The sequence below is a fragment of the Prorops nasuta genome, unplaced genomic scaffold (assembly GCF_024137725.1).
Source record: "Prorops nasuta isolate Cenicafe-Biocafe unplaced genomic scaffold, Cenicafe_Pnas_1.2 PNAS00007, whole genome shotgun sequence".
NCBI classification, from domain to species: Eukaryota; Metazoa; Arthropoda; class Insecta; order Hymenoptera; family Bethylidae; genus Prorops; species Prorops nasuta.
This window is the reverse complement of record NW_027116804.1, coordinates 7,188,486-7,260,574: the sequence shown is the minus strand read 5'-3', so window position 1 is coordinate 7,260,574 and position 72,089 is coordinate 7,188,486. Positions and strand designations below refer to the sequence as shown.

General features: G+C 39.7%; 2 protein-coding genes across 2 annotated transcripts; both read left to right on the top strand.

The window, feature by feature from the left end:
* The first annotated feature begins 38,337 nt into the window (after positions 1–38,337).
* Positions 38,338–41,767, top strand: LOC136775034 (uncharacterized). The gene is made up of 3 exons (XM_066729510.1): positions 38,338–39,146; positions 39,242–41,628; positions 41,727–41,767. The coding sequence occupies exons 1-3, from the start codon at positions 38,338–38,340 to the stop codon at positions 41,765–41,767; spliced, it is 3,237 nt and encodes a 1,078-aa protein (XP_066585607.1).
* Positions 41,768–47,808: 6,041 nt separating this feature from the next.
* LOC136775033 (uncharacterized) lies at positions 47,809–49,035 on the top strand. The gene has a single exon (XM_066729509.1). The coding sequence runs from the start codon at positions 47,809–47,811 to the stop codon at positions 49,033–49,035; it is 1,227 nt and encodes a 408-aa protein (XP_066585606.1).
* Positions 49,036–72,089: the final 23,054 nt, after the last annotated feature.

Here is a 72,089-nt window from a genome sequence, read left to right as displayed (position 1 = left end):
CGATTGAACGGTTATAGAAGACTCGTCGTCGGTCATGAAATCCAAAGGATTCGTAATAGTTTCATCACTACTACTACTAAGATTCTTCGCTCTTTTAGCAACTCGATGCGGTGTCGATGTGAAGTAGGCTCCCCTCCTCAATTTATCGTTGTATTTGAAAAAAGAATTATTATTATTTATGTTATCACTATCCTCCGTTTGCGAAACGAGTTTCTTCAATGAATCGACTATCGGCTTGAATGTCTCGTTCAAACTGCTCTCCATTATCGCCTTCTCCTATTTCAAGGCACGATGCTTGTCGCGAATGACCTCGCTCGTCTTGGCGATCCTCTTCAGAAGCGGTTTTTCATCCATCGCGATGCTGTTTTGCAGGGGGGGTTTTGTTCAAAACAGTTATAAACCGATGTAACTGACACGGTTTTTAACAGATCCAACCGACCTGTTCAAACTGGCACTCGATAATAAACTAACGCGGTTTCTTAACAGATCCGACCAACCTGTTCGTCGATCAAAACTGACCCTCAAGGCCGTTCACTCGATCGTGGCGTACTCGTTGAAACCTTTGTGATATCGACAGTTCTTCAGAGAGCTATCGTTGTCTACTACTAAGATACCGTATTCGCGACTCCAACAGTTCGAACACAATGTGAGAAATTTCTCATTAGACATATCACTGTTGACGTGTTCGTTGAAAATATACTTCAGATTAGTTCCATCTTGCTAAAATATTATTAGCAAGTTTGCGTTATCTCGTATCAGATGCTTTGGTATTTTCGCATAAGTCTGACAAAGGTAGAAGCAATCGATGTTGGAATGTCTACCCATGCAAAAGTAGTCCCTTATATTGTCCTGCTTGTCGTTGGCCACATCGTCGAATATGAAAATGGAATTCGGCTTTGCATCCGCGACGTTCACAATCTCGCAATTGTTTCAAAATTGAAAGTAACCAATTTCCTCCGTGTCCTGCAGAAGCTGCTCCAGATATCGATACTTCGGTTGCTGCAGCGATTTCGAGTAGACGTACAGGTTCTCGAATCTCACACCGTGCGGACTCTCTATGAGGCTCAGCAGCACGTTTGTCTTACCGCAATTCGACGGACCGCAAACTATGCAGCGTATCGTAGATGGTAATAGCGATCCGTGACGTTTTTTTATTAGCGTGGTAGCATCGTGAGCATCCAAATTTGTCGCGCGAATAGTTGGCACGTGCTTCACGAAATGCATCCTCGCTATTAACTTTCTGATATAGCTGTATCGTTCATTTATATTTCGAGAATTACGGAGCTATTCGGTCAGTTGCCATTACGATGGCGTTCATGCTAGTCGTCGTCGATTCTCTGCAGAACTTGACGAATCATCAGCTCGAACACATACCGAAGATCGTATTGCTCGAGTACTTTCCAGATAGTATCGCGAGTGTGTGGGAAAGATTACCTCGGCACATTCGCGCGGACTCGGATGTGCAGCAATATCAATATTGCTTGCAACACTACAATCTACCTAATACTACTCACCACGACGGACCACCGAGACTGATCAAAGACTGTTACGTTTGTCAGCAAGAGGAGAGAGAGAAGCAGTTGCTCTAAATGTCTGGATCGTTCTTCAATAAAGTCTTAAAAAAATTGCCATTTGAGCTGCACGTGCCCGATTACAATTATTGCGGGCCAGCACTCGACTTCGCGAAAGATTGGAGCGCGGCGATCGTGGTATAAATCCGCTGGACGAGGCCTGCCTCGATCACGACTTAGCATATTTGCATAACGAGGATCTACCGGAGCGTCATCCGGCCAATAAAGTGCTAGCGAGGAGGGCGCGTGAACGTATTACCGCAAGAGATGCGACCTTGGATGAACGCGCGGTCGCCACAGCCGTATGGGCATCGATGAATGCTAAGCGTAAACTTGGCTTGGGATTACATAATAATAATATTGTCGGGATGAAGAAAGCAGTAGCGGCTAAAAAAAAGAACAACAAGAAAAAAATTGGTACTACTACGAGGAAGAGAAAAATTCGAGTGCGTAGGAAACAGGGCGGTATAATACCTATACTCCCACTGCTAGGTGCAGTCAGAGCACTGACAGGTGGAGCATCGGGTATAGCGACGGCTGGAAACCGTGCAAAAGCTGAGAGAGAACGATTGCAGGAAATGCAACGTCAAAATCGAGCGATGGAAGCGTCGGCGAATCGCGAGAGAGGCCGAGGTCTTTATCTGAAACCGTACAAGTGAGTCGTCGGAGAGGGGAACCGTGGAGGTATAAAAAAAACGACAAAAAAAACGGTCGGAGAAGAGGAGCGGGAAGAAAATGAATGAGGGGAAATTTCGTCGCAATGTAGAAGCTCTCCTTCCGGATTCTGGTGCTACTAGCAACATACAATTGGCACGCATCTGCCGACGCATACCACATTTCCGTGGAGTCTTTATGCGCACATCTCTGCCGCTCGACGGGCCGCGGTGCAACGAGTGCGCGATCGTGAATCTCGACGATCAATGCGGCCCTGGTACCCACTGGGTAGCCTACATCAAGCGTAACGACATCGTCGTATATTTCGATTCATTTGGAAATTTGAAACCGCCGAAAGAATGTGTGCGTTACTTTGGTCCTAACGTTACAATCTACTACAATCATGATCGATATCAATCGTACGATAAAAGTAATTGCGGTCAGTTGTGCGTGAAATTCCTGCGAGAACAGATACTTTGAAAACAAAATGTCTTTCACCGTGACATTATCGGATCGTAAATCAGAATTAAATTCAGATTTCTTTCCCCCGATCAATCTGCAAGACGATCGCTACGAGAACGGTCTCGTGGACTTGCAAACGTACAACTCAATAGCCAATGTGGACGAGACGAATAATAAGTTTTACTACGATAACGATAAGGTACTCACAATACCCAGAGGCTGTTACGAATTGAGTGCAATAAATGAGTATTTGCAGTCTCAAATTTCTGCGAGACACGAAATTAAAGACGACATTAACAGCGTTATTCTTCTACGAGCGAACAATAATACACGGAAGAGTGAAATATTGTGTAAATATTCGATTGACTTTGGAAAACCGAATAACATTGACTCACCACTGGGCTTCTCGTTGAATCGCGTGATCGAACCGAACACCCAGGCAGAATCCGACGAAACCGTGAACATTGTGAAAACAAATATTCTACGCATCGAGTGCAACATTGCGGGTGGTGCGTACACCAACGGTAGACCCCGACACATTATTCACGAGTTCTTTCCCAGCGTACCACCAGGCTATACAATCTCGGAGGTACCGAAAACCGTCATTTACCTACCGGTCATCGTCAGAGTAATCGACCGTTTCACGTTACGTATCCTCGATCAGGACGATCGTCTCGTAGATTTTGGACGTGAAGAAATTACCATAAGATTACACATTAAGAAAAATGTTAATTTACAAAAGTAACGAGGATTATAAAGCGGTGAAACTGGATGAAACGTTCGCTAGTCATTCGTCCTGCGTGGAGTAGAATACACCGGTTCATCAGAGTGAAAGCAGGAATCGCGATAAGAGGAGCTTCTTGCTAACGAGAAGAAATATAGAATTTTGACAATCATTGGGATTTTCCGTGAAGAGATTGGGCGAAAGTACATAGTGGAACAATGGCAGATCCCTTGAACGTCACCACGCCGCTGACCTACGACAATCGCTTCACCAAAATGGAGATGCATGCCTACAATCCGTATGCGAACGCCTCGTTGTCGAACAGCGACGAAATTCGCATTCCCATACAGAAGCAAGATTTGATACTCCTGCCGTGCGAGAGTTATCTCTACGTCGAGGGTCAGCTGGTGGAGGGCACGCGTGACGCGAGCGCCAGCAACGAGGATATAGTTACGCTCGACTGCAATTCTGCGGCCTTTCTCTTCTACGAGATTCGTTACGAATTGAACGTTATCGAGATCGACCGATGCAGAAACGTCGGTATTACCAGCACTCTGAAGAATCTCGTTTCTCTGAGCACCGAGGAGAGCGCCAGTCTACGTCATTCCGGATGGTTCGTCGCAACGGCCAAAGACTGGCTCAAGGAGGCTGTTAAGAATTTCAGCTTTTGCGTGCCCCTGAAAATGCTGCTGGGATTCTGCGAGGATTATCGGCGAGTTGTCGTTAACGCGCGTCATGAACTCGTTCTCATTCGCGCGCGCGACGATACAAATGCCATTTACTCATCGGTCAAAATCACCAATTCGTCGATCAAGCTGCTACGAGTGCAATGAAGAATACCCCATGTGACCCTGAACGAAATTACGAAACTCCAATTTCTGAGTATCGTCGAGCAGGACAAGAGTCTGTCACTCGCTTTTCGTGCCTGGGAACTTTACGAGTATCCGCTACTGCCCAAGTCGCAGCGACACACGTGGTCCGTGAAAGCGTCCACGCAATTGGAGAAGCCGCGATACGTCATTCTGGCGTTCAGAACGAACAAAAAGAGTAATCAGCACGAGGATGTGCTCAAATTTAATCATTGCAAAGTACTCGATGTCAAACTCTATCTGAATTTCGAATCTTATCCGTACGATCGTCTCGACACTGATTTCACGAAATCCCGCTATTCCGTCCTCTACGACATATATGTAAAGTTTTTCACCTCCTATTACGCTGGTGAGAAACTCGCGAGACCCATGCTCGACTATACGGACTTTTTGACGTACGGGCCGCTCTTCGTCATCGACTGCTCGCATCAGAACGAGTCCATAAAAACCTGCACGGTCGACGTCAAACTCGAGATCGAGTGTATGGAAATCATTCCGGATAATACTACAGCCTATTATTTAATCATACACGATAAAATTGTACAATATAATCCTCTTACGAATATTGTTAGAAATGTATGTTAAAAAAATAAGAAAAACAATTTGTATTAAATAAATATATAATAAACAACAAATTTATTCATTATTTTTTTTGGATACAAAATACCTATCAAACTTTAGACTTAAATTCCACGTTGTGATATTTTCCTCCTTTGTACAGCATTATAAAATTATTGGCTGTTACTGCCTTTTGTAGCTGCTGCAGCTGCTTCGTATCTTCCGCCAATTTAGCCATTCTCCCAGGCAAGAATATCCAATCGGCAGTTGACAGCTTTACAATGATTTTAATTCCATATTTTGTCATAATTTTGTCCACTTCGGAAATATCGTACTCTTGATTTTCCGTCAAGCTATTTAATTTCACAAAATTTTTTGGAATGACGCTTCCCAATGCATTGATTTTATTGAAATTCATTTTTATCTTTATGAAAAAAAAAATGATTAGTCTCATTAAAGTTAAAAACTCAATTAAATAATGCATGTACTAATCGAATGAAAAAGAAAATATCCTTACCTTTTTTTTATGTAACAAACTAGTTCCTTTTAATGCGTTTAAACACACACTTATTATTTTTAAATACGTCAAGCACCCGTGGTACTGCTATGCAGCTCTCGTTTAACAGGCTGACTTTTTATATGAACGATATTATCGCATATTAAGCGTATTTAATTTCAATGTTTGGAAGGGGTAATTTTTTTTTTTTTACTTGCAATGAATTTCCATTGTGATTGACCTATAGGTTTATCACAATATAACTCAATAGAAAAAAAAACGATGTTATCGTATTTCTTGGAAAGAGTAATATTCTAAGATTTTCTTACTTACGATGAATTTCCATTGTGATTGTAACCTATAGGTAAAAGACAATATGAAAAAAAAATATCTCTATACGGAGATTATTCGGAGGGTATGGTTCTTCTTATTTTGATTAAGAAAGAATTAAATCCTTATCACATGTAACTTTATATTTTAAAAATCGATAAAGACTTTCTCTCGACGGGATATCCTCTGTGGAGCATCATTCAGTTTTCAAAACTTCAACAGTGCAGTACACATTAAAATGCCATAGAATGTAAGAAAAACTTCTAGAAAACAAGCATTGTATTTCAATTAATCGCAGATGCTGCTGCAGTTTAGGAGCATTATTATTATTATTGTTATTATGTGTATATTATTAAAAATATATATATTTTAATTAAAAACTCCAACGATCGTTCATTTCGCAACCCCCCATTCTCTTTCTCTTTCTCTCTTTCTCTCTCTAAGGCGTACACTGCTTAACGTAAGAGGGGGAAGGTCACATGTATACCCCACACCAAAGTAGTTTAACGTGGGTGTTTTCTCTCTTTCTCTCTCTAAGGTGTCCACTGCTTAACGTAAGAGGGGGGAAGGTCACATGTGTACCCCACACCAAAGGAGTGTAACGTGGGTGACACACAATGCGCACAACCGCACGAGGAGAGGGGGCAATTTCCCTACTTCCCTTTCACCCGCTGGACCCCGACCTCCTCGCCACGCGGTCCCAGAATCCCCATAGCCACACTACTGTAAAATATACAGAAATTATGAAACCATTGCTATTGGGAAAACCAATGTTACCGCCTAATCAGTTACCATCAACATCAGGCGCAAGAATATCGTCAACATCTGACGCAAGTAAAGCGTCAACATCATCATCAAAAAAAAAAAAAAGGGGGTAAAGTTCTTATGCATGTCACCGAGGGACCAATCAACTACGTACATTGGAACGATCCAAATTAATTGATCGATCGTTTGAGACTTTTGAATGCATCGGTGGCTGCCGGTAATCCGAGTCATCACAACGAGATACAGTCGATAATCGAAGAGTTACGCGAGGTAGTAGAGAATATGACCTAATAATAATATGACCTAATAAGATTATCGCCTAAAAACGCTAACTTCACATTGGTGAGAAGGCGGTATTACAAATTATTGATTAAATCGTCTGAATGTCTAAAATCGAGAAGCTGGCAACGTTGGACTGGATGGTTGTCATTTGGTTATGTGTGCGTGAATATCCATGAGTTCTCTTACTCCGAATTTTGAATTTTTGGCGGCGACCGTAATCTTTGACGACGTCGTTTTTAATAGAATTAAATTTTTGTAAAATAAATGTAGACAAAAACGTGTCAACGTATTTCACGATAATTATCGAATATATTATTATTTAATTTAGGAAGATAGAGTTGTCATTTAAATTGAATAGACTAAAATGTTACACATCTTTAAAATACAAGTATCTACAGAGATTCCATGATCATATTTATTCAGGTTTGAGTGTTTTATAACATTCAAACCTGAATAAATATGATCATGGAATCTCTGTAGATACTTGTATTTTAAAGATGTGTAACATTTTAGTCTATTCAATTTAAATGACAACTCTATCTTCCTAAATTAAATAATAATATATTCGATAATTATCGTGAAATACGTTGACACGTTTTTGTCTACATTTATTTTACAAAAATTTAATTCTATTAAAAACGACGTCTTCAAAGATTACGGTCGCCGCCAAAAATTCAAAATTCGGAGTAAGAGAACTCATGGATATTCACGCACACATAACCAAATGACAACCATCCAGTCCAACGTTGCCAGGGTGGGTAGGAGAATAACCTAAAGATAAAATGTCCTAACGATAAAATTACCTAAAAACGCTAACTTCACGTTGGTTAAAAGCCGGTATTGCAGATTACCGACCGGATCGTCCGAATTTCCTAAATTTGAGTAGCTGGCAACGCTGGACTGTCAAACGTCAGTAAATAGAGACAGAGGTTATGCACAGTAGGGAAAAATTCTGGATCTGTCAGATAAGTATTTTAAATGAATAAATGAAAATGAATGAATTACTTTGTGGGTATTTCTTACATTTTACAGAAGAGCTACGAGAGGAAACATTTAAAATATTATGATGTCATGGAAGATGAGGAGGTATTCATAGAATTTGCTAAGCAACATATTTTGAAATATTTAAGAGCCGAACCACAATAGGATTATTTGTTATCCACACTGACAGTCTTTGGAAAAACGAGAGAGAGAAGGTTATGCTACTCGAATAATGTTAGGATATTAATACTGTGCCTGGATTGCATATTGCTGCCAAAAAGTTTTTGGTTTAGCAGCCTTCGTGTTGAATAATGCCTATAAAGAAGGCATGTTTTCAAGAGGTCTATTATATAGGAGAGATCGTTTTTCTCGTGTAATTTTGGTAGTGAGTATAAACTTAAAACTTTTCAATCTGGAACAAGCTTATGCAGGATTAACGCAAATTACTTGTATAGTTATTTGAGCAAATAAATTCTTTTTAGAAGCTCTATCAAACATATACCTTTTGCTTGGATATAATGTTATATGTTTTTTGTAGATTTGTTGAGAAGAAAAGATGTGAGATTACCTTTCGAACAGTCTTTGGAAACTGCAGAAGCTACCTGACAAATGTGGTTGCAATCTCACTGAGGTAAAAGAATGAGATATCTTGGTGAATTTTGTAAAATACAATTCTATAGAAATCTCCCAGTTACTTTTGATAAGAAGAAAGACCAATTAATTTTATTGAAACAATCTGTGTGTGTGTGCTATAATATTTATTACTTTTCTTAGATACAATGATGAAATAAATTTCTGATTGCCTGGCCTCTATTGTGGAGAACCTAATTCAGAAATAACTACTACTAGACTCGAGGAATCGAATATAAACCTTACTAGAAGAAATTGGAATATTAATGTAAAGCATTGCACGCTGTGCATTTCTCTCAAATAGAAATTATTCATTCTATCATGATAAATACTTCATAATTTTAACTGAACTTTGTTAAATGACTGTTTCAATTTTTCATATTATTCTGTAGATTTCACAATTTACCTGATGGAAGAAAAATATGATTAGAGGAATTCTAAACTACTAATAGAAGCATTATAAATTTCCAGTGCTATTATTACACGAATTTCCTGAAATAGCTGCCTATAATTGGGGATATACAGAGTGTCCACATTTTAAATGTTGAAAAATCAGGAATTTTTGGTTCGAAAGTAATGACTTAAAAAGACCCTCGATTAAAAAATACATTTTGTGCATTAAGTGGAACTTAGAAGAGTGTTTGCAGATTAAATTTAAAAAACGCATGTTCCAATATTTATAATTGCGGTGTGGCAATTTTATGGTCAGATATATAAGAAACTTTGTGTCTTTTACCTTCATATATATCTGACCATAAATTTGCCACACCGCAATTATATATATTGGAACATGCGTTTTTTAAATTTAATCTGCAAACACTCTTCTAAGTTCCACTTAATGCACAAAATGTATTTTTTAATCGAGGGTCTTTTTAAGTCATTACTTTCGAACCAAAAATTCCTGATTTTTCAACATTTAAAATGTGGACACTCTGTATATCCCCAATTATAGGCAGCTATTTCAGGAAATTCGTGTAATAATAGCACTGGAAATTTATAATGCTTCTATTAGTAGTTTAGAATTCCTCTAATCATATTTTTCTTCCATCAGGTAAATTGTGAAATCTACAGAATAATATGAAAAATTGAAACAGTCATTTAACAAAGTTCAGTTAAAATTATGAAGTATTTATCATGATAGAATGAATAATTTCTATTTGAGAGAAATGCACAGCGTGCAATGCTTTACATTAATATTCCAATTTCTTCTAGTAAGGTTTATATTCGATTCCTCGAGTCTAGTAGTAGTTATTTCTGAATTAGGTTCTCCACAATAGAGGCCAGGCAATCAGAAATTTATTTCATCATTGTATCTAAGAAAAGTAATAAATATTATAGCACACACACACAGATTGTTTCAATAAAATTAATTGGTCTTTCTTCTTATCAAAAGTAACTGGGAGATTTCTATAGAATTGTATTTTACAAAATTCACCAAGATATCTCATTCTTTTACCTCAGTGAGATTGCAACCACATTTGTCAGGTAGCTTCTGCAGTTTCCAAAGACTGTTCGAAAGGTAATCTCACATCTTTTCTTCTCAACAAATCTACAAAAAACATATAACATTATATCCAAGCAAAAGGTATATGTTTGATAGAGCTTCTAAAAAGAATTTATTTGCTCAAATAACTATACAAGTAATTTGCGTTAATCCTGCATAAGCTTGTTCCAGATTGAAAAGTTTTAAGTTTATACTCACTACCAAAATTACACGAGAAAAACGATCTCTCCTATATAATAGACCTCTTGAAAACATGCCTTCTTTATAGGCATTATTCAACACGAAGGCTGCTAAACCAAAAACTTTTTGGCAGCAATATGCAATCCAGGCACAGTATTAATATCCTAACATTATTCGAGTAGCATAACCTTCTCTCTCTCGTTTTTCCAAAGACTGTCAGTGTGGATAACAAATAATCCTATTGTGGTTCGGCTCTTAAATATTTCAAAATATGTTGCTTAGCAAATTCTATGAATACCTCCTCATCTTCCATGACATCATAATATTTTAAATGTTTCCTCTCGTAGCTCTTCTGTAAAATGTAAGAAATACCCACAAAGTAATTCATTCATTTTCATTTATTCATTTAAAATACTTATCTGACAGATCCAGAATTTTTCCCTACTGTGCATAACCTCTGTCTCTATTTACTGACGTTTGACAGTCCAGCGTTGCCAGCTACTCAAATTTAGGAAATTCGGACGATTCGGTCGGTAATCTGCAATACCGGCTTTTAACCAATGTGAAACTGGCGTTTTTAGGTCATTTTATCGTTAGGACATTTTATCTTTAGGTCATTCTCCTACCCACCGTTGCCAGCTTCTCGATTTTAGACATTCAGACGATTTAATCAATAATTTGTAATACCGCCTTCTCACCAATGTGAAGTTAGCGTTTTTAGGCGATAATCTTATTAGGTCATATTATTATTAGGTCATATTCTCTACTACCTTACGCGAGGAGGATCTTATCGTATAAAGAAAGTTGCACGTTATATTCTTACCTCAGTGTAATATCAACGTCTTTCGGTAGCACGAGGTAAAACAAATTAAATGTCCGATTCCTGCTGTTCTGAAATTTGCAATTGTTTAATATACATCGCAGACTGTATACTCTCGACATTAGGAGCCATCAGAAAGAGGAATAATAATAAGGAGGAATAAGAGACTGATTTTTGAAAAAAAAAGTGATAGTAGTGCATTTAATTTAAAATGTCGATAAATAAATTTGGAATTGGACTGGATGGTGAGAGTAGGAAACACTTTCACGAACCAAATTTTGAATATTTACTGCTTGAATTTAAACAATATTTGACAATGACATTGAATAAACATAATGAACAATTTGAGAAAAATATGAATCAAACTATGCAACCAATGTGTGAAATATTTGGTGAGAAAGTGAGTGGGAAAGATCTGATACTTGAAACACTTATCAATAGTAAATGCTAAGAATCTGTCAATTTTTTTTTTTTTTTCGAAAAAATGAGCAAAGAACAGATACAGTTGGTGGTGGAGTTCCATGCACCGGCGAGGATAAATTTTCCACGCAGAAGAGTCATCGTGCACGGCTTCGACGATCTCTGGCAGGCCGATCTTGTTGATATGCGCAATTACGTCGATGCGGGTGTACCAGTACATTCTCACTGTAATCGATACCCTCTCGAAATACGCTTGGTCGGTGGCATTAAAGACCAAGAGTGGCAGAGAAGTGACAACTGCAATGACGAGAATCCTAAAGACCGGCAGATGTCCGACAAATTTACAGACCGACAACGGCAAGCAGTTTTACAACAGTGACTTTCATGCGTTGATGAAGAAACGCGGAATAAATCACTACTCGACTTACAGCGTGATGAAAGCGTCAATAGTCGAGCGCTGGAATCGTACGTTGAAGACGGAAATGTGGAAACGATTTACGCTGAACGATAATTACAAGTGGCACGCTATGCTGCAAGAGTTGGTGGATGCGTACAATGCGCGAAAGCATCGTACCACGGGAATGCGTCCCGTGGATGTGAAACCCTAGCATGCAGATAAGCTACTCAAGACAGTATACAGTCGCATCAAGGTCGCAGGTCGTGCCAAGTTCAAAGTCGGCGATTTCGTACGAATTAGTAAATACAAGCAGATGTTCGCCAAAGGCTACACGCCAAATTGGACTATCGAAATATTCGAGGTGGCGAAAGTGCAGAGGACCAATCCCGTTACGTATCTCCTCAAGGATTCCAGGGGTACGGAACTGTTGGGTGGATTTTACGAATACGAGCTTTCGAAAACTATCAATCCCGATGTGTATCTGGTGCAGACAGTATTGCGTAGAAAGGGCGATAAAGTGTTTGTTAAGTGGCTGGGATTCGACAGGACGCACAATTCCTGGATAAATAAGAACAATGTTTTATAAGAACTTTTATTAAGATGTATCATTAAAAAAAATATATATTCTTAAAATAAAAGTAATAAAGCGATTAATAAAAAAAAATTATTCTTTTGACTATAATGTCCCCAGGGTAGAATCGCTATGTTGCCGGGTGTAACGAAACGCTTGTCGTCGTACGGACTGAGGGCGATCCTTCTCTGACTGAACGTGAAAACTTGGTGCAGCTTCGATCGGATTAGATTTTGATTGCGAGACTGTACGGTGAAATTATCCAAACAATCCTTGCAGTCGTCAAATGTTATATTTCTAGCGATAACGTAACCTTTGACACCTTTGGCTATTTTGGTAATTTTCATGCAGTCTTGCACATTGAAAGTATACATTTTTGCCCTCAGTCATACAAACTCGGTCATGATACGACCATTCTTCTCATCTTTCATCAGACCAGGTATCTTTTTGTTGACGCGTGGCAAGTCATACTGATTATCGTCAGGATAATCGCTGATGTCGAATCAGGCGAGATTGCGTTTCATGTACGAGTAAACGTCGTCGCACTCGACACTTTATATCAGACTGTCCGTGTTGGTATACATCGCTCTACATTTACTGCCGAATGTGGGAAGCATATAGTCATAGTGAAATTCATATAAGCAAATTGTTGAAATATCTAAAATACTCATTCCCACGTAAATGGGTTTATCAAATTTGGCGGACAATTTCGATAATTGATTCGCGACCAAATTCTCATTGAAAATCGCGAGACTATGAAAATTCGATTTGGAAATCAGTGTTTCCGCCCCGTATCTTCCCTCCCACTTGGTTGCAATCCTCACGTCAACTCTATTCCTCACGTTCTCCATTGTTTTACCGAAAACCGCGTTGTTCATCAACTTGAAGAGATTCTTCTCAAATTCGTTATTGGACGCGGTTCGCAAACACGTGTTCAGCTCGATGTAATCGCGTAGCCAGGTGGACTGCTGAAACTTTAAACCGCTTTGTATACGATTCAGTACGAGTCCATTACGCATAAATTGTTGCAGAGCGCGATAATGTATTATATAACGAGTCTTATCGTTTAAACTAGCCAGCAGCTTCTCCTGCCTCGTGCCTGGCGGTTTCTCGCGCCCTATGCAGAACGGTACGTCCGCGTGTTTGTCGTGAAGCTCGCGTGGATGCTCCAAATCGACCTCCAAAATATAACCCTCGGGATGATCCGAGGATATAACGGAGACATCGAGATTGGCAGCGTCCTCGATCCATCGGAATCCATGGGTGGGTAGCGTCTGACACATTGCCCACCCATACAGATTGTTTACGTTGTAATACATGAGATATTTCGACGATTCCGCCGGATCGTAAGTAGAGGAGCTATGCGGTTCCGATGACAGTGAGTGGGGGAAGCTGTTTTGTGGTGTGGAAGGGGGATGGGTGGGGATAAGACTCTCTTAGTATGGTAGTGGTGGGGATGAGGAAGGAAAGGGTCTTATAGTGGGATCGAGTTTGGTTAGGGAGGGTGGGGGTATTTTTCACCCTATGTCACAGTTGGAAGGTCTTATAGTGGGACCGAGTTTGGTTAGGTAGGGGGTATTTTTCACCCTATGTCACAGTTGGAAGGTCTTATAGTGGGACCGGGTTTGGTTAGGGAGGGGGTATTTTTCACCCTATGGTACCGTTGGTTAGTTATCCTACGGGGCCCTAGTTGAGGGAAGGTTTTTTCACCCTTCGAAGTCGATGGTTAGTTACCTTACGTAGCCTAACTATTTCCGACTCTGCTACACAGATAAACTAGGTTAAGTTAATTTCTAGTTCCAGTAGTCACCGCTAGGTGACTGCCTTCCTTAATCTTCTTTCGCGCTAATGGTATTTTAATATTACGTAATTACACACACGGGTGAACTAGTTCAATTTAATTGATAGTACCAGTAATTGCCGCTAGGTGGCTACCGCAATCCCCCCCTTTTCTCGTTATTTAAATTGTAGATAGCTATTGTGATAAGTTGCTGATATCGTGCAAGGAATTAACTTTCCATCGAGCATGGAATTATAACTTTGCATGGTTTTAACTAAACCTATGCAGAGAATCACTAAAATATCCTTTAAATGAAAGGGTATAGTTTTAATAGTCTCCCCTATTGGGGAGAATAACAATTTAACATCAATTTCAGGAATATTAATATTTTGATAGGGCAACTTATTAAGTCCTAGCTGTTACTATACCCAGGTCAGGTTCACCAATTTATTAGGCCTTACAGCTTCTCACTTATAGTATGTCCTTAGAGGGTACTATTTGACCATTCAGAACCAATCCTAGACCCTCCCACTATTCTCTCCTTCTATGGACCCTCTCCAGACTTTCATTCAAGAAATGATTTACCTTTCTACGAGCGAATTAGTTAAAGTGATAAAAAGATGTTTGACTAAAATTATACATTCGCGGTTCCACGGGATACGGCTATAGAGAAGCTAGCCTTCAAGAGGAGGATGTGGATGAAAAAGGAGGAGGAGGAGGATAAGACATGGAGACTGGATGAGTAACTGATAGTAAAACTTTAGTTATTGAATAAAAAAACAGTTTTAAGAATTTTTATAGCCTTCCCTGACTTATCTTTTAGCCATTTTTAGCTTTTCAGGTAAGCATATCATACGATCCATCTAACAAGCAGGCTAGGTATTAGAAAGGGAAAGAGTTGTCATTGCACGTCATTTTTTTGAAGGGTAAAGCAAAACATAACTTTTATCTAGACATTAAGAAGCTGTATTGGCACCATTCTAGCGATTGGAGAACTGATTGCTGAGTGTGCTGATATCTTCTAGAACGGATATGCTCGAGTACCTGACGCCTGAGATCATGTCATGTCATGACTTGTTACTTGATTTATGACCTTTTAAATCCTCGATTTTTTCATATTCTCTCAATTTTTTATATGCCTAGCTATCGAGAGGAATGTGCTCGTAAATTTTACCGTTTCACTTAAGAAAAGTCTGCAACACGTTTATGCAATTAAAAGAATTCTGTAGAAATCACTGGTAACGTGTCATGACCTGTTTGACGCTAATTTTCCCCAGTTCACTTTAGAAAAGTCTACAACATGATTATGCAATTAAAAGATTTCAGGAGAAACCGCTTGTAATGTGTTACGACTTGTTTGACGCAAATTTCGTAGGCGGACAAGAATACCCAACCACCCAAATATTAACTTCCAATAAGAATGCATCTCATCCCTTCCACCATTTTTAAAACCCTTGTTGTTAGCAATCGGGAAATTTCAGTCAGTCAGTTTTCATTAGAAGCTTCAAGGAGGTGAAAGATCCAGTGCAAAGCTATATTCCGAATATTTTCCTTGCTGTACCACAGAAACTCTTTTGGGTGGTAAGAATTATTCTTTTATTATTATTCTCTTTTCTTGCTATTCTATTTCAATATTTTTCTTTTCTCAATTTCTATGTTTTTCACAGAAAAATGGATTTAACCAAGATCAATGCACTTGCAAGTGTAACTTACGAACCTAAGACTTTCGTAAAGCTGAATACTTTTGAGGAGAATAAAGAGTATCAAATCACTGAATTAGTGAAAATTAAGACCAAATATGGAGAGAAATTAATAGCGAAGCTGGCTACCGACGAATGGTTCTTCCTACCCTCAAGGATGATGAAATTACTGGAGTCGCCTGAACTAATCAAAGAACTTCAAAATGCTGCATCAGCGAATACATTAAAAATCTTATATGTTGGAGGACGATACAATAATTTAAAATTTAAAGTTACCCAATAATAATCATAAGATAAATTTTGGAAATGTTTGTAAGGAATGTTTTTAAGGAATGACATCAATAAATGTTTATTATATCTTATTTATATATTTTTTCTTTATCCCTCACTACATTAGTAAGATACATATAAATCTAGTCTATTAACTTACATTTCTAACAATACTAGTAAGCGGATTATATTCAACGATTTTATCATGTATAATTAAACAAAACGCAGTAGTATTACTTGGAATATTTCTAGTATAATCAATCTCAATTTTAACATCAACAGTGCCTGACTTTATAGATTCATTTTGATGCGAACAATCGATGACGAAGAGAGGACCGTATTCCACAAAGTTTTTGTAATTAAGCATTGGTTTCGACTGTTTTTCTCCTGCATAATATGAATGGATAAATTTAACATACATATCATATAGTACAGAATAACGGTTTTTTTCGCTATCACTATCAATTCGGTCATATGGATAAAATTCTGAATTCAGATAGACTTTAACATCACGAACAGAACTGTCATTGAATCTAAGCACCTCCATATGCTGCGTACTCTTCTTATTTTGTCTAAATGCTAGTATAACATATCGAGGTTTCTCCAATTGTGTTGCAGCTTTTACGGCCCATATATGCCTCTGTGTTTCAGGTAGAAGTGGATATTCGTAGAGTTCCCAGGAACGAAAAGCCACGGTTAAACTTTTGTTTTGCTCAATCAAACGTAGAAATTTAAGTTTTGTATAATCATTCAGTGATACATGAGGAATCCTCCATTGCACTTTTTGCAAATCAATTTTGGAGTTGATGATTTTTCTCGAAGAATGTAGTGAATTTATATAATCACGTGCTCGAATAAGAACGAGTTCATGACGTGCATTTATTGTAACTCTTCTGTAGTCTTCACAAAAACCCAACAGCATTTGCAATGGTACACAAAAGTTGAAATGATTCGTAGACCTGTGATCTGTTAGAAACCATCCTGAATGACGTAGACTTTCACTTTCCTCAGCAGTTAAGGAGATGAGATTCTTCATGGAGCTAGTAATACCCACATTCTTACAGCGATCAATCTCAATACCATTCAATTCATAACGAATTTCATCAAACAAGAATGCCATGGAATTACAGTCAAGTCCTACGACATCTTGGGCTGTTGCATCTGGAGCACGGGTTCCAACGATTATCTTTCCCTCAATGTAGAGATAACTTTCACAGGGTAGAAGAATTAAATCTTGCTGTTGTATAGGAATTCGAATTTCATCACTATTTCCCAATGAGGCATTTGCATAAGGATTGTATGCATGCATTTCCATTTTAGTGATGCGATTGTCGAACACCGGTTGAGCGGTTACATCTAATGGATCCATTTTTATTTCTAACGTTGAAACCCAGTGATTGTAGAAAGGTGATATTTCTTCTTGTTAATGATGCGCCAACGTTACCTTCGCTCAATGTATTTTGTCCTCCAGCGTTACCTTCACTCAATGTATTCTGTCCTGCTGCAGCAGTTGGACTGATAGGCTCATCGAGTATCGGTGATTTATAAGTATTCTTGTAAATCAACATTTTCTAATATGTAAACGAATTGTGATTTCTTCACCTCCGAAATTTACTATACGATCTTCCTGATCGAGAATACGCAAGGTGAGACGGTCAATTACTTTCGCAATGACTGGCAAGTAAATGACGTTCTTCGGTGTTTCTGCGATTTTATAACCTGGCGGAACACTCGGAAAAAATTCATGTATAACATGTCGAGGTCTACCGTTTGTGTACGCACCAGCTGTAATGTTGCATTCAATTCGTAGAATATTTACTCTTATAATGTTTACGGGCTCGTCTGATTCAGCTAGTGTGTTCGGTGGAATAACACGATCTGATGAAAAACCCAACAAAAGCCTATATTGTTAGGTTGTGTAAAATCAATCTGATATTTACACTTTATTTCACTTTTTAATGTATTATTATTAGCACGTAGAACAGTTACTTCTTCTTCATCACCTTCGAACATCCGAGCACGTAAAAAGTCATTTATAGCATTGAGCTCATAACAACCTGTAGGTATAGTTAGCTCCTGATCATCAACGTAAAATATATTGTTTGTCTCATCAACATTAGAGATTGAATTGAAGCTCTGAAAGTCTACGAGACCGAGTTCATAATGTCCATCTCGAAGATCGATCGGGGGGAAAAAATCTGACCCCAATACCGAGTCACGGCCAGAGAGTGTAACTGTTAAAGACATTGCTCACGTAGAAACTTGACACACAATTGACCGCATATGCTTGAATCATACGATTGATATTGTTCGTGGTTGTAGTAGATTATAGCAGAAGGTCCAAAATATTCCACAAGTTCAATGGGTGGTTTTAAATTTCCGAAGGAATCGAAATACTTAACGTGCTTATTACGTTTAACGTAAGCGACCCAATGTGTTCCAGGACCTTGTTCGTCATCAAGATTCACAATTGCGCACTCATTGCGTTGCGCATTTTGAGGTAGAGATGTACGCATAAAGACTCCCCGAAAACGCGGTATTTTACGGCAGACGTTTGATAATTGCATATTACTAGTAGGTCCAGATTTAGGAAGTCCATTTATTTTCTTTTCCTTTTCCTTTTCACTCCCTCTCCTATTCGACTGTATGGTGCGAGGTATAAACCTTGTCCCCGTCTCGCTTCCATTAAGCGATTGTGTCGATGCATTTCTTCCAATTGTTTTTTGGCTGCTTTGGTGTCGTTTACAGCCTTTGCTATACCTGCTGCACCGCCAGCTAATGCGCCCACCGCACTCAGCAGCGGAAGCAATGGTAATAAACCCCCCCGTTTTGTTTTAGTAAGTGACTTTTTCCTCAATAAACCACTTCATTTTTTCGGCACACGAATTTTTCTTTTCTTCGTACTTTTTCTAGGCACTCGCAGTCTTAAGCCGAGTTTCCGTTTTGCATTCATTGATGCCCAGACAGCAGTCGCTGTCGCTCGTTCACCTACGGATGAGTCACTAGCTATGATACGTTGTCGTGCACGGCGTGCAAGTACTTTATCAGCATGATGACGCGAGGGTAGGTCCTTATATACTGAATATGCGATATCATGCTCACGGCAAGCATCATCCAGAGGGTTTATTCCTCGATCACCACGTGCTAACCGTTCATGAAGGCGAGTACCTAGACCGCAATAATTATAGCCAGGTACATGCAGCTCGAAGGGTAGTTTATTTAGCAGCTTATTGAAAAAAGATCCACAACCATATCTCATCATGTCATGCTTTCCTAACGGGTTCGTTGGCACATCCAGCAATTTTTTATTGAAGGCGGTATTCCATCAAAATGATCTTGATTAGGTAAATTATAATGTTCCGTACAAGCACGATATTGTTGCACTTCAGGATCTGCACGAATATGCTCAGGTAATTTACACCAAACAAGTCGAATACTGTTTGGAAAGCGCTTCAATAGTAAAATTTTTGGAATGTATTGAAGCTGCTCAATAGTTAAATCCTCCAAACGTAGCACATCTAACATTAACAACGACATAATGAGAACTGATGAGATAATCTGCTTCGAGCCTATAAATAGCTTGCATGATCATAGAGTGTTACAGTTATTGATTTCGTAAAGCAACCACTGCACATTCGTGTCTCCAACTCCGATCGTTTTATTGTCGGTGGGGGTTGTGGAGGAACGAGTAAACGTCATGGATCCCTACTTCCATCTACAATTCGTAGTATAATTTGCGGACCCTCGAATTGCGGTAAAACAAACGTACTGCTTAGTCTCGTAGAAAGTCCTAACGGTGTGAGATTTGAAAATATTTATGTATACTCAAAGTCGCTTCAACAACCCAAGTATCAATACCTTGAACGGTTATTAAAAGAACTAAAAGGTATTGGATATTTTAAATTTTCAAACAATAGCGACGTTGTAAAGGTAACTGAGGCGTTACCCAATTCTATTTTCATATTTGATGATGTTGCTAACGATAAGCAGGATAATATCAGAGACTACTTCTCCATGGGTAGACATTCAAATATTGACTGCTTCTACCTCTGCCAGACTTATGTTAAAATTCCTAAACACATGATTCGTGATAATGCAAACCCTCTCATAATCTTTAAGCAAGATGGTACTAATTTAAAACATATTTATAACGATCATGTAAGCACGGATATGTCATTTGAAAAATTCAATGAATTGTGTTCAAAGTGCTGGCACCATGATTATGGATTTCTAGTGATCGACAAGGATAGTACAATTCAAAATGGTAGATATCGGAAAGGTTTCGATGAGTATGCTAAGATTAAATAGTATACCGTTTGCTTAAGATTGTTCAGTTTAGAGCTAAGTGTCCATCAAAACACACACACATCAAATGAGCGGGGAATAAACCTAGTATAAACGTGGAAATAAAAACGTGGACTGAACCTGGATTGAACGTGGATTGAACCTAGATTGAACGTGGATTGAACATGGATTGAACGTGGTTTGAACGTGGAAACGTGGATTGAACGTGGGTTGAACGTGGGTTGAACGTGGATTGAATGTGGATTAAACGTGGATTGAACGTGGATTGAACGTGGATTGAACGTGGATTGAACGTGGATTGAACGTGGAAAACATGGAAAGCAGGAAAATGGAAGAAAAGATGCTGCTAAAGAAGATTGCCGCGAAAAGTAAAGTAATTCGTGAAAAATATCGTGCACTCAAATCAAGAAGAGAAATGATGGAAACCAATTTAAATGAAACTTTTAAACCAATTGTTGAGCCATTGAAGAAGCTCACTGAACATAATGAGATGACCTTCGTGTCCCCGAAATATGAGTATAAACAGGAACCGCTACAGAAGAATACTGTAAGCGATAATTCTTTTATTATTTCATCGAAACGTAAAAGGACTTATCTCTCATCGGCTCCACAACGTAAAGATTTCGCATACAACTCTAGAATTAAAATTCCAACCCCTTCATCTGATGATGATCAGCAAGGCAATTCATGACCTAATGAAACATCATACCTTTTTCTGGAAGAGGATGGGGATGAGGAGGAGGAGGGCGTGAAAGTGGAAAAGGATGTTAATGATTTAGCAATACCATCACCAATGCAAGAAGAAACTCCATCATCACCATTGCAAAGATCCTTAGATTTAAATAGTTCTTTGTCAGAATATGGAGCAATTGGACGTAAATATATAGAGATGTTTATGAGTAAAAATAAGGAAATAATTGATTATAATTTTGGAGTTGAACAAGATGGTAGTCTTAACAAAATGAGAATTGGAAAATGTGCTTTTAAAGTAGATCGTGGAGATTTTATTATTATTGATGAGGAGTATTATCAGGGTACTATTAGTCTATTTGAATTGATCTTCATGAAAGAGCCACATGATTATACTGAAGATGATTTAAAAACATATAAGAATATTCTTTCTCAAAGTAATGTACACAGAGCAGATTACAGTAGCGAGGGAAAGCTTCGTGGGAATAAGGGTTATAAATGGAAGAAAATAATTAGCCCATTATTTCCTCCAAAGAATCTTGTAAAAGGTAGCAGTTATATGTGTGTTAATGATAAACCAGTGAACTATGTACATTGGAATGATCCGAACGAATTAGTTGAACGTTTGAGACTATTGATAGCATCATCTGCTGCAGGACATACGAATCATCATAATGAGATACAATCAATAATTGAGGAGTTTCATGAAGAACGTATTATCCTATAAAAGAGATTACACTTTCCATAATTTCCCAGTTGATTGTGTTACTTCACAATGTCGATAAATAAATTTGGAGGTATTTCCACTGCCAGTAATGTGAGAAAATATTTCCGCAAAACTGAAGATGAAACATTAAAATTTGATAAACGTATGAATGGATTTAATGCTAAGGGGAATATTATTTCAAATTTAGGATTTGATGCTACTGATGAGAAATGTGCTGTGAATATGCGTATTCTGCTGGATAATATGAATGCTGTACGTGAGAACCTTAAAAATGAAATGCAAGAAAACAGTGATATTTTACGAAGTATTGCGTTAAGACTGGATGAAACCGAATTAAGGCTGAATGATTTTCAAGTGAAATTGAGTAATTTCATGCAGAAACATGCTGAAGATAATGCAGATTTAAAGAAATATGCATCAATTTTCATGGAGAATCAGACTAAAGAGGATGCTGAATCAAAGAAACATATAATGAAGATAATGCGAAATTAAAAAAAAAAAGTGCTATTTTTCATGGGGAGAATCATGCTAAGGAGAATTCTTTTTGAAATAATTCGACAAAGAGTTTTATTAGGAAAAAGAAACTTTTACTACCACCAGTGCTCGTTGTACCCTTGTAAACCCAACACATACCTGAAGAGTTATGGATAGTGAAGAAAAGAAAAAATTGGTCGAAGAACTGCATGTACCTGCAAGACGGAATTTTCAACGTAGAAGAGTTATAATACGAGGCTTCGATGACCTCTGGCAAGCAGATCTGGTTGATATGAAGAATTATACTGACGGAGGTTACCACTATATTCTCACAGTTATTGATGCATTGTCGAAATTTGGATGGGCAGTAGCACTAAAAACCAAAACTGGCAAGGAAGTGACAGACGCATTTACGAAGATTCTGAAAAGTGGGAGATGTCCCAAAAATTTGCAGACAGATGATGGCAAGGAGTTTTATAATAGTGATTTCAAATCGCTTATAAAAAAACGTAGAATAAATCATTACTCAACATATAGCGTATTGAAAGCTACGATAGTTGAGCGCTGGAATCGCACGTTGAAGACTGAAATGTGGAAACGATTTACGTTGAATGGAAATTATAAGTGGCGAGGCATACTGCAGCGACTAGTTGAAGACTACAACGCAAGAAAACATCGTACTATAGGAATGCGACCAGTTGATGTGACGCCAGATCATGCTAATATGCTCCTGACTACAGTATACAATAATATAAAGATTGTTGGTCGTGCCAAGTTCAAAGTAGGTGATTTTGTACGAATCAGTAAATACAAGAATGTATTCGCAAAGGGATACACACCAAATTGGACAACTGAAATATTTGAAATTATAAAAGTGCAGAAAACAAATCCTGTTACATATTTACTTAGAGACTCTAGTGGTACTGATATATACGGAGGATTCTACGAATATGAACTTTTAAAAACTGCTAATCCTAATGTATATCTAGTGGAGAAGGTATTACGTAAGAAGGGTGATAAGGTCTTTGTGAAGTGGTTAGGATTCGATAATAAACATAATTCATGGATAAATAAAGATAATATTTTGTAAAAACAATATTTATTAATAAAATTATTCAATTAAAATATAATTAATTTATTCTATAATGACCCCATGGTAGAGTCGATACAGTTCCGTGCACGATATAATGCTTATCATCGTATGGGCTGAGAGCTACTTTCCGTTGCGTAATCGAATAAACATTATGCAATTTTGAGCGAATTAAATTTTGATTGCGGACTTGTACAGTAAAATTTGTTAAACAGTCCTTATAGTCCTCGAAGGTTATGTTTCTAGCAACAACGTAAGTCTTAATACCTTTAGCTTTTTTGATAATTTTATTTTGTACTTTAAATGTGTACATTTTTGATCTCAGTCCAATAAACTCTGTCATTATCCGCCCATTATTCTCATCTTTCATCAGCCCAGGGACTTTTTTATTTACTAGAGGTAAATTGTACTGATTGTTGGGAGAATAATCGCTTGTATCAAATCTAGCAAGATTCTCCCTCATAATAGTGTAAATATCATCACACTCAATGCTGTATATTAGACTATCCGTATCGGTATATAACGCTTTACATTTGCTACCGAACGTAGGAAGCATATAATCATAATGAAAATCATACAAACATGTTTTCGAAATATCAAGAATGCTCATACCTACGTATATAGGCTTATCGAATTTAGCTGCTAATTTTGTTAATTCAATCGTGACAAAATTCTCACTGAATATAGTGCGACTGTGAAAATTAGGCTTAGCAATCATTGCTTCAGCACCATATCTTCCCTCCCACCTACTCACGAGTCTCACATCAACTCTATTTCTAACATTCTCCATAGTCTTACCGAACACCGCATTGTTCATTAATTTGAAAAGATTTTTCTCAAACTCATTTTTAGATGCTGCACGCAAACTAGTGTTCAGATCGATATATTTACGTAACCACGTGGACTGCTGAAATCCTAAGACGCGATGAATGTGTTTTAAGACAACACCATTACGCATACATTGCTGTAAAGCACGATAGTGTATAACATAGCGCTCCTTATTTTCTAAAGTTGCAAGTAGCTTCTTCTGACGTGTACCCGGTGGTGCATTACGTACGGGACAAAATGGAAGGTCGGAATGTTTATCGTGAAGCATGCTTGGATACTCTAAGTCAATCTCTAAAATATAACCCTCGGGTAAATCTATCGGTATATTAGAGATATCCAAAATTATTAACATTTTCAATCCATCGAAATCCGTGAGTAGGTAGCGGTTGAGACATTGCCCACCCATACAAATTATTTACATCGTAGTACATTAAATACTTAGAAGGTTCCTCGGGATTGTAGTTTTGCATGTACCGATTGTTAGCCTTTTCATAGCGGTGCGAGCATTGACTTAAACCACCACGTATGCCCCGTTCTACGAAAAGCAGCATTTCTACGTCAGTGAAAAGTTCTAATCTTATTCCTGTATGTTTGAGCATTGCATCCCAAGTGAAGCCTGGGAGTATATAATAATGAGCAGGATCCAAATTATAAGTTTGCATGCAGCTATCACGAAAATTTTCGAAAACGTCAGCCAACAATAGTACATCAGTTTTCAAATAGAGATCGCTATACTCCCCAAGTGTTCGTATTTGAAATTTGGTCCATACCTCCTTAGCGTGATTATACGCACCCTCACTAATATCACTATCGGATAATCTATTATAGAATATCTCGCGTGGAGGTAAAGCAGTGTCTTCCAGACGGTTCAGACTATTTTTGTAATCGTAAGGAAAAATACCTTTCCTTGTCAGAAGGTTAAATTGTTCTATGTTTAAATATGAGAATTCTGACTCTAAATTTTTTAAAATGTGATCTCGTTAAATATGAACTCAATTTGTCTAAACTAGATGCCATAAATTTGAAAGAATCGATAAACCTTAGTTGTATATTATATTTACGGATGAATTTAGTGAATGAAATATACTTCTCCTTATGTACAGGTAACAAGTGTACTGAACCTTCATACAAGTTAGCGATTGTACCGAAAATAAAATGTGCATCATAACCTGATAAATTATGAAAAATTACAGGTATTACATGTGAATCGTTAAAGTTTAAATTACAATTATTATGAGCAGGTCCCCTATATTTACCAGTTAAATAATCATGATCGCGAACACGTATTTGATCTGGAAGATACGGCTTTTTACATATATGACAGTTGGGCTCAGTATAATGCCTTGAATTTTCACTAATACTTAGCGTTCTCATAGGCACTACAGTCTTTAGTTTTTCGCTCGCTATGCTAGCAATTTTATCGAGTTCTCGCACACCATTCTATACACTCGAGTCCACGATATGATTTGTAAGTTGAGAGCGATGAATCACGAACGCTTTTAAAATAATAACCTATACTAAAAGGTATGTGTTTTTGATAAATACCAATATCGTCATTCGTTTGATCAACTTTTTCAAGCAAGCACTCAATGTCAGCGTATATGACAAATGGCACCCTCTCACTGCTCTTCATGTTATTGAAGGAAACCCAACGGTCCTTGTCAGGTAGCACAATTCGGATGTTTTTATTGAGTTGCGCACAATCACGTTCATGCGATTTTAGTTTCTCATCATTGTGGAAATAGTGTAAGCAACTATAAAAGGGAAAAAGTACTATTAGAATATAGAAGCAGTAATTATATATATATATATATATATAGACAGTAAAACATACCGATCACAAATAAGATGAGAGCGTTTTCCTCTATTAAGCTGTCCATTTAGCAGTCTGGAAAGGTTCCTGATGCATATAAAATGTGCTGCTGCTCCTTGATGCTCGAGAAGAAGAAGATTAGCGTGTCTGGTCCTCTTGCATTTTGTTAATTGTAGAGGTGCTATGATTGTATTCTCGTTCCTCTCAGTCTCTTCCACCATAGTACAAATATAAATAGAGACATCATTATCTTCCTCAAATTTCGGAATCTGTTTTAATGTAGTCGGAAATGTTATACTTCTAACGTCGAAAACAGTTGTAAAATGAGGATATGCAGATTTCCGTTGGGGATGAGTATTCGGTTTTGCCGGATAGAGTGCAGCCGTTACAGCCCATACAAAACATTTATTATCATCACTTTCAATGTTTATCAAAGCCTGTTTATTCTTAATATATTCTGGAAGCTCGACTGCACAACCTATATGCAGCGGGTAATAATAATTTATATTTATAATTAAATTCAGAATTTTTTCCAACGCCCATCTACTATCACGCTCTTGAAACTCACTCAATTCTTTTAGAATTTTGTCTATTATATTTGTATTGTACCAATCACTAAAACTATCAGTTTTGTATAAGACTGCATTGCGGGTTGAGATATGTTTAATATCAGTAATCTCTTTACAAATAAATTGGCCGTTAAAGATACAATTTATCTTAACTGCGTTCACATTATTAAACACTTTTTCTGTGTAGGTCTATACTAAGTCTCTTGCACCTGTTAGAAAATCACGTGGTTCTATATAATTATAATTTACAACCATTCCGCTACATATTCGAGATTTAAATGAGGACTCGAGATCTTTCCAAATAAGCTTTCTCGCTCCAATTGATTTCTTATTTTTTGCCGCATGCAGAAGTAGACGTTGGATAGTGGTTATTTCAGCCAGATTTTTGTGTACTGTATCGGGAGCTGCAGATCTATTAGCATCTCTTAAACTTCGAATATAATCACGACACTTGCGTACCTACTCATGATAATTATGCTGATTTCCTAAGTCAGGATTCTTGAGAGGATGATTCAAACAATAACTCTTATCCTTAGCTGCTCTAAGTAGAAGACACTGTATTTGTGCAATTTCTGCAAAATTTTTCTGCAGCGTGCCTATAGGTGCGTTGCGATTAGAGATTCTGAGTTTATGAATATATTCACGACACTCGCGTACCCACTCGCGATATTCTTCTTGCGTTTTCGAAACTCTATTTCGTAGAGATATCTTTTGTTCTTTTCTTCGAGAGGACTAATCAGGAACTGAGGAAAAGTGAGTGGGAAACTGAGCTCTTCAGATAAAGGATCTCTGAAACACTTCAGGGGGTAAGAGAACATTGAGGACAGGTAACGACATGTTAGAAAATAGATGCAAGCGTTTTTCAGTTATACATATATTCCAGATTTTAGCTCATACATATATTTCATATAATAGACATTTTTTAAGGCACATACACCTTCATGATTCAAACATGCTGGAGGATTTGAATTATGAAAGCTATCTTCTAAATCAAAATCCCCCCACATAAAATTATCTACATTAGTTATTTCTAAATTACAAATATCTCTTAACCAATTTGTATTTTCAATTCCTTTCACAAAAATCTCATCCTCATCATCATAAATATACTTCCTTATAATATCTTTATATTTATAGTAGGGTGAGTAGCCATCCGCCCAATTTAAGCCGTGATAATTTAGAAAGAACCAGCTAAAAAAGAAACATTATATTAAACAAAAATAATATATATTTTTCTTTTTCATATACTTACTCTGTCCGCTTTCGTTCCTCTTTACTTAGCCACGAATATGAATAGGGCGGTGAAAATAAAATATGGAACACTTTTTGTTCTTGTATAACAGAAAATTCTTTGATTATAAATGACTTATCCGTCAAACGGAATCCTTGAAAATCAACGAACGATGGTGCCATTATGCCTACGTTTTTTATACTAAAATAATTCTATTTAAATATGCATGTTTCAAGAAAATTTCTCCCTCTCTTCAAGCTAATTGTTCTTCATCCCTCCTACTATCCTCACCATAGGTCAAAACTATCTCCCACTATACGTAGCATAAGTCATAAATATTTTCTTGAGGACCAATGACGTTTCCGTCCTTCCAAGAGAGGCAGGTCAGTCATTTCCCCACCGTAGGACTAAAGTTTTGTCAACCCTTAAAGCATCTTAGAATTACCGCCCACTACATGTAGCATAGGGCAGAAAATATTCTCTCTTAGAGCCAATGACGTTTCCGTCGGAAATAGTTAGGCTACGTAAGGTAACTAACCATCGACTTCGAAGGGTGAAAAAACCTTGCCTCAACTAGGGCCCCGTAGGATAACTTAGGCCCCCGTAGGATAACTAACCAACGGTACCATAGGGTGAAAAATACCCCCTCCCTAACCAAACCCGGTCCCACTATAAGACCTTCCAACTGTGACATAGGGTGAAAAATACCCCCTACCTAACCAAACTCGGTCCCACTATAAGACCTTCCAACTGTGACATAGGGTGAAAAATACCCCCACCCTCCCTAACCAAACTCGATCCCACTATAAGACCCTTTCCTTCCTCATCCCCACCACTACCATACTAAGAGAGTCTTATCCCCACCCATCCCCCTTCCACACCACAAAACAGCTTCCCCCACTCCCTGTCATCGGAACCGCATAGCTCCTCTACTGCCGCGGGCGACTCACTAACGGAAGTAGGCCAGTGGGCCGCGCGACGGTAACCCTAATTACCGACCGAGCCCACCTAGCTTTACCGCAAACAACAAAATTCTGTGACAAGGAAATATTCCGTCACAACACCCCCTCCCTTAAGCGAGACCCGTCTCCCCAAGTGACGAGGGCTACAAAAACAGAAACAACAAGAAAAGAATAATTAACGAGAGATTCAGCCAATCTAAGACGATAGGAGATATTCCGCAATTCTCCTCCCGGTCCTGTGGGTGCAAGCTAGTTGGCCGATGCCCTCAGCAGAAGGGGCTTCCTAGCATCCGTGTCCTCTGCTAATCCTTCGACTGAAAGAACGCTCTTGACTCTGGACGTGCGTTCCTCATCCTTAGTGTCCTCCGCAGTTCTCCTTTATCTACAGGAGGGACGCATCAACGACTAAGGTGTAGATGACTCACCCCCTGTCCACGTCCTCGCATGCCCGTTCCTGATGAACTGGATACCCTGAATGATGTCTTACACGCATAAAGGAACGGAGGGTACGATCACTAGCGGAAAGGATAATCCTAACCACGGGTAACGACCAATTCTATCGAAGAATAAAATTAATTAGTAACATGCGGGGAGAGGATTTTTGCTAAACAACAATAATATCAAAGATAACCAAAGCTTTAGCAGCAAGGAATATAATTAAAAAAGCTCACAGGCCTATTCAAGGATCGAGAATTGCATAGAGAAGAGAAGACATTACTGCATAAGTGTGTTAGCAGGGACGACTGCCATAAGCTTAAGAATTCGTGCTGAAGCGAATACAACAAGCAATGAGCTTTACACGTCACTGCCGCAGACGGAAAGAATAATGAGACAGCGATAGCTTCCCCTAACATAAATGAAAAAGCAAAAGTTCAACAATCAAATAGGTGTCTGTCACCTGCAAAAATGCACTCTAACAGGTACACTGGAATGATCACGAAGAATAATAAAGAAATAAAACAAAGCTCTAATGAGCGCAAACGGTGCTTGCCACCGAAAAAATTAACTCTGTGCCGAAAGAATTTAAACAAAACGTCGCTCCACGAGCCAATAAAGCGTTCGATACACGAACAAAAGAAAAATCCACGTAATGAATGAATATAAAAAAAATGGTAAACGAAACCTATACTCGGTTCAACGAGTTTACAATAGCTGTATGCCACCTGTACTTAAAGCTACGCAATAAAATAAAATTTAAGCAATAATCTAATAATCAAGTAAACTGACTAGAGATGTCCGCCACCTCGAAGAACAAACAAAAAGAAATTATGCTCTCAAGAGCTGCTGAGGTGCCTGCCACCTGAATTTAACCAACCAAAGAACTATGAAAAATACTCAACGGAGCGAGTAAAAGGTGTCTTCCACCTGAAAAAAATGAAAAGTAAACGCAAAAACTGCCTTATCGGCTACTGAGGTGTCTGCCACCTGGAAAAAATGTAAAACAACTTATTCAACTACGGAGGTGTCTGCCACCTGGGAACAATGTTAAGCCTCCCAAAGTCCGCGGTCCTAACGGAGGGGAGCGACCCTGGTGACGCCGTTCCCAATAAGCCTGTCTCTTCTCTAAATCACTCTGGGGGACCGTGTCCTTCTGGTGAATTCCGGGGAAGGTTGCGGAATTTCCCGCGTCCATTCCAACGTAATGGATCGCGGGGGAGGTCGGCGTCCCAGGCTCCTCCAGTAGAGCCCGGAGCATTTGGGGCAAGACTATATTGACTCGAATGGCCATCCGCAGCGATAACAATAGGCCCAAAGCGCCGGACGGGAGCACACCTTCCAAATGTGGCCAGTCAGACGGCACTGGAAGCATCGATCCTTAGGAAGAGGCCCTTGACTCCACCACTGCCGGTTCGGCTGGAACACAGGGATAGCTTCCTGTTGCTGCTCCAGTTGGCGTCGTTACTCTGGCCGGGGCACCATAAATGAGGCAGGCCGCACCAACAGGCTTCCCGTCCCGGCGTTGTAGGCGTCCGAGGGGCCAGGGAGGGCTGTAGTCGCCCTAAGGGCCGCAACTTCAGCATGGGAAGGAGAGGAGGCAGGGATGGCCTCAGAAGCATCGCTAGTGCCACTCGTTCGCCCCAGGCTCGATGACGGTGACTGAAGGGCTCCCGGAATGAGGAGGGTCAGTTGACGCCCGCAAACTCCACCCTTGGTCCGTACGGGTTGGCGAGCTGGGCCACAAATCGGTCCTCTGTGTCCGGCGGCACTCGGTACACTCCGTCTAATTCCCCAACAAGGGGCCTATAGGACCCATGGCCAAAGGAAATGTATCCCGCCATCTCAAGTTCTTGCTAATAAAGGCTTTAATTTAAATGAGAAAAACGAAGAAACAAAGGAAAATTAAGCAGCTTCTAGGGGTCTAACTTCTCCCTGTGAAAGGAGAGAGATGATTAATAATGCCAAATTTAATTGGAATTTATTTTTAATCGTAGCGCTTGGCCAACGCACTCCGTGCAACTAAGTTGGCCCACTGTTGATCCTAAAAAAAATTGTACTTAACTGTTCACCGGGGAGATTACTAGGAAAAGAAGGATCAAGGACAGGCATTCAATCAATCGATAAGGAACTCATACAATAAAACCACTGTCTATAACAAGAACAATTTTTACCAAAAAGACATCAAGCGAAATTAGGAACAATTCCTCAATAATCTACACGATGAAAAGGGACACTATGGTTTAGGGTTGCGGGGACGTAAACGCTGAGTCCAAAAATTTGGTTTATCTGCGGATTGCTTTCCCTTGCCTGAGGAGTCTCTGCGATCTCCTGGATCTTTAGAATCCCCAAGCGCTAACTTATCGTCCTTCTGTACCTGAGAGTTACGATCAATTTCTTTCGGCGAAGAGCTTTCCTGAGTATCTTCCATTTCCAATAACTCAAGTTCGGGATAGATAGCAATGAATGGTTTTAAGTCTGACACATGCGCCTGTGGATTGCGTCGTGACTTGGTATCGTCTAACTCGTAAACGCTAGGAGACAAAAAACGCAATATTTTATAAGGTCCTTCGAACTTAGGAGCTAATTTATTCGCAAAATTGTCTGCGGCAGACGACAGTACATGATTGCGACGCTACACTAGGTCTCCGACCTTATACAATACAGTTTCTCTACCTTTATTGTAATATTGCGCTTGTCGCTCACTGGCTTTACGCATTTGTCGACGCACTACCTCGTATAGTTTTGACATATTTCCTAAGCGTTCGGCCAAGTTGGCCGTGTCATTCTTCACTACCACTTTATTTAAGTTAGTCACTCCCGAATTATCCCTGAAGCATTCCACTTCACGCCCAAAGTTTAAGAAAGCTGGAGACTCTCCAGTAGAAACGTGAAAAGAACTGTTTATCGAGTAGCGAAACTGTGGTAGATTAACATCCCAATTCTTGTGGTCCTGTCCCACAAACGCAGAGATCAATCCTTTCACCACTCTCTCCACAGGATTAGATTGCGGATGATAGGGGGCAATGGTAAAATATCTCACTCCATGTTTTTCCAAGCACTGTCGCAAGACTTGGTTCGCAAACTCTGTTCCGTTGTCTGATAAAAACACACGAGGCGCTCCCCAATGATAAATTACTAAATCTTCGAAAGCAGATACGATTGACTTCGCATCAGCCTTACGAAGAGGCTTCATTTCGATCCAGCGACTGAAATTATCTAAGAATACAACAATATATCGGTGCTGAGATCGGCTTGGGGGTAAGGGTCCCATAATGTCAGCAGACACGACGGTCCACGGGTGTTCGGTTACTTACGGTATCATTAACCCAGTGGGCGGAGCTTGGGAGACCTTTGTCTTTTGACAAGTTTCATATGAACGCACAAATTTCCAAACGTCCCGCTGCATTTCCGGCCAATAAAATCGAGTAGCCAAACGATACTTGGTTTTTGCAACGCCTAGATGTCCTGATGAGGGCTGTTCGTGCGCCAACCTAATCGCTTCGACTCTCTGTGCCCTTGGTGATACTAATTTCCAGTCGTCCAATTCCTGGCCCAATATTGCATGGTTTTTGTTGGGCAAATGATGATACATCGTCAGGCCCTCAATCTTCCAAGTTGGATATTTATCTGGAAATTTCTGTATTTCTTCGGTCCTTCGATAGTACCAGGGGTCTGCCCCCTCAGTCACTGCTACGACAGAAACCGCTCCTTCTTCTCCTTCTGCTTTTGTCGTTAATGTACCTTCAAAAGCTCTGGATAGTGCGTCTGGTACATGGTGCAAGGCACCCTTCCGGTGTATTACGTTGTAGTCGTAAGCTTGGAGTGCTAATGCCCATCGCGCTAGTCTCCCCGTAGGATCCTTGAGGTTGTTAAGCCATCGCAAACTGCTGTGATCCGTTATAACTGTGAACGGATATCCTTCCACATAAGGTCGCAGCTTTTTAATGGCCCAGACCACCGCCAGACTCTCTTTTTAGGTAACGGTGTATATGACTTCAGCTGCTGAAAGAAGCCGATTAATAAAAACTATAGGATGTTCCTTACCGTCTATGTTTTGAATTAAAACGGATCCTATAGCGTAATCGCTCGCGTCAGTCTGTAGGAGAAAAGGTAAAGAGAAATCCGGTCTGGCAAGAATCGGTGCAGAACACAACGATTGCTTCATTTTAACAAAAGCTTCATCTTGCTTCTGCCCCCAACTCCATTTAGCATTTTTCCTTAATAATTGGATTAAAGGGATCTTATCCTCTGATAAACTTGGCAAAAACTTGGCGTACCATCCCACCATAGCTAAAAATCGGCGAAGTTGTTTCAGATTAGTAGGAGGTGGATATTCCACGATAGGTTTGACCTTTTCTGGATCAGGTGCCAATCCCTCCTTGTTTACTAGATATCCCAGGAAACGCACTTCAGAACGGCAGAGTTGGCTTGTTTCTCAGTTGATTTCCAGGCCTGCGCCTTCAATAATTTTTACCACTTTCTCGAGCCATTCCACATGCTCGGAGAAACTTGAGGTTACCAAAATTATGTCGTCGAGGTAGGCAAATACTACAGGCTCCAACTCTGGTCCTATTAAGCGATCAATGAGCCGCTGGAGCGTGGCCGGCGCATTAGTTAGTCCAAAAGGCATCCGCCGAAATTGGAAAAGGCCCTTCCCGGGAACGATGAAAGCCGTCATTTCCTTGCTGGCATCCTCTAGCTCTATCTGAAAATATGCTTGACTTAGATCCAGTGTAGAAATGTACTTTGCTGACCTAAGTTTATCCAGTATCGCCTCCATGTAGGGCAGAGGTTACGCATCCTTTTTGGTGACAGCATTAACCTCCCGGTAATCAATGCAGAAACGAAATTTTCCGTTAGGTTTGAGAACTATCAGTAGTATAGCTATGCCGATACTGGAACGGTGGCGAGGGGGGTGCGGCGCGCGGGGGTCCCCGTCGCGAGGCGGGAGGTGTCCCCACTCCTCTGACGTCACTGTAATTTTTTAATTGCTTCACGAACGTGTCACAATTTTGATATAAGTTTAGGGACTGCATTGACCCCCACCACTTATGAGTCCTCCACTCTGATGACGTCAGGGCATATTTTTTTTTAATTGCTTTAGGAACTGCTTTTAATTTTTAATAAGTTTAGGGACTACATTCACCCCACCAGTATGATTAGATATGGATGTTTTTTATTTAAATGTATTGGTACGCTCCGATGTATTCGAATGTTTCTCAATACATGCGCATGAGCTCGCCATTGGTACTTTCCGATGAAATTCGGACGTGACGAGTCCCCCTCACCTTCATTCATGTATTAAATATTTTTTTTCCACGATAGTCTTTCTCCCGTGGAGAGAGAGAGAGAGAAAGAGAGAATAGCTGTCTCGGATGTGCTATTCGGCTGGGCACAGCGTTTCACCCTCACCGCGACCTACATTCATCTTTTAAATATTTTTTTCTACGACTGTCTTTCTTCCTTGGAGAGCGTTCCTGGAGAGAGAGAGAGAGAGAGAGAGAGAGAGTAACGGTGTCAGATGCGATATTCAACTGAGCACAGCGTTTCGCGCTTTTCTAGACCGAGTTCATTGTCCTAACATAAGGTAATATACCTAACCCCTCCCCCCCCCCCCCCACAAGACTCTCTAAAACAGTTTTGGTGTACTCCACAGTGTGTCAAGTAGCACACTATATGCATATGACTCTACTACTACTAATATTATTAAGGAATTGTCAGGAAATAAAAACAATAAATTTAAGGGAAAAAGCCCAAAGGCATAAAAAACCCAGTTTATTTAACACAAAGAAAAATACAAAGTTCAACATGCACACGGACACGCTCACACAAACACACACAGGCACAACCTTGGGTAAATAGGAGGAGGAGGCTGCAGGGTTAACATCAACAGCATCTATAATTAAAGAGAGAAAATTATTTTTTTAAATATATGTATTTATGTGTGTGTGTGTGAAGGGGGGGTGTCAAATTCTTACCATTTAGATATGAAAAAATCTGTTGATGAACTCCTCGCTACGCGTAGGAGGCCATCCATCCTCATTCTCGGGATCCTCATGCTGGAAGTTGGGTGATCCCCAACACCCATCCTGCATCCAGCGGATCCCGAAGAAGTCGAAATCCTCCTGGTAGGATGCTTCTCGGAGGATTTCTTCTTCCCATTCTTCTTGCTGTTGACGTCTACCCTCACGCATGAAGCGGGTATACTCTATTAAACAGAAAAAAAATATTAATAATATTATTAACCTCACTCTTTTCTACTCACGAAATATAATAATATTAATGAACTTACCTCCAACAAGACCTCCAGGACCAGGTCTCCGCCTCTCCTCCCAGTCCTCCCATGGTTCCTCCGGAAGTATTAGGGGAGGCCTTTCCCCTATTACTTCTTCCCAATTCACTTTTAATTCAATGTATATGATGTGTATTGGAGACACTCTGAAGAGCTAATGAGACTTTTCAGTAGCATCCCAGTTCCTACAGCGGTAAAGTCTCTCTCTGACTTGAAGTGAGATTAAGTTTCTTCCAGGGACAAAATACCATCCTTTCTTCTAATTCCTCTAGAAGCACAAATGTCTTACTAAGCAATGGAACGAAAATCATCGTGAGAATGAACGTAATAGAGATTCAAGATAGAAATGTGATGGTGAAGAATTTTGTACGAATTTTTAAGAAAAAAATAAATATTATACATTTATAATTCATTTCAAAATAATATAATTATATAATAATAATAATAATATAATATGATATAATAAAACTTATCGCAGCTCGATCAAAATAAGTCTATCTATGCGTGAGGAAAAAAAAGAATAATTGGAACAGCATCTGTGAACAAAAAAAATATTTATTATTATTATTTTCACAATTTAATTAATTAATTAAATAATATTATAAGAGTCTAAACTTGTAACAATTTTTATCAGTTATCATAGATCAATTTCACATTCTATGGTATTATGACCATAATCTTCACAAATGCTGCACCAACTCGGAGCAGGGCAAGTTATGACCAGATGTCCATAATCACTGCATCTTCGACACCAATAAAATGGTGTCAAATTTACAACAGACTCTGTTTGTGTAGCCGTGGTTCGTGTCTATACTGAAAATAAAAAAATATTACTCTCAATTTTTTCAATTGAAATAATAATAATAATAATAATAATAATTTATTTACAGTTTGTGGAGATTCCTGATGTATGTGCATCACCTCCTCCTCCTCTTCATCCTCCTCCATATCCGTATCCTCCAATAACAGATTAATCCTCGCTTCCATCTCTAAGTCTCTCCGGACCTCGGAAAGCAGCTACAAACGTCATTATTTTCCGGATCATCATCACCATCCTCATCGAACAGGATATCCGAATCACTGTCACTCACTAAATCAATGACCGGAATATCATTCCCCTCAGTATCCATTCGGTTGATGTTGTTGCTGTTGTTTGGAACACCCATTACAATTTCTTTTTTTACTAAATCACTGACAACAGACAGTATTGAGTGAACTTGGTAGACTGAGAATTAGATTTAAAAGATTATCACGTTTTCTCCAACTCAAGTAGAAGAATTGCTGTTTCAACAGAACATGCAAAGAAGACGTATTATCTCTTTTCTCTCTCTACTCTTGATAGAGTTACATGAAGATCTTTCAAATATAACACACATTTTATTTTTCGAGGTAAAATGAGTTTATTATCAAGGTTGTGATGATACATCGTATGAGCTCTGTAGAAATTGCATACGATCGGTAAAAATCAGAAGTCTGGAGAAAATTGAGATGTGCATACATCGCTCTATGTCTTATTTACATGAAGATCTTTTCAATATGACACGTGGATTTTATATCTTGAGGTAAATTAATATTTTCATAAAGGTTGCGATGATACAGTATTTTGTACATAATCAGCAAATTCCAGAAATCTAGAGAAAATTGAGATCTGTACACATCTCTAATATAAAATTTCATACATATATACATCAGTTTATATAATTGATATGTGAACATACTTATTCCTCCTCCCCACCCTAAAAATTTTTGTTTATATATAAATCGATCAGAGGAGCATCAAACCATTTTAATAAGATCAGTGTGAAAGGATTGCTCCTATCTTTGTAGATTTTCAAGGGTTTAGATTGGCTAACAAATCTTTCATAGTGAAAGAATTTGCAGCTGTACGAAAGAAAGAAGTGCAACATATCCTATTTTCTCCACCATTCCAGCACGCTTGGCTTAATGATTGGGAGAGAAAGCAATCAGAGTAAGTGAAATTTGTTAATATTATAATGATTGATTGATTTTTATCTAATAAAATACATTTTATAGTTAGCTGTATTTAAATTACCATGGTTTACAGTGGACGGATGGTTATTCACCCTATTAAAACATAAACAAGTAAGTAAAAAATATCTAACGTCTTATGAGGACGAGGAAGACAAGCTTTTTGTGAAAGGTCTGGAAAAAATGAAATGGTTAAAAAAATATCTGATTTAGATATTAATAATGCAGATGAATATAATTGGGGTGAATTTAAATTAAAAAATAGTATTTATGAATCGCAGTTACCTGTTTGCATGAATCATGATCGTATATGTGCAATGAGAAATGTGTATTACATTCAGTTTATGTATGATAAATTTTATAAATAAAAATAATAAAAATTGATTAAAAAACTTTATTTATATCACATATAAATATTTTTCTACCATAAATCAGTTTAGATGAATTTGTAATAAATTATTTTCCATCACTTGTGTAAAAAATGAAGACTAAGCATATATCAGGTTTCATTCTCATCACATCTGATTTATATAAAAACGTGCACGTTCGAAAATAAATTTTCATTCTCATTTAATACTTTGTTACAAGATAGTTATCCAACATTCTTATGCTTATTTTTTTTTATTTTCTTTTTTGTTCGGAAATTATCGAAGTTCAAAATGAATAACACTCTTCAGAAGAAGTTCAGTTTGGTGAAAACTGAGAGTGATTATCGTGCGTGGGTCATCGAGTGCCGTGATCGTATTCAGGAATTGAGAAATGTTATACAGAATACACTTCCCGGTACGCGACAAAAGCATTTTACCGAAATCGCACGTATGAAGTGTCTCCTCCACCGAGCAGCAAGGGATAAAAGTTCAATAAAATTCGGTGGTGGTGGTAACAATGTTGCTACTGTTGCGGATAACGATAAACTTATTTGGGAGAATCTTGATTCAGCATTTAAAAACTGAATATGTAGCGGTATGGTAGTTAACAGTAATTATATTGATCCACGCGAGTTTTTATTAAGTGCGGAAGAACTATTGCAAACTCATATAAACATAGTATTAAATAGTGTTAATTGTATTAAGGTAAACTGTTCATTTAACGGACAATTTGTATGCAAAGACAATATTGATGAAAAGCATATTAGTACGAAGAATAGTACCTTATATAAGACTGATAACTTTAGTGAATGGTACAAGTCCAATGTCGTACAAGTAATTTTGCATAGACTTAGTGAATTCCAAGAACGTGATAGTGGATGGGCATTGGAGAAAATTTACAGTCTAATTGTAAACATGAACCATTACAACCCCCTGCAAGCAGGGTGTCAAATTCAGCTACCATCTTCTATCATGTGCAAAAAAGCTGTGATAAATGTAAAAACAAGTGATAATGCTTGTTTTGCATGGTCTGTGACTGCATCGTTGTATCCCGCGCAACCACCTGCTGTAGTCAGTCGATCATCCTCTTATCCTGATTTTCGATCTGTTTTAAAGGTTGGAAGCATAACGTTTCCCACCACTTTAAATCAGATACCGAAATTTGAAGTTGATAATGATGTTTCGGTCAATACCTTCACCTTGGAGGAGCAGGATGATCATCAGGGGAGAGGAAGAGTAAACGTCGCACCTTTACAATTAACTAAGAAAAAGAGAGATCGACATGTCAACCTTTTAATGATCACAGATGAAGAGGGGACTGCACATTTCATGTGTATAACAAGCCTCTCCAGATTATTACATTCGCAGCTTACGAAGAGAGGACACGTTCACCATATTTGTGATCGGTTTATAATGATTGAACTGCCAAATATTAGCACAATTATTTTACTACCAATATTAAAGTACAGTTATTTTAATATATATTCTAATATTTTTTTAGGTGTCTACACTATTTTCACACAGTGGAGAAGTTAAAGTTGCACGAGCATGACTGTGAGCAACTCAATGATAACCTGCGTGTTGTACTACCTAGCGAAGGTGAAGACCGTTGGCTATCATTTAAGAACGTGAAGAATTGTGAACGAGTGCCGTTTGTCATATATGCAGACCTAGAGTGTATATTGGAGAAGACTGACCAATCTGATGATAACAGTAATAGTAATAGTTATCAAAAACATGTACCATTTAGTGTAGGGTATTATATAAAAAGTTCTCGTGATTCATCGTTCTCAATTTACAATTCATATCGAGGTACTGACTGCATCGAGTGGTTTGTACGTGAACTTGAGAGCGTTGCACAAATTGTAAGTGATAGGTTAAAGACCGTAGTACCTATGTCAATCCTTAGTGTCAGCGAAAGCTTGAGGCATTATAGTGACCCCAACTGTCATATATGCAAAAAGCCGTTTCTTCCAAATCAACTTCGAGTTCGCGATCACGATCACTTAACGGATAAATACAGAGGACCGGCACATAATAATTGCAATTTAAACTTTAAAGACTCGCATGTTATTCCAATAATTTTCCATAATTTGTCCGGCTACGATTCACATTTTATTTTCGAAGCGATCGCGAATTTGTTGGAGGGATCTGTACATCTGCTACCTGTACATAAGGAAAAATACATTTCATTTAGTAAATTTCTTCGTCATTATAATATTCATCTGAGATTTATTGATTCATTTAAATTTATGGTATCAAGTTTAGATAAACTGAGCTCATATTTGGAGGAACCTCAGCTAAAAAACTTAGTTTCACAGTTTCCTGGTTTAACGGAAGAACAATATCGCATGCTTACAAGGAAAGGTATTTTTCCTTACGATTACATAGATAGTATAAGTCGTTTGGGGGAAACAACTTTACCACCACGAAAGTTGTTTTACAACAGATTGTCTGATAGTCATATAACTGAAGAAGCATATAATCATGCTAAAGATGTATGGACCAAAATCAATATCCGAACACTTGGGGAGTACAGTGATTTATATTTAAAGACTGATGTTTTATTGTTGGCAGACATTTTCGAGAATTTCCGTGATAGCTGTATGGTAAATTATAATTTGGATCCTGCTCATTATTATACGCTTCCAGGCTTCACCTGGGATGCGATGCTTAAGCATACAGGAATTAAACTGGAGCTTTTCACAGGTGTAGATATGTTACTTTTTATTGAACGTGGTATACGCGGTGGTTTGAGCCAGTGTTCCCATCGGTATGAAAAAGCCAACAATCGATACATGCAGGATTTTGATACAGCTGAACCAAGCAAATATTTAATGTACTACGATGTAAATAATTTGTATGGTTGGGCAATGTGTCAACCTCTACCTACACATGGATTCCGATGGATCAAAAATGTTGATAATTTTGATATTAATAGTGTACCTGAAGATTCATCCATAGGTTACATTTTAGAGGTTGACTTGGAATATCCACGTGAGCTACACGACAAGCATTCCGACCTACCGTTCTGTCCGGTGCGTGAAAAGCCGCCAGGTTCACGTCAGGAGAAACTGCTTGCAACTATAAACGATAAGATACGTTACGTTATACACTATCGTGTATTACAGCAATGTATACGTAACGGTATTAGATTAACGCGAATACACAGAGGTTTAGAGTTTCAGCAGTCCACCTGGCTACGCGAATACATTGAGCTAAACACACGTTTACGTACAGAATCGAAAAACGATTTTGAAAAGAATCTCTTTAAGTTAATGAACAACGCAGTATTCGGTAAAACTATGGAAAACGGAAGGAATAGAATTGACGTGAAGCTCACTACCAAGTGGGAGGGAAGATACGGGGCAGAAGCATTGATTTCTAAACCGAATTTTCACAGTCGCACAATATTCAATGAGAATTTGGTTGCAATACAATTATCGAAATTATCCGCGAAATTTGATAAACCAGTGTACGTAGGCATGAGTATTTTAGATATCTCTAAGACTTCTTTGTATGATTTTCATTACGATTATATGTTTCCTACATTTGGTAGCAAATGTAGAGCTTTGTATACTGACACGGACAGTCTGATATACAGTATCGAATGTGATGATGTTTATTCTGTCATGAAAAATGATATTACGAAATTTGATAGTAGCGATTATCCTTCTGATAATCAATTCGGCTTACCATTGGCTAATAAAAAGGTTCCAGGATTAATGAAGGATGAAAATAATGGTAAGATCATGACGGAGTTCAATGGACTGAGATCAAAAATGTATACTTTTAAAGTACAGGGTTGTACAAAAATTATCAAAAAAGCTAAAGGCGTCAAAGGTTATGTTGTTGATAGAAGCATAACTTTTAACGATTACAAGGATTGTTTGAATAATTTCAATGTACAATCCCGCAATCCAAATTCAATTAGATCTAAATTACATAAAGTTTTCTCAATTACACAGAAAAAAATTTGCTCTCAGTCCGCATGATGATAAGCGTTTTGTCACACCTGGTACTGTAGCCACTCTACCTTGGGGTCATTTTAGACTAAAAGAATAATTGTGTATTTTTTATATTATATAAAAAAAAACATGTTTTTCCTATTTATTTTAAATACAAGAATATTTATATTACATAAATGATCATAAAACATTGTTCTTATTTATCCACGAATTATGCGTTTTATCCATACCTAACCATTTTACATAAACCTTGTTCCCTTTCTTACGCAACATTTTTCTACTAGGTATACATTAGGATTAGCTGTTTTTAGGAGCTCATATTCATAAAATCCTCCATATATATCTTTACCATGAAAATCTTTAAGTAAATATGTGGCTGGATTTGTCCTTTGCACTTTTGTAACTTGAAATATTTCAGTAGTCCAGTTCGCTGTGTACCCTTTAGCAAACACGTTCTTGTATTTGCTGATTCGCACAAAATCACCGACCTTGAACTTGGAACTTCCAACGATCTTAATTGCGTTGTATACAGTCGCGAGTAGATGCTCAGCATGCTCAGGTTTCACATCAGCTGGACGCATTCGTATAGTACGATGCTTCTGTGTGTTATAATCATCCACAAGCTGTTGTAGCATATTTCGCCATTTGTAATTACCGTTCAATGTAAATCGTTTCCACATTTCAGTTTTTAATGTTCGATTCCAACGCTCAACTATCGATGCTTTTAACGTGCTGTACGTAGAGTAATGATTTATACCCCGTTTCTTCATAAGCAGTTTGAAATCGCTGTTATAAAACTCCTTCCCATTATCAGTTTGCAAATTTTTCGGACACCTACCACTTTTCAAGATTTTATCCATAGCCGCAATTACTTCTTTAGCACTCTTGGTCTTCAGAGCTACTGCCCAACCATATTTTGATAGAGCATCGATTACTGTAAGAATATAGTGATGACCAGTATCAACGTAATAACGCATATCAACAAGGTCAGCCTGCCAGAGATCATCGAAACCACGTATTATAACTTTTCTTTGTAAAAAATTTCTTCTCGCAGGGACATGTAACTCTTGCACCAGTTGCTTCTTTTCTTCACTCACGATTTTCCCTGATTTTCTTTTTACAACCTTTCCCTCAGACATATATAATTTCTGATTCTTTTCATCACTCATGATTCTTTTTCTTTCGAAAGCAATTGATTATCATGAGTATAAAATTTACGATGCATCCTAAACATTCACTTCTTGGATCCATCATTAATCTTGCTGTTTGTTTGTAAAAGTTTTGACTCAATCTCCTGTAATTTTTTATTTATTCTTTCTTCAATTTTCTCCTCCAATTCAGCTAAACTGTGTTGCAAGAACTTTATATTCACAGCACATATATTATTATCAGAATCAATAGTCAAATTTACTATTTTTTTATTATTCAAATCCAGTGCTCTTTTAGTCACATTTAATGTACCAATATTAAATTCTTTCATTACGTTAAAACCACTACCAAATTTGTTAATTGACATATTGACGTGTGGTACGCAACTGAAGAAAATGTTTATAAACTGTACCCTTTTATAGAATAAGATTCTCTTCACGCAACTCTTCTATTATTGACTGTATTTCATTATGGTGGTTTGTATGACCTGCGGTGGTTGATGCAAATAAAAGTCGCAATCGATCAACTAATTCATTAGGATCGTTCCAATGTATATAGTTTACAGGCTCATCAGTAACACGCACAAATCCACTACCAGCTATCACTCGTTGTGATGGTACTTTATTGTAAATTAGTGGTTGAATAATTTTCTTATACTTTGGATCCTTATTCCCTTGAACCTGTTGGTAACTATCATTTGCTCTTTTATATGATTTAGTTTGTTCAAGGATTTGCTTATATATGATCTTGTCATCAATGCTGTAGAGCTTTCTATCAGGCTCTTTCAAGAAGATTAATTCAAAAAGACCTCTCGTACCAATATAGCGCTTTTTATCAATTAAAATATCACCTTCATGACTAATATCAAATGTACATCTTCCTATCACATACTGGTTCCTTTCATCTAATGTAACTCCGAAACCATGATCGATTTGATCTTTACTACCGAAAAGGAACAACTGCATATAATGACGTGCAATAGGTGGAAATGATCTCCAATCTATGGAATGATTTATTTGTTTTTTTGAGCAATCCTAAGGTTTCCTGTCTTGATGTTGAATGTGATGATGCATACTCTTGTCCAGGCTCTGCATGTAATGATACAGATTCTGACATTGATTTCAATGGTAATATTGATTTATCATAAGTAGATTTTTCATCATTATCATCATCATCATAGATCATCAATGATTTATTTGTAAGAGTACCGTCATTGTTATGTAATTTCTTTTTTTTCTTGATAATATACTCATTGGAGGTTGAAGTATGATAACGCTTCCGCTTCTGGTCATGATTTATATTAATGTTTAAGTCATAAGATTCTTCATTGTTATTATCTGTTTGCATAACTAGTTTTTTCAGTGGATCAACTATTGGTTTAAAAGTTTCATTCAATCTACTTTCCACCATTGATCTTTCCAATTTCAGTGCGCGATGTTTTTCACGAATCACCTCACTCGTTTCAGCAATCTTCTTAAGTAGTGACTTTTCATCCACTTTTATTGTTTAACTAGTCAATGTACTAGTTAAATCGATTTTTTTAGCTGTTCAATCAACTAATTTAGCAGTTCAACCGACCGGTTCAGCGGTTCGACTGATCGGTTTAGCGGTTCAACCGACCTGTTTAGCCGTTCAATCGAGCTGTTCAGCGGTTCGATTGACCGGTTTAGCGGTTCAACCGACCTGTTTAGCAGTTCAATCGAGCTGTTCAGCGGTTCGTTTGACCGGTTTAGCGGTTCGCCTGACCGGTTCAGCGGTTTGACCGACCGGTTCAGCGGTTCACATGACCGGTTCAGCGGTTCAACCGACCTGTTTAGCGGTTCAATCGACCAGTTCAGCGGTTCAATCGACCGGTTTAGCGGTTCGACCAACCTGTTTAGCGATTCAATTGACCCGTTTATCTTTATAACTGATTTGCTTAATAATGTATTTACACTGTTCAATGCTCTACGTTAGACTAACACTTTTCAGCACTGATATGATGCTTTATGCTATTCGATGGTTGCATATTCATCGAAACCCTTCCGATATCGACCATTTTGCATACCACTGTCCTTATCAATTACTAAAAATCCATAATCTTCCTGCCAACACTTTGAACACAATTCACAAAATTTTTAAATGTCATATCAGTGTTTACATGATCTTTGTTAACATGCTTCAAGTTAGTCCCATCCTGCTTAAAAATGATTAACATATTTGCATTGTCACGAATCAGATGTTTTGGGATCTTAGCTTAGGTCTGACAAAGATAGAAGCAATCGATGCTCGAATGCCGATCCATTGAAAAGTAGTCTCTTATATTGTCCTGCTTATCGCTTGCCACATCATCAAATATAAAGATTGAAGTTGGTAATGCATCTGTCACATTTATAACCTCACTATTATTTGAAAATTGATGATAACCAATTTCCTCCATGTCTGTCAATAGTTGTTCCAAGTAACGGTACTTCGGTTGCTGTAACGATTTCGAGTAAACATACAGGTTGTCAAATCTTACACCGTGAAGACTCTCAATAAGACTTAGCAATACGTTTGTTTTCCCACAATTTGAGGGTCCGCAAACTATACAGCGTATAGTTGACGGAAGCAAAGATCCATGACGTTTCATATCACTAACGGTGGCAGTGTGATAATCGGTATTAGAGATATTGATACTTAATGGTTGCTTTACGAAATGCATTCTCAAATGACTGTGAGGTTAAATCGTAATTGCATGAGCTATTTATAGGCATGAAATCGGAGAATTCAATCAGTTTTCATTATGCCTGCATTTGTGTTGGATGTTACAAGTTTGGAGGAGTTAAGCAGTGATCAATTGGAATACGTACTGAAAATTGTACTTTTAAAATACTTTTCACACAGTATTGACAGATATTGGAATAAATTGCCCAAGCATATTCGTGCAGATCCTAAGGTTCAAAAATATCGCTATTGTTTACAACATTTCAATCTACCTAATACTACTCATGCGGATGGACTACCACCGTTGATAAAAGATTGTTATACATGTCGTGCGTTGGATGTGGATCATTCCTCAATAAAACAATAAACAAACTACCGTTTGAGCTTCATTTACCAGGATACAATTACTGTGGACCAGGAACTCGACTTCAAAAACGATTAGCACGCGGTGATCGAGGTGTGAATCAGCTGGACGAAGCCTGTCTAGAACACGATATCGCATATTCGCAATACAAAGACCTATCGCAGTGTCATCAAGCTGATAAAGTGCTCGCAAAACGTGCACGTAGACGTATCACAGCTGGTGACGCAACCTTGGGTGAGCGTGCTGCAGCAACAGCTGTCTGGGCGTCTATGAACGCAAAGCGTAAACTTGGTTTAGGATTACAAACAGATATGGTGAGGAAAGCAGCAGTGAGAAAAACTGGAAATAGTGCTATAAAAAAACGGAAAATTCGAGTGCCTAAAAAACGGGGCAGCTTGTTGCCTTTGCTCCCACTGCTAGGTGCGGTGGGAGCACTAGCAGGTGTGGCATCAGGTATAGCGAAAGCTGTAAACGATGCCAAAGCTGCGAAAAAACAGTTGGAAGAAATGCAGCGTCACAATCGTATGATAAAAACAACTGCAAGAGGCGGACGGGGGCTGTATCTCGCACCGTACAAACGAAACGGAGGAGGGATAGCAAAAAAATCAATGTTAAAGAAGGGAACAAAAAAGTAACTGTACACGGTCTACCAAGATCTAGTGCTACAATTAATATTCAATTATCTCACGTATGTTGTGATATACCAAATTTCCGTCGAGTCTTTATGCGTACAAGTCTGCCACGAAACGGTCCATGGTCTAATGAATGTGCAATCGTTAACCTTGACGATTCTAATGGTCCAGGCACTCACTGGGTTGCCTACGTTAAATGCAATAATCTTGTAAATTATTTCGATTCTTTCGGCAATCTGAAGCCACCGACTGAACTCGTACGGTACTTCGGTCCGCTTAGTACAATTTATTACAATCATGACCAATATCAGTCGTATGATACGAGAATTTGTGGTCAGTTGTGTGTTAAATTTCTAAGAGAACAGACGAAATGTCTTTAACATTTACGCTATCAGGACACGGCCATGTGTTGGAATCAAATTTTTTCCCACCGATCAATCTGGACGATGGTCACTATGAGCTGGGACTCGTAGATTTTCAAAGTTTCTACTCGATCGCCAATGTAGATGAGATGAATAATAATTTTTACTTTGGTAAAAATAAACTAATAACCATACCAACAGGCTGTTATGAGTTGAGTGCGATAAATGAATACTTGCGTATGCGGTTGGAGTTACCGTATGATGATAATGTTATTATTCTGCGTGCCAATAATAACACACTGAAAAGTGAAATAATGTGTAAATATTCTATTGATTTTACAAAAATTAATAATATTGGTTCTCTGCTAGGATTTTCGTCGGACCGCGTAATCCTACCAAACACTTGGGTTGAATCGGACGAACCTGTGAATATTTTAAAAGTAAATATTCTACGTATCGAATGTAACATTACTGCTGGTGCATATACGAACGGTAGACCACGACATGTTATCCACGAATTTTTCCCAAGCGTTCCACCAGGCTATAAAATCTCTGAAACACCGAAGAACGTTATTTACTTGCCAGTCATTGCAAGGGTAATCGATCGTCTCACATTACGTATTCTCGATCAAGACAATCGTCCTGTAAATTTTGGAAGTGAAGAGAGCACCATACGGTTACACATTAGAAAATGTTGATTTACAAGAATATTAATGATTATAAACAATCATTACTCGATGAATCAATCAGTCAATCAGCTGCAGTTGAATTGAATACATAATCATCATCATCATCATTACAGAGTAATATTCAAAATAATAAAATTGGAATTAGTAATAAGAAAGTGCTAACGAGAAAAAATATAGATTTTCTACACTCATTGGGTTTGACTGTAAAGAAAAAAAATCATGGATCCGTTGAACGTTACCGCACAGCCTGTATACGACAATCGCATAAGTAAATTGGAAATACACGCCTATAATCCATATGCGAATGCATCATTGGGAAATAGTGATGAAATTCGTATACCTATACAACAACAAGATTTGATTCTTTTGCCTAGCGGAAGTTACCTCTATATAGAAGGGAAACTGATTGAAGGTACTCGTGCTGCTGATACACCTTTGTTGGATAAAGTTATGCTCGACGCTAATTCTATGGCATTCTTACTCGATGAAATTCGGTATGAATTGAATAGTATTGAAATCGATCATTGTAAAAACGTCGGCATTACTACCAGTATTAAGAATCTCATATCCTTAAGCACTGAAGAGAGTATGAGTCTACGTCATTCTGGTTGGTTTATTGAGACTCAAGACCGTGAAAATGTCACTAACAATTTCAACTTTTGCGTTCCCCTGCATATGCTGTTAGGATTCTGCGAAGATTACAAACGTGTCATCATCAATGCTCGCCATGAGCTTATTCTGATACGAGCACGTAATGATATCAATTCAATATTTTCATCGAATAAGTTCACCGATTCAAGATTCGAACTGTACCGAGTGCAATGGAGAATACCTCATGAGACTTTGAATGAATTTACCAAACTACAATTTCTACGTATTATCGAGCAGAATAAAAACCTCACGATGGCTTTTCGTTCCTGGGAGCTCTACGAATATCCGCTTCTCCCTGAAACACAGCGACATACGTGGGCTGTGAAAGCAGCTACACAATTGGAGAAGCCTAGATATGTGATACTGGCTTTTAGAAGAAACAAAAAGATCGATCAATACTCAGATGTACTTAAATTTAGCGATTGTGATGTACGTGATGTTAAAGTCAATCTGAATTCTGAATTTTATCCGTACGAACGTCTCGATACAGATTTCACCAAATCTCGCTATTCCGTACTATATGACATGTATGTAAAGTTCTTTAATTCATATTATGCTGGAGAAAAACTGTCGAAACCAATGCTTGATTATCTAAACTTTTTAAAATATGGTCCACTTTTTGTAATTGATTGTTCATATCAAAATGAATCTATTAAAACTGGAACGGTTGATGTTAAAATTGAGATAGAGTGTTGGAAAAACATTCGGAGTAATACTACAGCGTATTGTTTAATTATACATGATAAAATTGTAGACTATAATCCACTTACGAATATTGTGAGAAATGTAAATTAGAAATGTAAGGTTTAGAATAAATAAAACATTATTTTTTAAAACATATATAAAAGTATTTATTAATTTACACATTATTACTGTTATTACACAAAAACATTATTCTTTCAATTTAAATTCCAGATTATTGTATTTTCCTCCCAAATATCTCATTATTAATATATTTTCATTTGCTGCTTTTTGCAGCTCTACAAATTGGTCCTGTGCCTTCGATTCCAATAAAGCAGCCATCCGCGCTGGTAAATAGAACCATTTATCAGTAAATAGTTTAGCTATTAATCTCATCCCAAATTTCGTGTTAACTTTCAGAATTTGAAGTATTTCGTACTCTTGATTTTCTTCAACAGTGTTTAATTTAATAAAATCCATCTCAGGGACGGAAGCTATTGAATTGACACCACTTAAAAAGGACATTCTTTTTTTCTATACTATAAAGAAAACCCTTATTATTATTATTATTATTAAATAACAAAGATTTAAATAATGTATTCTTACCTTTAGAAGACAAAAAAAATATATATGAAACTTGTGTAAAGAATTAATCTGGTATATATTTTAACTGATACTAGTTAATACTGTTGACTGAAGCTTGAATACAAGTGACACTAGTTACCACTGTTGGAAGATTTTCAAGAATAACGCTTATGCAGTATTGCTTGAATTTATAATAAAAAAATGTAATGGAGGGGGTAAAAAATAATGATGGTAGGGATATCTTAAAGATGTGTGCAGATATCAAGTTTCGCTGAAATTTAAAAAAATTATTGTTGTTTTGATAATTACATCATATTTTTAGCTTTAAAGAATTCAAAATATACACTGTAAGGTTATTCCCGTCAGTGCGAGGGGCCACTCACACTACGGGTTTTCCCATTACCTTCGCCCGTCCTTTTCTATCGGTATCAGGGCGCCAGTTGGTCAGTTGGGTGGCCAACAACCCTACGTTATCAATTGGGTCCTTCGACCCCATTCTCTATGCATCTTATACGGCCCTGCGGCCATGCATATGGACGTTAGCGGTAGCCAGGGTCGCTCAGTATACTAGGTCGTGGAGAGAGGGGAGGGTTCCTTACGGAAGTCCGAGCCTCGCAGACCTGCCAGCTGAGGGGCATACATTTCTCCCTCACCACCCACACACAGGGGGTGGTGAGGAGTGCGGGAACACGCGGTATCAATTGCCAAAGCATAGCGTTTTGCCAGGAGCGGACCACCACGGAGGCAATGTTCACGGCCCGTCCAGCCATAGCGCAAGCCTATGGGATTACGGAGGGCACCGGGACACATTCCAACGGGCTAACTACGCCCCTGCGCAACCCACCATGCATTGGCCGGTATCCAGTCGTGACGTACGTGCAGGCTGGCCTATAGCACACGCCTCACGTACGCGAACCGACCCATGGCTGTCTGAGTGCCGCGTCACCCGCTCACCAGCACGCACGGACACATCAGCACAGTCCCACGGTCGCGTTCCGACTGCCCTGCTATGGCAGTCTGCGCACGACATTCGCGCAGCCTGCTTGACGCGCGTAACCAGCGTTCAAGCCAGACTCGATGTTCTATTTCCCCTCCTCGTGGGGACTTATAGACACTGTCATTGTTTTAGGACTCCCCGAGGCCGCTTCTCCTTATCTCAGGTTGCCTGGGTTGTTTGGCATGGCCCTGCCTTACTTCTCAGGACAACCTGGACATCGTTTACTGGAGCGCCGGTCTTTTCATCCGGGCCTCTGCCTGTCAACGGGGTCTATCCTTGACGTTAGCTATAATCCACTCGTGAGCCTATCTCACGAGTCGGTAACGTAGGGATTAATAATATCCACTGTTCGGTAGCTTTTATGTTCTTTATTCGGTATCTCGTATACGTAACGGGGAACTTCGTTACATACCCCCCTCCGTAACGGAGGTTTCGACCCGAAACCGAAAGCGCCCGAACACGAGTTCGTTTTTCGCTGCCACGCCCAAGCGTGCAGTGATGCACTTCAGTCTGGGTTTACTCTTGCGGTAGCTCAGGCTTGTATGGCTTGATGTCTGCCGTAGACATTTTGCCAGTGACGTTTCCTGCCAAATCAGACAATTCTACAACTGTCTCCGATAACTTCTTCGCAATCATAAACGGTCCACCGAATGGTTTGTTCAGTGCAGCCGATATGTGTTTTGCGGCATTCGAGAGCTGTCGGTTGCGAACTAAGACTAACTCGCCAACCTCATAGTGCTTTTCACGACGACGTAGATTATACGGTCTTGCCTGTCGTTCGTGCGCTTCTTCGAGAGCATACTTGAAAACTGTTCTAAGTGTTTCCAAGCGTTTCATGCGTGCCAACCACTTTTTTGTCGGTTGCTGCATGATTTCGGTATCGCCTTCTAATTCACGTCGCATCGACCTTGCCGATTCTGGTTCTCTACCCAGATTAGCAAATGCAGGTGTAGCTTGCAGTGAACCATGGTGGGCAGTATTAAATGCAAATCTAAATGCATCCAAATGCTGATCCCACTCTCGATGATCAGAATCGAGAAAGGCCCTTATCATCATCTTCAGGCTTCTATTCACCCTTTCGGTGGGGTTTGCCTGGGGATGATATGGAGGTGTCGTGGTTTGCCTCATACCCGTTAATTGTAATAAAGCAGTTATGTCTTTATTTACAAATTCGGTACCATTGTCGGTAACTAAAACTTTTGGTGTACCCCATCTATGAATCACCAAGTTTTCAATAGCTTCTGCAATCTTTTTGCCGTTAGCGCGTCGAAGTGGAGCTACTTCGATCCATTTTGTGTATAGGTCTTGGATTACCAACACATACGAGAACCCTTGTTTACTTGGCGTCAGTGAGCCCATAATATCTGCCGATATTACAGTCCACGGCTGTTCAACAATTCGACGTCCCATGAAGCCGACGGGAGCTTGTTGTTCTACCTTGCAACGCTGACATTCGTCGCAGTGACTGACGTAAGCCGTTACATCTTTGAACATACCTGGCCAGAAGTAATTTATCGAAAGGCGTCGATATGTACGATCGATACCTTGATGGCCGGCTTGCGGTAACTTATGGCATTCTTCGAGCACTTTCTGCCTGTACTCCCTGGGTATCACCAGTTTCCAAGCATCAAGATCTTCGAGCTCAGCATCTGCCAAATCTGAACGTCGTTGATGATACATCAACTCTCCATCTAATTTCCAATCAAGAAATTTTTCTGGAGTTCTTTCGATATCCTTTACGCGCTTTAAATACCACGCATCCTTGGTATCGGCGTAAGACGGTAGCAAAGCATTTAAACTTTCCGGTGCTCTTGACAAAGCATCAGGAACATGATTTAAAGCTCCTTTACGATGTACGATCGTAAAATCGTATTCCATCAAGGCGAGAGCCTAACGAGCAAGTCTTCCAGATGGATCTTTTAAATTATGCAACCATCGGAGACTGCTGTGGTCGGTAATTACAGTGAAGTGGTAACCCTCAAGGTAACATCGAAACTTCCTTATCGACCACACCACTGCCAAGCATTCCTGCTCGGTCACGGTATATTTTCTTTCGGGATCCGTAAGCGCTCTACTCGCGTAGGCGATTACTCTTTCTTGACCTTCGATAACTTGTGTCAAAACAGCACCTAAGCCAACATTGCTAGCATCGGTCTGTAATGCAAACGGGATCGAAAAATCTGGACAGGCAAGCGTTGGCGCGCTTGTTAAACATCCTTTCAGCGCGTCGAATGCTGACTGCTGATTGGCTGTCCATTCCCATGACTGATTTTTCTTTGTCAATTTCGTTAGCGGTTCAGCAACTGTCGCAAATTCTGGAATGAATATTCTATACCAAGATGCCATTCCCAAGAATCTACGAATTTGCTTTAAATTCTTCGGTATCGGGAACGTGATTACGGCTTCTGTTTTCGCCGAATCCACGCGAAGACCTTGACTGTCTACGATAAATCCGAGATATTTTACTTCCGTTCTACAGAAGAAACTTTTCTCCTTATTTATCGTTAGCTCAGTTTGCCTTAACTTTTCGATAACTTTATCCAACCATAATAAGTGTTCGTCAAATGTTTTGGTGACAATGATAATGTCATCCAAATAGACGAATACATGTGGATAAAATTCGGGACCCAATAATTTATCCAGAGCACGCTGGAATATTGCGGGAGCATTAGTTAATCCATAAGGCATTCGCTCAAATTGAAATAAGCCTCTGCCTGGAACAATAAAAGCCGTGATACCACGTGACTTTTCTGCTAGCGGTACCTGCCAATACGCTTGACTCAAGTCGATCGTTGTTAAATAATTGGCCTGTCGTAACTCATCTAGGATCGCAGCCATGTTCGGTAATGGGTACGCATCCTTTTTAGTTACAGCGTTAACCCGCCGGAGATCCACACAAAAGCGGAGCTTGCCATTGGCTTTCTTCGCCATGACTACCGGGCTCGCCCAATCACTTTGCGACAGTTCGATAATGCCATTGGTTGGCATATCGTCAATCTCTTGCCACATAGCTTGGCGGATTTTATCCGTGCACCTATGAGCTCGCTGTCTGATTGGCTCGTAATCTTGCACGTCAATTATGACTGCCGGTAACTTTGAAATTCCAGGTTTTCCAGAAATGGGGGGCAGTTTAATTTCTAGAAACTCTTGTAATTTCTTAGCGTTATCATTATCGGGAACCATTAAGCCGTTATTCACCACTACACAGTTTAGTGATTCGGCATTCGAGAACCAATGTTTATTTTGAGGTTTTTCCTTGTAAGCCCATTCTCCCGTGGAGAAGTCCACGACAACATGAGCATCTTGTAGGAAATCAAGTCCCAAAATAAAATTACTCGACAAGGAAGGCATCCATAGTGTGTCAACTATAGTTGTCTTCCCCTCAAGAAATATCGGGATCTTGGCGGACTCAATTACTTTACATGTGTAATTGTTGCCAACGGTAACTCTTAAGGGTTCTATCTTATTGGCTTGTATACCAATTGAATTAAACAATTCAATGGCTACTTTGCCTGCAAACGTGCGTGAGGCTCCCGAGTCCACCAGCGCACGCAGCTTTTCCCCTTGTACGGTGATCGTGGTGTAGAATGCTAGTTTCCTAGATCTATCGCCAAACGTCGTAATTACTATATCAGTAATATCACCGACCGATAACTTATCGACCGATTGATCATCGTTCGAATTTTCGGTAGCAACCACTCGAGCGCTTGTGTCCTCTGAGTGTTTGTTTACATTCTCCGTCTCCAACATAACATGTTGGTCTGAGAAGTCGCGGGAGCGATAATTATGGTTAATATTCACACATTGCTGTACTGAATATTCTTCGACATAATTATCCGGGAATATATTATCTTGGTTTTCACCCAAGATTTTCGGTATCATGTTTTTCCGCTCTTGGAGTGTCGTAACATTCTCGGGAAATTTTACTAACTCCTCTTGGCGTTTTTTGAAAAGCATTTAGGGCACTCCGCCGTAGAAACCTCTTTGCTGCCACATCGGTAACAGAACATTGTTCTCTGCTCTTTACACGCACTCCAACCGTGTCCAGCTTTCCCGCAATTAAAGCAGGTAGCGCTCGGGCCCGGTTGTTTACGTTTTGAGCCCTGCCGGCTGTTATTGTTGCCAGCTGCCTTATCTAACGAAGGTTTCGACTTAGAACTGGTTCCTTGTCGGTTCCTTGTTGATTTAAAGGATTTCAAATGCTCTTCGTTATCATTCGAATCTTCCGTTGTTGATTCGTCGGTATCAGAGCTGGATGTTTTATCCACTTCTAGGGCACGCACACCGTGTCGCCTAGACTCTCGGGATCTTCCATGACTGCCGGTATACGCCAACTCAGGAACTAAACATTCCTCAGGCGCGGCAGGTGGACGGTATTTTAATGACGGCCTATAAGCGGCTTCGAAATTGAGCGCCAAACGCTCGAATTCTCGATACGTCATGTATTTGTGTATAGCAATGCCTCTTCTATACACCGGTAGCATATTTTTGTGCGCGATAGCGATTCGGCTCCAATCCGATCTTTCTCTGCCTATTTTCCGAATATACGACTGTATAGTCTGCAAATAGGCTCGCACAGATTCGTTAGCACCCTGAGTTCTTGTTAGAAGCTCAGTCTCCAGTTCTTCCTCCCATGTTTGTGATCTGAAATAAGACCTTAAGGCAGACTTAATATCAGACCAGGTTGAGAATTCATTATCCTCAAACCACATCCTCGCCACACCTATTAGGATGTGGGGAAAGACGTCAACCAGGTCGGAATCTCTTACCCTGAGAAGGTTCAGGACGGCCTCGGTTCGAGAAATAAAACTCTCAACCGCCTCCGTTCCATCGCCCGCAAAGGTCAAGTTTGATCTCTGGAGAGATTCGAGAACACGCCAACGGGGCATACAGTCATCCCCTTGGCCGGTAACTTTTCCAGGTTTTCCCTTCAGGACCCTCGTCCTGTAGGCCCCCTGGAATATCTCAGCCGAAGCATCGTCTGATGTCGGTTGAGATTCGGGATCATCGCTCGGCCTTGTCACTGTCAACAAAGGTTGACCTTGATTGGCCGATGCCGGTAGAGCGGCCGCGGTCTTTCGCGGTCGGCCTCTAGCGCGCTTTTCGGTAGCAGAAGCAGCTGCCACTGCTGCTTCATCGGGAACAGTCTTATTTTTCAGCAGCTTGTCAAAAGCCTGCTGGACTTGAGAAATGAAATCTTGGAAAGACCCTTCCAGTTTTTCCATTCTCTCGTCTAGACTCGAGATCTTCTTCTCCAGGTTTACCTGGGAAGCATCGGTAGCTGTCGGTTCTGCGAACTCATCAGAGTCGCCCGACCCGGTACTCCTTTTCCGTCCCGTGGACTCAGCCATCTACGTATCAATAGTGCGTTGTTCGTGTGCTCAGTCCAAGGGTTGTCGCTGGAGTGATCCGGCAAAATTTTGTTTTGCCCCGTTAGCCGTCCGTCGGATAGGTTACCCCCACCCGAGCTTTAGACATGCGCAGACGATCTAAGTGATTCTCGTATTCTCACTTATCGCCTCTGCTCGATAACAATCGCCTCTCGATTAATCGAATTTCGATCCAGGCGTTCGATAGCTCTGCTTCCTCTACGGGCCGCTAGATGGCAGCACTAGGATCGAGTTCATCGACCTCTAGTACCGTCGATCACGGCCGACGGCAGCACTTCGACGAATTATTGATTCGTCTTGCCGTCGATTACCGCTAGATGGCAGTACCGGTATCATTTTCCGACAGAGGGTCCACGTGTGGTCTCTGTCTCACCTCGTCCTGAAAACATTGGCCTTTACTGGCTCAAGCTCATCAATTTCTGTTTTTGTTTTGGATGGATAAGAAAGGAATGAAAAGGAAGGAAAATAGGATGGAAATTGATGGGAAATTCACCGAGGTGTACGGTAGCGTGCGGGATCGTACGATTTCTCGTACCGGTAACATTCGATAACTTGCAGGAGGAGTATTTTTAGGGCTCGACTAGCTGTGAAACCCTATCCATACAAACCTCCTTACGAGCCGCTTTCGTCTTTAGCGGCTTCGAAGGTTTTTCCTTCGGTGGGGTTACCACCTGGGGAACTGCCTTCGGAGTCGCCTCGGAAAGCCGTGGTTGGGCGTGTACTTTCCCACGCTCGGATCTGCGTTTTGCCGCTATCACCTTACGTGGTACGTTCGTACCCGCATTCGCCACGTATGGACCGATTGTCTGCCAATGCGGCCCACAGGCAGGGCAGGTGCGCAACGTTTTCCCGGTGCGCCCACACCCCTTACAGAAAGCATCTGTAATTGGCGTAGGACACTCGGAAAACCGATGGCCCTTACCCTTGCAATTCCAGCATACACGTATGCCGAAATTGCCGATAGCGCGCGTGGCCACAGGATCGGAAGGCTTCGCCTTCTTCACCGGTGGTGCCGGAGTCACCTTAGGCGGCAACGGTTGCTTAACTCCTTTCGGAGGCTTGACGGACGCCATAGCTGCGTATGACGGCCGCTTCGTCTCCGGAGCAGCTACCGCTGTCTCCCGCTGGACCTCCCTGACCCGCTTGCGCTCCTTTCGGGAGAGCTTACGGACAGGGGTGCTCAGCACAGGTGCCTCGGCCACCTCGACCGCTGCCACGACTTCGTGGTAGAGGTCCAGGTCCGCTCGAAAGAGAGCAGCCAGCAACTCCACTAGACTACGTCTAGGAAGACCCCGATTGCTCTCCTCCATAGGCGTCGGGGTTACCGAACGCATCCTGCAGTGTCGTTGCATTAATTCGCTGAGTACCTGCGTACCCAGCTCCTCATGCCCAGACTCTACAGGGTGTTTCGTCAACCCCTCGGTAACAGGTGGGCTACCGCCCACCTCGGTAACAGCAACGCAGGTTGCCGCCGGAACGTCAACCTGCGCCACGGGAACAGGTGCGGGATCGGATGCGGGACCCTCAATAGGGCCCGCAGGAGATGGGGATGCCAGAAGGGCATCCTCATCGAAGGAATCCTGTGCCATAGGCACAGGAGGAGCGAGAGCGTCGCGAGCGGCGACAGTCGTAGCCGAGGGCGAGGCGTTCTGGGATGCCATTGTATAGGGCGGAGAGAGAGAGAGAGCGAGGAAGGCTGAGAGAGAGAGAGACGGAAGAACAATTTGTTCTGTAGGGATCCAGGGTAGGATGAGATGTGAGGCGACTTGCCGGCTCGCGGAACGTTAGCGAGGCGTTATTATCCGTTGCCAAATTTCCGATTCTGCGCTTAATTCGGTAATTATGTTTGGCAACATCTCGATAGCTAGCTAATTGAACTGCTCTGACAGTTAGCCGGTCGGGCTCCGCCAGGCAGCATAGCTCAGCTCAGCCGGTCGACTTGTTTACAAACAAGCGCTCAGCTGTCACTTGCCCAGTCAAGTAGCCTTTTCGGTAGCGTTAGATTTTAACACGGGCGAATATAATATTAAATTATATTTGCGCCCGTGGTTCTCATCCAATTTTCCGTTAGCTTAGCATGGGTTGCTCGAATTCTACGTGAACACGTCAATTCGATCAGGCTATCAATTCTTAACAGAATTTGATCCCTTTTACAACCAGATGATCTTTTCATGCTTTTTCAGCGTTTCCGAGCATCCAGAAAATAGTGGGCCACCTATTCCCTGAAAAACTCCAACACTTCCGGTAACTTCTCGGACTTGTGGATTATTCGTTCGCCGAATAATTAATCTATTATCAGAAACCACGTTGGGCGCCATTTGTAAGGTTATTCCCGTCAGTGCGAGGGGCCACTCACACTACGGGTTTTCCCATTACCTTCGCCCGTCCTTTTCTATCGGTATCAGGGCGCCAGTTGGTCAGTTGGGTGGCCAACAACCCTACGTTATCAATTGGGTCCTTCGACCCCATTCTCTATGCATCTTATACGGCCCTGCGGCCATGCATATGGACATTAGCGGTAGCCAGGGTCGCTCAGTATACTAGGTCGTGGAGAGAGGGGAGGGTTCCTTACGGAAGTCCGAGCCTCGCAGACCTGCCTGCTGAGGGGCATACATTTCTCCCTCACCACCCACACACAGGGGGTGGTGAGGAGTGCGGGAACACGCGGTATCAATTGCCAAAGCATAGCGTTTTGCCAGGAGCGGACCACCACGGAGGCAATGTTCACGGCCCGTCCAGCCATAGCGCAAGCCTATGGGATTACGGAGGGCACCGGGACACATTCCAACGGGCTAACTACGCCCCTGCGCAACCCACCATGCATTGGCCGGTATCCAGTCGTGACGTACGTGCAGGCTGGCATATAGCACACGCTTCACGTACGCGAACCGACCCATGGCTGTCTGAGTGCCGCGTCACGCGCTCACCAGCACGCACGGACACATCAGCACAGTCCCATGGTCGCGTCCCGACTGCCTGCTATGGCAGTCTGCGCACGACATTCGCGCAGCCTGCTTGACGCGCGTAACCAGCGTTCAAGCCAGACTCGATGTTCTATTTCCCCTCCTCGTGGGGACTTATAGACACTGTCATTGTTTTAGGACTCCCCGAGGCCGCTTCTCCTTATCTCAGGTTGCCTGGGTTGTTTGGCATGGCCCTGCCTTACTTCTCAGGACAACCTGGACATCGTTTACTGGAGCGCCGGTCTTTTCATCCGGGCCTCTGCCTGTGAACGGGGTCTATCCTTGACGTTAGCTATAATCCACTCGTGAGCCTATCTCATGAGTCGGTAACGTAGGGATTAATAATATCCACTGTTCGGTAGCTTTTATGTTCTTTATTCGGTATCTCGTATACGTAACGGGGAACTTCGTTACAACACGTACGAAATCGAAACCAGTCAATTGAAATTTAAGATTTAAAGCATACAGAGATCTCAATTTTGTGTTACACTTTGAAATTTTGTTGATCGTATATTAAATTTCTAATTGTTGGGTGATGTATCATCACAACCTTGAAGTAGTTATTATTTTACAGTAAAAAAAGAAGATGAAAATAAAGTTGAAGCCCCTTTCTCTCTATACCATCAGCTTATATTATCTTACTAAGTATAGAGTGTTTCATAATGCTAATGTAGGGTTTTTTATTCTTTTGAATACGGGGAGGAGAGCAAATTTTCACTTCAGTAGTGATTCTAACAGTATTACACCATGAGCTCTGTTAGAAAAATCAGTTTGCCAGATAAAAAATTTGATTTTAAAAATTCATCCATACCAGTGGCAATTGTTAAGCCATATCCTCCTGAAGAAGAGCAACAACAGGCAGTGCAGATAGGTAACCGATGGATACCTTAGCAGCAGCAACCACTACGGCGACCACATTTGCTGCCACAGTATGCTGCTGCTGCTGCTGTGTTACGACTACGCAATATACAGCCGATTTGAGCATATGAGTTGTGTGACAGTCACCACCAATCGGTAAGAGTTAATAAAAGTCAAGACTAATAATAATAATTAATAAATAATAAATAATTTTTCTCTGTTTAATCATAGATGCTGTTTCTGTTTGGGGGAAAGATGGAGGTGAAAATTTCCCGGTTATAATATAATGGGAGAATGCTGCATCGATTGCATGCCTTCACTTGCGAACTAATGATAACCCTATATTTTATTATTATTTTAGAAATTAAAATCATTTTAATAAATGTTGAGACATTGATAGTTACCCTAAATCTATCGTTTTATTTTCCTACCAATCTATGTCCCTTCATCCCCATTATCCTTACATAGAGGGTTCCAATTAATAGTAGTAGTAGTGTATATAGAAAAAATATTTAAAAGATGCTTGTAAGCATTGTAGGTCGCGGTGAGCGTGAAACGCTGTGCTCAGCCGAATAGCACATCCGAGACCGCTATTCTCTCACTCACTCACTCTCTCTCTCTCTCTCTTAAAAATTACAGCAGTTCCTAAAGCATTTAAAAAAATATGCTCTGACGTCATCAGAGTGGGTGACTCATAAGTGGTGGGGGTCAATGCAGTCCCTAAAATTATATCAAAATTGTGACACGTTCGTGAAGCAATTAAAAAATTACTGTGACGTCAGCGGAGTGGGGGAACTCATATGCTAACCAAATGAGGGGGGGGGGCCAGAGATGTTAACTTGTGGGAATTCGGTATCCCCACCACGCCGCCACTAGCTAGCACGCACACAGTGCCAGCGGTACATCGGTGAGCCAACTCCACTACTGTCGCCGCTCGCTGGTCACGCACACAGCTACATCGATACGTGCGTGTCTCGGCTTTCGCCGTTGAAGTTCGGTTAGTTCCGGTGAGGTATGAGTAGGAGAGGGATGAATATACTTTTCTCGGACCTCTTTTTCGCTATCTATTTCTCCCAAGTTTAGCCAACGACCCGCGCCAAACTCCTTTTCCACGGTATCGGCCGGCTCGATGCAATGGGAAAATAAATTTACTTTTTGACAATTATAATTCATGAAAATTTTTAAATGTTATTACAATTTAAAATTATTCTGAAAATGGTAAAAAATTATAATGAAAAAAAAAATAATGGTAACAAATAAATAATATGGTCCGTGACAGTAATTAAAAGAAAAAATCCTTGTTATATTGCACAAAATGATCACTGAAGTGTGACATTTAAAATTCATAAAATAAAAAAAAAATACGAAAATATATTAGAGATTGATTAATTTGAAAAAATTGTTAAAAATTAGGTAAAAACTCGACCATTCTCTTACAATATCACTGCACTGATAGCAATTCGGATTTGCAAATATGACCAAATTCATTAATATGTACTATGAAATGTAAAAATCTGACCTAATTTTTATGTTGAGAGCCTAATAACAGAAAATGTGGGGCTTCTCGGAAATTTCTTCGGTTATTTTCCAGTATGAAACACCTACGCGATCTGAAATATCCTAAAATATATGCAAAAATAATAATAGGAAATAAAAATAGGACTTAATATATCACAATGTGAAATAATGTGAAGAAATAGCTCAAACCATCTATTTTAAAACATTTTTTATGCAAAATTTGAGTGTAGAAGGTACTTCCGCCTTGAAACTTTTGCAAATTCATATATAATTGTTGATAACTAAATAATTATTGCTCCAGAATGTACTTAAAATAAAAGTTTATTGAAATTAAGTTTTACGCTATGATATTGATAAATCTTACTTTATCTCTGCATTGAGAAGCAAATAACTCAATTTCTCATGCTTCTCGGATGTTTCTTCGGCTATAATCTGGTATAATATGTCCGAATGAACACAAATAGATGCTATTAATTATCAATAACTTATGTGCGAATCAAAATTGGGGATTCTAAGCTATGCTACAAAATAATGACCAGAAATGGCTAAAATTGTCTAATTTCAAATTGATTTTCTACAAAAATTGAGTATCGTAGGCGCTTTCGGTTTGAATTTTTTCCAATTTCAGTTATGTCCGAAGAATCATCCGAGAAATAGGAGAAATTCAGTTATTTGCCTCTGAATATTTGCATGAAGTCAGATTTTTCAATATCATAGGGTAAAACTCAATTTCAATAAACTCACCATTTTAGAGCTTTCAGAATTTCAGGCAACTTCAGCTTTACAAGAAGAGCGACTACCGCTAACCAACCAACACATTTTTATATGTCATCCGTGTAAAGTGATGTAGCGTTTACCAAAAACTCTAAGCAAATCAAAATCCTTTTCCTCATTTAGTTTTTAATTTTTATAAAATGCTTATATGTAGCCATTAATTAATAAGATTTAGTAATAAATACATAAAATGCGTTCTTATTATATCAAATAATAAGTTGAGGTACAATAAATTCAATGTTTTTATATTAATCTGCTAACAAATACATTTTTTGTATTTATTTTTGAGTCCAATAAGTTAATGGTTATTAAAAAAGAATTCCTTGTGATGAAAAAAAATGAAAAAATTTTAAGGTTCGCCAAGACTCGAACCCGAGCCTGCCGCGTACCAACCGGCTGCCTTACCATCTGCGCTACAGTGCTCATTTGGTATACCAAAAGCAAAACAGCCTTTTAAAGACTGGCTACAATTCTTTCATTAACTCGTCATAAACGATTAAAAATAGCTGCCATAATAAATACACTTATTTACACAGCATTATTACACTAAATTTATTATGTTTTTAATTTGAAGCATACATTTTGCATGAAGATATGTTAGTTTAACGGTAACCATGCAGTACACTAAATACAAAGCTATTCATATGCTACATTGTCGTCAATTAATTAAGTAATATTACAATATATGTTACGTGTAGTCGAATAATTTACGACAATGTAGCATATGAATAGCTTTGTATTTAGTGTACTGCATGGTTACCGTTAAACTATCATATCTTCATGCAAAATGTATGCTTCAAATTAAAAACATAATAAATTTAGTGTAATAATGCTGTGTAAATAAGTGTATTTATTATGGCAGCTATTTCTTAATCGTTTATGACGAGTTAATGAAAGAATTGTAGCCAGTCTTTAAAAGGCTGTTTTGCTTTTGGTATACCCAGTGAGCACTGTAGCGCAGATGGTAAGGCAGCCGGTTGGTACGCGGCAGGCTCGGGTTCGAGTCTTGGCGAACCGTAAAATTTTTTCATTTTTTTTCATCACAAGGAATTTTTTTTTAATAACCATTAACTTATTGGACTCAAAAATAAATACAAAAAATGTATTTGTTAGCAGATTAATACGAAAACATTGAATTTATTGTACCTCAACTTATTATTTGATATAATAAGAACGCATTTTATGTATTTATTACCAAATCTTAATAATTAATGGCTACATATAAGCATTTTATAAAAATTAAAAATTAAATGAGGAATAGGATTTTGATTTGCTTAGAGTTTTTGGTAAACGCTACATCACTTTACACGGATGACATATAAAAATGTGTTGGTTGGTTAGCGGTAGTCGCTCTTCTTGTAAAGCTGAAGTTGCCCGAAATTCTGAAAACTCTAAAATGGTGAGTTTATTGAAATTGAGTTTTACCCTATGATATTGAAAAATCTGACTTCATGCAAATATTCAGAGGCAAATAACTGAATTTCTCCTATTTCTCGGATGATTCTTCGGACATAACTGAAATTGGAAAAAATTCAAACCGAAAGCGCCTACGATACTCCAATTTTTGTAGAAAATCAATTTGAAATTAGACAATTTTAGCCATTTCTGGTCATTATTTTGTAGCATAGCTTAGAATCCCCAATTTTGATTCGCACATAAGTTATTGATAATTAATAGCATCTATTTGTGTTAATTCGGACATATTATACCAGATTATAGCCGAAGAAACATCCGAGAAGCATGAGAAATTGAGTTATTTGCTTCTCAATGCAGAGATAAAGTAAGATTTATCAATATCATAGCGTAAAACTTAATTTCAATAAACTTTTATTTTAAGTACATTCTGGAGCAATAATTATTTAGTTATCAACAATCATATATGAATTTGCAAAAGTTTCAAGGCGGAAGTACCTTCTACACTCAAATTTTGCATAAAAAATGTTTTAAAATAGTTGGTTTGAGCTATTTCTTCACATTATTTCACATTGTGATATATTAAGTCCTATTTTTATTTCCTATTATTATTTTTGCATATATTTTAGGATATTTCAGATCGCTTTGGTGTTCCATACTGGAAAATAACCGAAGAAATTTCCGAGAAGCCCCAAATTTTCTGTTATTAGGCTCTCAACATAAAAATTAGGTCAGTTTTTTGCATTTCATAGTACATATTAATGAATTTGGTCATATTTGCAAATCCGAATTGCTATCGGTGCAGTGATATTGTAAGAGAATGGTCGTGTTTTTACCTAATTTTTAACCATTTTTTCAAATTAATCAATCTCTAATATATTTTCGTATATTTTTTTTTTATTTTATGAATTTTAAATGTCACACTTCAGTGATCATTTTGTGCAATATAACAAGGATTTTTTCTTTCAATTACTGTCACGGACCATATTATTTATTTGTTACTTTTATTTTTTTTTTCATTATTAATTTTTACCATTTTCAGAATAATTGTTAAATTGTAATAACCTTTAAAAATTTTCATGAATTATAATTGTCAAAAAGTAAATTTATTTTCCCATTGCATCGAGCCGGCCGATACCGTGGAAAAGGAGTTTGGCGCGAGTCGTTGGCTAAACTTGGGAGAAATAGAGAGCGAAAAAGAGGTCAGAGAAAAGTATATTCATCCCTCTCGTACTCATACCTCACCGGAGCTAACCGAACTTCAACGGCGAAAGCCGAGACACGCACGTATCGATGTAGCTGTGTGCGTGACCAGCGAGCGGCGACAGTAGTGGGGTTGGCTCACCGATGTACCGTTGGCACTGTGTGCGTGCTAGCTAGTGGTGGCGTGGTGGGGATACCGAATTCCCAAAAGTTAACATCTCTGGGGGGGGGGGCATGACGTCAGAGGAGTGGGGACACCTCCCGCCTTGCGACGGGGACCCCCGCGCGCCGCACCCCCCTCGCCAATGTTCCAGTATCGGCATAGCTGTACTACTACTATCACAGGGCAGCTCGCCCAGGAACTCGATGAACATTCAATCACTCTATTGGCAAGCATTTTGTCCACTTCTTTATGGGCGACTTCGTACATCTTTGGAGAAATTCGCCGGGCTCGTTGCCTTATAGGTGCGTGGTCTTGTACATCAATATGATGCTTCACCAATGTCGTAATCCCTGGTTCATCCAAAAGAGGTCTCGCATAGCGTTTCTTCAGTCCTTCGAGCGCAGTTATCTGATCCGTCGAAATTTCCACTAATGCCGCACAATCTAAAGGTTCCTACTTCCAACTACTAGAGTCTTTTACAAGTTTGAACTCTCGCCATGTTCCCGCGGATCTTTTCCATGATCGTCGACGCAAATTAATTGTTATTCCAAAAGCTTTAATAAAATCGACACCAAGAATACAGTGATAATCTAATACAGGCGCCGCTTTAACCGCTAACACTCGCTTCACCTTATCAATTTCAAATTCGATGTAAGCTTCGCCCACGGTTTTAGTTACACTTCCATCCCCCAGTCGCATCAGGCTACTCCTAGTAACGTCTATGGATGGGCGGATTAAATCAATCAGACGCTCACCTATGAAGGTTCTCACCGCACCTGTGTCTAACAAAACTTTGGCTCGTATATCGCCAATCGGAAGCCATAAAAACGGCCGTTCGTCTCTTACGCTAGGTCGCCTGATTACTTCTGGGTCCTGTACCACTTTAGCTACCACGGCTAATCCATCAGCTGGTAAATGATTCACTCCAGGCAGTGGTAGTGAATACTGAGGAACGTCTCTAGTTCCCCACATATCCCTATTAACGTCGACTACTAAGTCGAACAATTTTAAAAATTCTACTCCCAAAATGCAATCAAACGCTAAGGTCGGTACTATACTAACCTGAAGATTGGCAGACTTTCCATTAACGGTGAACTGCAGAATGGTATCCCGATCTATCGCGCAAGATCGTCCGTCTGCCACCTGCACGCCAGTCGACGAGCTAAGCTTTCAGAAAGGCTAATTTCATTCGCAGCCTTTAAACTTAGATAACTGAGCTCTGCTTCAGTATCTATCAATCCCAATAAAAATTTATCAAATAATCGGATGTACAAAAATCTGCGAAAATCAAGAGGTTCGGGCTGCATGCCCGCCAAATCCGGTAAAATGGTCCTAGACCTAATAACAAAAGTTTCCAAATCGGTTTCAAGGGGCTCAACTGCCATCATCGGTTTGTTAAGGTCGCTGGTAACCTCCTTCTCTGGGTGTTCCTCTAGCAAATGGTCCGAGTCCTTACCTGGTTGTGAACGTCGGTCCAGCAGATTCACGTTACCTTCTGGATCCTCTTCTTCCTGATGTGTGATGACCTCCTCACTTTCTTCCATAATAGATTTCTCATAAAAACAATCAATTTCTCTAAAATCGGTAGCCATGTCCGGGTGTGTTCTGTCTTCATTAATTGTGCGTGTGGGTAGATGGCTATTACCTGGACAGTTTACGCTCAGTGTGCGTAAGGGAAGGTGGTTGTCACCTGGATTCGGGGTCTTTCCTTTGGGTGCTATGGTGGGCTTGACCTCGAAGGTCCACCAGGATTGGCGTTTCCCGCTGATGTACTAGGTAACGTTAAATTACTCGTTTCTTGCCTATTTGATGCTAAATTCGTCCTTGATAGCCTTGGTAGTCTAGGTTGAGGGCATTCCGACATCCAATGACCCAGTTGCCTACAATTATGACAAGGACTATTTGTTCTATTGCGCTGCTCCCTAGGTGCTGGCTATAGTCTATTTTCTGTAGGAGGGCTCGTGGGTATAACCGGTGGTGGTGGCCAAGATACTCCAGGCGGCCAAGTTGACCCAGACGGCCAGGGCGATCCTGGTGGCCAATGTAACGTCCAGAGTTGTACGATTACTAAATTTATACTCGATGCTCAACTACAATTTTATATTGTCGCTGAGACCTTAGGTAGCGTTATTTTTTTTTAAATAAGGCGTCATAGGTAAAAATATTCTCTGGGCGTACAAAATGAGAAGAAAAGCTGAAATTCAGGGTTGGAAATAAATATAATCCAAATATTACCTGGTGATGAACAACAATAAAAAAAATGAAAGAAGAAGGTAGAAGGGAGACTCTCCTGTTAACTGCTGCTTGGACTACGGTCGTCGTCACCGCGCGTAGGGAACTAGGGATGATTGTGAGTGTACGGTGAAAAGAATATGTGCACTGAATTGATTATAAAGAGAAATGAACTTTAATTTAAATAAATGTTTCACTCGCTTATAAAAAAAAACAACTAATGTTCTCGAATTTTTGACAATATTATGAACGTGAACTTTGTCTCACTTTCTAGGTTCAAACTTTACACAATTTCTAGAATTTATTTAACGAATTGGAATTTACTTAATCAAGACGTGCGAGAAGAGTGAATGTAATTTTGAAAAAGCGAATGAGTCTAACTTGAAAAAAAGAGTGAGAGCGGCGTCCATCCGCTCTGCTCATAAATAATTAGCCGGGGGGGGGGGGGGGGGGGGGGACGTCACGTCGCCTTCAGCCAATCAGAAGGCGCTACTGCCTAAGCTTGGGTACGCTAGAGAAGGAGACAAAGGGTGCCGAGCTTGCATCTTTTTGCATACAATCGTTTACTTATGACTTAAACGCAATTATATAAAAAAAAAATATTAACAAAATTTAATGATTAATACGGCATTAGCCGTCGCATGAGCATAATGTGTCCTAATCTAGGCGCGAGAGAAAAGTAATAATAAAAAAAAAGGAAATGGAGGAAAAACTGCGAGAGGAAAACGATCACCGTTTTAGGGTTAAAGATCCCACAACAATTAAATTGTTAAGCGCTTGACCACTTCCAAGGGCAAGATTATATTAAAAATATTATGCAACTGGCTACTTATGATTCGATATCCCGTTGCTCATGGGACCGGATATCTTATAACCTAATGTTTCTTACTCCTATGGTTGGACTTATATAGACGGTGGTCCGAATGGTCACGGAGAAAAGAAAAACGGTTAAATAGTTAAGCGTGAAGAATAAGCCCGAATGGTTACGGAGGAAAAACGCTTAATATTTTGTCGCAATTATGTTCCCCATGGTTTATTGGGGTTAGGAAAATCGAAATTCCAATATCTATCTTCGTAGATAATGGAATTTACAAAGTTTCGATTATTTTCCTTATGCTGAAGGGTTTCTTTATGTAAATAAAAAGCATGTTTGCAGCAAAGGCACGTGTTAAGTGGGGCGATAAATAATAGCGATCTGCGACAGATGTTACAAAAGATGTGGTTAATATCTTTTGCAGCTCTAAGACGGTGCTGGCGTATTGTGAAGGGCGGCCTCGCAATAGGCACAGATCCTTTGGGCTGGATTGGTCCTAACATATTTGTATAATAACCGCTCACAAACGAAAAGTTCCTTTGGGGCCATGCTGGTGACAGAACGGATTTAAAGGTTAAAACTGGGACACAGGATGTATTAAAGATGGAATAGAATGGCATAAGGCAGTAAGCGTGAGATGCGCTGACTAGCGTCTGAGAAGAAACCTTATCGCGAGTAACGTGACTAACGGTGGATTTCCGAGAAAGCAAATAAAGAGAGAGAGAGAGAGAAAGAAAAGGAAAGAAAAGAAAAACAAAATTAGTATTTGTTAAATAAATTGATCCAAATAGGGGGAAAAATATGGAGAATTGTAAGATGAGGAAGATATCGGATGTTGAGGAACCTTTGGATTTAATGTGCTGCCTGCAATCTTTTATTCCCGACTAAGGGGAACAAAGAGAAAAGCGCCAGCATTTTAAATGACCAAAGAGACAAAATAGTCTTTCTAAAAAGAATGATAACAAAAGAAAGATTGTTTCACAATCGAGTTAATTAATTCCTTTCAAAGAAGGGGGAGAAATAGGAGCTGGGTCAGCGCTGCGCGGAGATAATGGCAGTCGCTGGCGCATGTATTGGAAATACAAAATAGCATTCTTAAATATAAATAAGACATTTAATTTTAAACGCAAGAAAAAATAATTAATGTATCGAAATGCTTAGAAAACAACATCAAGGGATGCTAACGAACGGTCTGAGCGTTATGATGTAAGAGATTCGAATTAATATTACATTTACTCTAGAGTAACAAATCTATTTAAAAAAAATAATAAAAGAAAATTAAAGTTATCAGCACGCCTGAGAAGTCAGAATAATCGGCTTGGATGTTACACCAAGTAGGAAACACAATGTATTGAGGGGATCCTGAAGGCAGGGTAGTCGGTGGGGTGGGAGAAGATGTTTTCGAGCTCCCTTTTCTTTTGCCTTTCGTTTTGGGACTATTAGGTGGTTTCACCTCGATGCTGGCAACGGTAACTTCCTCCGGTTTAGCTTCAGCCTCGTTCTTGTTTGTGGATACTTCTTCTTTTTCTTTTTCTTCGAATTAGAGTCGGATTGATCCGCGGAGCCCGGGTCCTCAATTGCGGCACAAGCTTGATTAGCTTTAGTTGGTTTGCTATATGCCGCCGTAGGTACCGGTAATGGCGCCGCTAGATTGCCAGGAGTCCGTCGCTCCTTAAGCTTGCTCCATTCGTATTCCAATTCTCGTCCCTGCTGAATGAGGCCTCGCACAGAGGAGAAGTCGCTCCTAAGGAAATGACGGGTAAAAGCCGTTAAGAGGTTATAGTAAATGATATCTAGTCTTTTCCTGGTGGATAAAGGAGGGTCTAGATAGGAAAAGATAGTCTCTATATTCTCGATATACTCGGTGATAGCTTTCTGATCTCCCTGAAGGCGACTGCGTGCCTGTTCTTTCACTCCAGTTCTGTATTACTTCGTTGAGAACCTTCGTTTGAACTGCCTCTCAAATTCCGACCATGATTGGGAATCTCGTCCATGCAATCTATAACATTTCTTAGCGGAGCCAGTAAGAACTACTGGTAATGCTGTTAGTATTTCCCGTTTATGTAAACCAGACCCTTCTATGCAGTCTTCCAGGCGTTCCAGAAAAGATACTGCACTTTCTTTTCTTTCATTGTCGAAAAAGATTCGCCACTTTTGCAAGGTGTCTACTGCCTTAGTTCCTCTTCTGGTAAGATGACGTTCAGTTGAGGAGTCCTGTATCCTGTGTCGACGGGGTTGACGTGTGTTTCTATCGGTGGAATAGTCGTGAGGTTCGGATGAATCATCTGTATAAGAGCTATGTGACCTGTACGACCTCCCCCGTCGATGTTTAGGTCTGAGGTCGGAGTCATATCGATCATGATCAGATTCATTATCGTCAAAGTCCCTTCTATAGCGCCTCCTTCGATAGTTGATGGGTTTAGGTCGAGGTCGGTGTCTTGGCGATTGTCGATTTGGACCTGTCTGGGATAGGATGCTCTCTCCTAATGATTGGGGGTCTCTTCTGGAACTAGGTCTAGGTAAGGCATGCTGCATCCTACGTGGCTCGTCTTGTGCAGAAATCGGTATATCTTGATGCCTATTTTGAGCCTTAAATCTCGGCAGTACAAGTAGAGGTTGGCCTGTTCTGCGTTGGTTTTCAAGTTGATGGAAAACCTACTCATTTTGTTGTCTGCAACGATGCCGTGCTTCAATGGTCAGTTTCTTGAAGTGATCCAAGGCCGAATGAGCTGCTTCCTCGATATCAGTGTCACTCCCATCGCGTTCTCCAGGTAACCACTAAGCCGGGGTTACTCCACTTCTGGTAGTTGAGGTAGCAAAAATAGGGGGCTGTTCTCTTCTACGTATCGTACCTGTCCCAGGCACTTCTGTAATCACTGGTAAACTCGGAGACTGATCTCTCGAGTGTGGATCAGGTTGGCTGTTGTTGCTTGGTGTGATTCTGCCCACAAGGTCAGATTCAGTCCTGGTCTAAGGCCGCTGCGGTCCTCCACTCTCAAGGGTGGTGTGCCCATGGTAGAAATTATGGGCGAGATTTGTCGAGCAATAGACGGAATGTGTCTTACTAGGGTGGACACCAGCCTGGTATCAGTGACGGTCACAGCAGTGGTTGTGATGGTTAAAGCCGCGGTAGTAGGTGACGTAACAGATTGTATTCCCGTGATTTCAAGTAATGGTGCTACGCCAATCGGAGGCACTAGAGTTTGATGACTAGGTCCAGGCAAATTGATGTTTTCGTTGCGAGATGCTTCCGATTGGACAGGAGTCACCGCCGTTGGCACTACTTCGTCGTGCAGGGGATTCCATTTAGCAGCATCCATGCCAAGCTCTCTTCTCCTCATGAACCGATAAAGTCGGTCCTTCAGCTTATTAACTCCTCCGTTAGTATTGAGGTGTTCTTGCTGCAGGATCCTAATTAATTCGCCGAATTGAAGGGTTTTGAGCCAGTCCTTGATGTTCTGATCCGTTTGACGATACTCCTCCCGCTGCTGTGCTCGTTGATCTCGAGCCTGGTTGGTTCTATCTAGTTCGTTTCTGGTTGAAAACGCCATTTTAGTTCGTTGAAGTTGACCTTTTTCGACGATGGCAGTGAGTCAATAGAGGGAAGAAATAAATGAGGAAACGAGATATACAATCGGAGAAACTTAGGGGTAATGCCCTTCGAAATAGAAGGTTGGAAAGTCACCTCGCAAAATTGGTTAATTAGATGGTTGGTTAAAGTTCTCCTTCAAGGTCGATACAGCTCGTTACTGTACCGGGAGAATCTCTGGTTCACTAGATTACGTATTTCTTAATTCGGCAAATATAAAGGGAACAAGTTATAATAACGCGCTAATAAATAAGTGGTATGATCTTAACTTAAATTCGCAAGGACAAGGAAACTTTAAGTGTTACAATAGTTTTGGCAATCAATGGTTACCCAATAGGAATTAAAATTAGGCAGTTTCTTAAAAACACACTTCCTATACGGCAGACAGGTCACGAGTTACCTTGAATTAATTTTACAATAAGTAATTCCGGGCTACCGAAAAACTTTTTCAATCCTAATGATTACCCAATAAAAAAAAGTGAAAAGTCAAAAATTAATTCCCTGAAGATCTAAAATGGCTACGCGCCTAAAGTCCTCGGGACCTGCTTTCCTGCTCGCAAATTACCGCAAAATCAATAACAGATGAAAAGTCGCCAATCTTGCTAACGCAGCCCTATCTATTCACCACGCAAGCCAAAAGCAAATGATGTGAAGCATAAAGCAAGAAGT

Coding starts and splice junctions, on each gene's coding strand:
- LOC136775034 (XM_066729510.1), top strand. CDS start 38,338: ATGGTAGTTAACAGTAATTATATTGATCCACGCGAGTTTTTATTAAGT. Junction 39,147..39,241: donor GTTCACCATATTTGTGATCG/GTTTATAATGAT, acceptor ATATTTTTTTAG/GTGTCTACACTATTTTCACA. Junction 41,629..41,726: donor TTTTAACGATTACAAGGATT/GTTTGAATAATT, acceptor ATTTGCTCTCAG/TCCGCATGATGATAAGCGTT.
- LOC136775033 (XM_066729509.1), top strand. CDS start 47,809: ATGGATCCGTTGAACGTTACCGCACAGCCTGTATACGACAATCGCATA.